At 40.8% G+C, this 72,089-nt stretch overlaps 1 protein-coding gene across 1 annotated transcript; it reads left to right on the top strand.

The window, feature by feature from the left end:
* Positions 1-54,372: 54,372 nt before the first annotated feature.
* On the top strand, positions 54,373-70,579 carry LOC109096012 (Krueppel-like factor 7). The gene is made up of 3 exons (XM_019109690.2): positions 54,373-54,982; positions 60,363-60,485; positions 65,722-70,579. Exons 1-3 carry the CDS (start codon positions 54,469-54,471, stop codon positions 65,757-65,759), a joined length of 675 nt encoding a protein of 224 aa, XP_018965235.2. The 5' UTR covers positions 54,373-54,468; the 3' UTR covers positions 65,760-70,579.
* The last annotated feature ends 1,510 nt before the right edge of the window (positions 70,580-72,089 follow it).

Below are 72,089 nucleotides of genomic sequence, written 5' to 3'. Positions count from 1 at the left end.
AGAGGGAAAAAACAACCATGTATCCTTATATAAAATAAAGGAATATTGGCTTTCTCTAAAAGTTAAAGGACCACAAGCAAAAACAAAACATGCTATGTGATCAAAGCAATCTGATTCACAAATAAATGTCTCCTATGAAACTATGCTAATAATGAACAATTAGTGGGTACAGCAAACCCAGTATATAGACTCATAATGTGCATACTTCTTGGTTTTTGAAAGCTGTTCTCACCCTCGATGGGGCCCTCAATCCACTTCCCCATAAAGCATGTATTTCTGCATTAACTCATATCCCGAGGCATCAACCACTTCAGCGCTGGCATGGACTGGAACTTGATGAATGCACAAGAAAAAAACATGAGTTTTTGCTGAGCTGTGGACAAAGAAGTTTGAAATGGCCACACCATTTTCTGTACTAATGGAATCCCTTGGCCCAGCGGGCCCACTCAGTGGAGCTCTTCCCACTCATTACACTGCTGGGACCTGAAGATTAAACTGTGTACATGGCCGCAGATCATTAGGTCTAAAATGGCTTCTTGTGATGGTGAGGGAGGTCCAGAATCTCCAAAAGGAAAAAAAAAAAAAATAAAAAAAATAAAAAAAACAGCACAAGATGAAGGTTAAAGTGCAGTAATCGTGGGTAAAAAGAGGTGGGGAGGTGTACTGTATGGGTTCTTATTACGGATGTTAAAAAAAAAACACGGCAAGGGCCAATTCACTATGAATACCCAGATGTGTGTATTAAAATAAAAAATAAAAAAGTGTTGGAATGCTGGTCACTGTGCACTCAGCAGTAAACATCGTTCTCAACGTAACCCACAGTATAAGGTCTCAAACTGCTAAAGCTTGTTTGAAAACTCAATTTCCCTTCTGAAAATGTGTATTCAGGTTTTGCCTGTCTGTGGATAAAGTATTTTAACAGTCCATAAATCATAATGTTTAATGTATACATCCATCAATAAATAATCTAATCCTTAGTTTCACTTGCGAAAAATTCAGTCTGTGAGGCTGAAATAAACCACTACTTATTTATAGATGTTGGTTTTCTATTATAAATTGATCCTTGAAATTGAGAATTTAAATTTTAAAGTACACCAATTCAAGCAGTAAACACTTTATACTAAACATCAATATTGTTGAATATAAAATAGAATATTTATTACAATTCATGGCCATAAATGCCCAATACATGGGGCCCTTATTTAGGTACTGATTAATAACATGTTTTTTTTTTTTTTTTTTTTTTTTTTATTGCACAATGAAAAGAAAGAAAACAATGACAGCATAAAAGCCCGACTTCATGTGACTTGTTAGGTCACCACATATCCATCAGTATTCATGTAGAAGCAGGCAGTGGGGGTTGAGTGTTTTTTGGGGCACTCAACAATAGATGTTTAGGCACTGGTGGTGCCGAAACACAAATTTGACCCCCTGATTCAGAGTGGCAGGGTCCTTACCAGCTGCCATAGACCCACACTTAACAATTTGTCGCCTTTTCAATCTGCTCATGTCCAATTTGCTGGGATTAACCTCCCGCTAAATAGGTCCCTAATTACCACAAAATTTCCATGGCTATACACAAGAGACCCGCCCTTTTAATTTAAGACATACTCTTTGTCTTTGGGAGCAAAACGACATGTGGAGGAGAAAAAAATCAGAGATTAGGCCAATAAATAATTCACATCATATTATCAAAACATAGAAATCCCTGCAAATTAACAGATAATGACAGAGGGAGTCCCCCCCCTAATCACACATTTTAAGACTGCAATCTCATAGGATCCCCAGTAAACAGTGGGGAGCAGGAGCAACGCATCCCTTCGTGTCCCACCCCCCCTCTTGGCACACAGTTATTCATTATAAGCCTGTCATCTAATCATTCCCTTCATCAATCCCTAAAAATTACTGCAAACACTGTGTATGGAAATCATGGGAGGTCCATTTTATTACTAGGCCACTACAATACCTTAAGATATAGAGCCACAGCTCTCATGCCCCCCCACAGGAACTACATACATTAGCACTATTCGGACGGTAATTCTCAGGGTGACATCTGGTAAAATAAATTTTGCATGGCTTTTCTGCCTGCAATAAAAAAAACCTGCACAATTGGGAAATGAAAAGCCCGATTTTTGTCTTGACCTGCCATCCCCGAACTAACTGAAATTTTGGTTTTTTTTTGATGCAAGTTCAGGTCCAACATGGCCCCCACGGTTCAACCACAGCAACAAGTTTACGATCCATAATAATAGTTTGTTAATGTAAAAATATAAATTTTAAACACATATTTGTTCGTACATACGAGGGCAAAATGGGAAAAATTATGCCCCCCAAAAACTTGCACTGGGCAAATACTATAAGTTTGAAGCAAAGTGCCAAAACATCATATTTTCCATGGGGATGTGGGTTACATACCCCCCCCTTAACGTGGAACCCCTGCCACTCACTCCTCCAGGAACTCCCAGTTCCCCAACAAATTCTTTTCAAGGACAGCCCCCCCTAAAAAATTTAAGAGACATATGTGGAAACCTTCTGTGGAGATACAAGCTTACATTTTTACCAAAAATAAAATTAACAAATTAAACTTAATGCAGTGGGCCACCATTAAAACCAAGAAATTGGTACCCCCCAAATATTTCCCATATTTGTTTTTTTTTTTTTGGAAATTAGGAAAATTCCCACCCATTACAAAACCAACTCACTGGATGGTTTTGTGGTCCAGGGTAAATTTGGCTGGGGGAAAAAAAAATTTTTTTAGTGAGTGGGGTGGGCAGAAAAAAAATAACAAGGCAAATTTCTGATTGTGGAAAGAAAGGGCAATAAAAACCACTGAAACACACTTCATCCAAATGTTAAAAACTACTTTACAAAAAAACTCAAACCATGTTTACAATATGCAAAGTGCTTTTTTTGAACAGAGGGACTTAAATGGTACTCAAACCACCAACATTATTAAACTGGATAAATTAAAAGCCCTTAAATATTAGAATATGAAAAAAAAAAAACCTGATGTTTTTTATTTATCCCCTATAGATGGTTACGCAACATTTAAACACCATGGACACCAGGACCACTGGGGACCTTTCTCATAAGAAAAACGAACCGCCCCAGATGGTACCCAAAGTCCTGGCAAGGGGGGCCTTAATCTTGGAAATGAAAATTCAACCCTCCTCCCCTGCTGGGGGGGAGAGGTTGTGGCCGGAAAAGGGTAAAAAAAATGCACCCCCGAAGCCCAAAGGACCAACTAACAATGGAATTTCAGAACGCATGGCAACCCCTGTTTCCCACACAAGAACTACCGATGAATCTCCCCCCCCCCCCCCAAAACACGCCCTCCCTCTTGTTTTTCCATGGGTATCTTCCTGTCTTTTTATCCCAGGCCAGGGTTGGGCGTTTTTTTTTTGAAACCCCTTGGAAGCCCCTTTGTATTTGTACTTTAGGGCCTTTGCCGGTGGCCCAAAATACTGGCGCCCCTTTTTAATGGTCAATGCCCTCAAAGGAAAAATGAATTGGGCCCCCGTTTTTTTTTTTCCCCCCTTGCTGTTACCCAGCGACCACTTAAAAAAGAAACAAGTGCAACTGAAAAAATTTTTGCGGGGGGGGGCATCATGTGGGGAAGCACATTTGTTTTATTTTTTTGGGGCCCTTGGGATCTCTGGGGCCATTAATATTTTAAATGAAAAGCAAATCCATTTCAAAACACGAAGAAAAAAAAAAGGACCCAAAACCCAAAAAAAAAAAAATAAATTAAATAAATTAAAAAAAACCCGGAAAAAGTACCCCCAGACAAGAATGTTTTGCCCCAAGTCCCCCCCTGGCAACTGGTTTGCAGAAACCCCCAAGTCCAACAGGTACAAGCCCCAGAAGCTAGGAGATTTAAGGCGGGTCCCCCCCAGTGGAGCATACCCTTTGAAAAGCCTTTTTTCCTAAACACCCGTCTGCAAAGGAAACAAAATGATGAAATAAAGAATTAAAGTATTAAGCCCCTGGCTTTAAGCTTTCATCCAAGAGCTGCTTAGAAGCAGGGCCCACACATGAACGTGGCAAAAACTTTTTTGCCGAGCCCCCCCCGCTGGGCTCTGAGGTGTGAAGTCCCACTAAACGATGGTTGGTGGACCAGTGAGAACCAAAAGTACAAGAGAGTCCCCCCCCCCCCCCCCCAGCAGTGTCAGCAACAAAACTCGTCAGATGATCTCCTGTAGAATGGAGAGACAACGGTTCCTACATGAGAATCATTATTTTTTATTAATGCAATTGGGAAGCACTTTTCTTTGGCATCGGAAAGAAGCAAGAGATCCAGCTGAGGACAACGCAGCCCCCTTACCCTCCCCCAGGAGAAAAGAATTTGATTAAGGAAGCCTCCTTCCCTCCAAATCACACCATTAGTTTTCAGTTTGTCTTGAGTTGCATCCCCTCATGTTTCGCCGCCATTACATTTACTATCTGCCTCTGCGTTGCTTCCTAAATTTAGCAAGCTTGGCGCCTAAACTGGCCTCTCATTTAGCAATTAGCACCGTTTTTGCACAATGAAAACTAACGGCAAGGGTTCTCCTCCCTCCCCGAAAATATAAAACCACATTCAAAAGCGATTCAATTAGCTTGCCCACATCAAACAACAAATGGGAAGATCAATAGCATTAGGCCAAATTAGAAACGCGATGAAGGAGCAAAAACAACACTCCTGGGGACATGTTAATTAGAAACCTTTCAGGCCCATTACAGATACGGCGGGAGATGGAAATTGACCCTGAAAAGGAGAGGATAATTACCATTCATTTAGATTGTTATCCTCTGATGCAAAAAACACCAATAGGTCTACAAATTGTCTAGTGATTGTAGTGAGGTTTTGGATGATTTTTTTTGTCAGGTGATGTGCATTTTTGCTAAATCATTGAAAACGACAAGAGAATTTGGTGGTTGATGAACCTACAAATTAAAAAACTACAAATGCATATGACATGGTCCCCTTATTTTCATACTTGCTTAAACATTTTCTATTACTGAAACCATGCTACCTAGCGATTTTAAAATAACAAGGCAATGTTTGATGGAAACAACATTCCTGACAACTAATTCGAAACAAAATAATTTTATGGTCACGCTAATACACCAGTCTATCATTTCCCTGTGCCTGGAGGGCCATGTCCCCCCTACAGAATTTAGCTCCAATCTACACGAATACACCAGCCCCCTAGAAATTTCTAGTAATCTTAAAAACCTTGATTAGCTGTTCAGGTGTTTAATTTGTGGTAAGAGCTAAACCTTCAGGAAAAGAATTGCCCACCCAGGAGTAGGATTGGGACAACCCCTGCATTAGGGGTTTTAGGTTTGGGTTATGGGTAATCGGGGTTCGGGGTAGAACCGTATCCTTTTTTTTTTTTACATTAAATTTATAGTTTTCCCAGGGACAAACAAAAAACATTTGATCAAACACGCCCCCCTTCCTCTGAAAAATTCAGGGTGTACTGAAGTTGTTTCTTTGTATGGGGGTTTTTTGCATCAGCTTGTCTTGCAGCAATGCAATGAGTCAGCCTCACTTAATCTAGTTTGAGAAAAACAGACTTAGAAATATCCATTTTTCACCTTAAACCATAATGCAAGGGCTTTGTTCCCGAGAAACAAGCAGTAATGCACAAAAAACCATTGTGCTTGGAAGGAAAACAAGATCTTGATGAGCTTGGATGAGCAAAAGCAACCCTACTTATCTGCCCTCGTTTTGTGCAGCACCAGAGACCCTCGGGGCTGGGAAAACTGCAGTGGTTATCGATGGGTGGGGCGCAGCAGCCATTTAGTCGATACCTGAAGCAAGTGCTCCGGCTGAGATCTCTACTGAACTTCGTGTAACACCTGTTGTTCTGGGTGGGTTGCAGGTCATGGTAGTGATTAAACAAAAAGAGCTTTAAATCCCAGTCTCGAACTGTTGTTTTAAAAACAGACCTTTTTGATTTAACTAAAGTAACTTGAACTAAAAGGACCGAGAAATGACAAATTGCAAAGTTTAAATTCTTAACAATTATGTGGAAACCATTCCTTGATCTCCTTTCCACAGATCTTCACCTTCATTCTTTTTCCATTTCTTTTTCTCTTTTTGGTCCACCCCCTGAGTATCTTGGTGCTCTCAGGGTAAAAAAGAAACAAGGGCGCAATGACAAATTAAAGTTAAATCAAATCCCCCAACTGACAGTGGTTTTTTGTCTCTGATCAGCGGGGTGAGATTTGAGGTGCGATGGTGAAGAGTTACCTGGGGCTGACAGTCAAGATGATAATTGATGGACTGCTCCTTGGATCTACAGTAGGGCCGCTCCTGGGCCAGGGCTCCAGCAGCTTTTAAAAGGTGCACCACCAGTTTACTGAATGGTCGATACCTGGCAGCTAACATGCTGTGTTGTTGCCCTGGTTTCCCTTGTTGAAAAGACCCAGTCCCTACCGCGATTGACCCCAGTAACCCCATACAGTCACAAAGTTGCCCAAATTAGAATGGGACTATGCTTATCTCCTGTTTGTGAAACAAGCAGAAAGAAAAACAAATCACAACTGAGCTCTTTTCAATATTCTTAATTGTTTCTTCAAATAATTACATAATGAGGAGAGCAAATAAGACTATTACGAGAAAACATCCAAGAGGATCCAACAGCAAATCTCATAGTGCCTCCATTAGGATTTCACACAGAAAAATCTCAAACAATTTTGCACCGTTGTGGTCAGATTTGCCAAGACACCGATGTCTGTAAAGCAAAAGTCAAACTTCACCAGGGTGACCTCTCAAACAAACTTCTCTACCAGTTCTTTCAAGACACAAATTGATCTGAGCCATCCACATTCATTTTTTAAAAAAATAGGTCTGTACAATGCAGTATTCAATCAATATTCCGATATTATCTAAATTGGCTTCACAACAAAGGTTCAAACATCATAATCAGGAGCCAACTTTAAAGAAGAAAAATGCAATCAAGGTAAAGATAATGGCATCAGGATTACAGGGCCATAGAGTTTTGTTGTTGTGTTTTTTAGGCAATTTGTTGTAGAGTGGGGAGTTCTCATATTTTTCAGGTTGCCAATCCACAATACAAAATACTTAAAATCAAAAATCTTCTCCAGACTGTACTGTCGTCTTTGTGTTACTATGCGCATAACAGATGTTTTATGTAATTCATGTAAATGAAATGCTTCATCAGAATAACCACTACGAACATGTTCCATTAATGTTCCCACAAGTGAATGTTTCATTTAAAACACCAAATAAGCTATTATTGATACATTGTTTATGTGTCAACTGTATGTGCATTGCTGCCTGGCCTTTCTAACGTCTTTTCCAAAGATTCACATTTTGGAGGGCCCAATCTGGATTAATAAACTCTGCCTACAATTTTACAAGGCAATTTTTGGCTCGCTACGAAATACATCAGAGACAAGCATTGAAAGCTTAAAATTGAATGTAAACATGAGCACTAGTAAACAAAGAGCAACTACCCGTTAATAAAACACTATCCTCTGGATAACTGTAGATACTACTATAGTACAAATTAGATTAATTCTTTTTAAGTCAAATTCATCTTCCATGTCTTGATCTCACCCATGAGGCAAAGGTGTTGGTTTTCTTTCTTCATGATCTTCTGAGAAGGACAGGGCACATGAGCAGCAATGTAAATTAAACTGACAAGCTGAAGTGAGAGGAAAGATGGTCAAACTCAATCTTATCTTTTCCATCTGTCCTGCACTTCCCTCCATTCCTGTTTAACGCACGGTAAATGCGTGGCCCGGCTGGCCCCCTGGTGTGTGGTCTATTGCCGTTTTTTCCACATTATTGCCTCACTGTTTTGCTGCTGTTTTTTACTTTTTCTTGGCACAAGCAACACCAACACAGCACTAAGACTGACCCCGCCGGAGAACGCACTTTGCTGACTGCTCTCTCTTTATCACACCTTTCTTGTGCTCCCCCTTTACCATTCTCACTCCATTTTTTTCGCGAGCTTCGCCTCATCTGCACCCGAAACGGGCTTTTTGCGGTTTTGCGATCTCGTCTAGGCCTATAAGCCTGTGACCTTCTTTCTCACCCCCACGTAGATAGCAGTGAAAACTGACTGGCCCCCAAGCACTCACTCCCCGCTGAGAATCCTGAGTGATGTATCTAGGTTCTCTTGCTCTGATGCTACCTCCTTTTCCCCTACCTGAATGCCTTGTGTAGCCCCGCTTATCTATCAGTCACTCTAGGTCTTATCGGACCCCCGCACACGCCCAGCTGCCCTGCTCACTTTGCCCATAGCTTTCCCTGACCGCGTCCAACGTAGTGTATCATTAGAACCTCATTTGCTTTTCCGGTTTCTGATCTCGCCCCCGCAGTTCTCCGCTCGCCACGCCAAGCCACCGGGATGTAGTAGTTCATGGGCACCTGTCTCCCTCCTCCATTTTTTGTCCTTTCGATTTTTTACACGCGCCCCGCCATCTTATGTTCCACTTCTAGCCCCCCCTGACAGCCTCTAGATTGTACCAAGCACATCTTAAACAAACGGGATGCTGCTTTAAATGACTCCACTAACTTTTCCTCCATTTTATCATTTTAATGTTTAGGACTGTATAATAATGGACTCTATGTTTTAATCAATCCAAATCAATCGATTATATTCCATTCACTGCATCTTTGATGAACCCCCACCCCTACACGGGCTTTCAGCATGTATCATCCCTTTCCCGTGTTCATCAGCTGCCTTCCTATTCGCTGTTGGTCGCTAACGTTACTTGCGTACTGGGTGTAGTAACCGATATGTACACATCTCTCTGCTTGTTTTCCCCACTTCGCTTTTGCCTCTCCTTATTGTCGCCCGCTCTCCTCACACACACACCACACAGACACACACCACCCACACACCCATTTTGGTTTTTTTGTGCCCCTGTGTGACCTCCCTCGACGTCATGGTTTTCTATTGTCCCGCTCACCTGCTACTTATCCTGCTCTGCCCCTACACCACCCACTACCTACCCCTACTCTTATCCTTCCAGGCACCCTTGGTGTCATTTTGTGCTCTTCATCAAACCCTTCCCTACTGTATGGTTTTTCAGCCTTTGCACAATGTGTGACATGGGTTCTGTCCTCAATCATTCACCCTCCTCCTTGTAAATACCTGGGTCATCTACCTGACCTTCTCCCAATTTGTGTCCTAGCTATGTACCCCCCCCCCACCATTCCCATCCCCCCCCCCCCCCCCACACCCACCCACCACCCCCCCCCCCCCCACCCCCCCACCTTTTGAGCATATACGTCCGGGTATATGGACCCCTTATCCCCCTGGTATAATCCTGGCTCTAGTTACATGGTCTCTATATCTTTTTACCACCCCTTTGTTCACTCTAAAACTGCTAGCCGATCACCCCCCCCCTTCTGACCCGTTCTGTTCCCCCCCATTTTGGGTTGCTTTCTTCCCACAAACACCGGTTTTCATTTAGATTGATTTGTTGGTGTAGTTTTTACACCTTGTTTCACTTTTCCCATGCCCCTTGTGTGCCCCCTTCGTCCCATTTCAGGGCGCTTCTTCCGCTCTGTCTATCTCTATCTCTCGTTTGTGTTTGGTGCACTGCTAGGACACCCAGCTTTTCCATCCTCTCTTCCATATGTATTTATAGCCTATGGTTTGCGTGAACTAGAACCCCCCTCCTTTTTTTTTCCCTACTTCCCCTCTCAATATTTATGAGGTCGACACCACATTCAGAAGTATTAAAGGGCAGTATGGCAAATAATTTTATTTCAATTCAAACTCAAAAAAAAAAAAAAAAAAATAAAAAAAAAAAATGAAAAAGACCATGCTACAAGAAGCTCTGGACTTGTGTTATAGTCATGATGCAAGCAAAAATGGAGCCTGTTTTGTTTTTTCTATATATCTCCAAACACTTTTGGCCCTTTTTTCCCCCAAAAAAAAAAAAAAAAAACAAATAGAATGTATGTTATCATTTGAACACTCTCAATGATTTTTTTACCTTATTTTTCCATGATTTCATTAAAATGTTCCAAGTCAAAGGGTCGAGAACCGCACTCTCTGACTCTGATGAGTACTATTAGCATATTAATACCTTACAGTTGCTGGTCAAATCGGCAGCCCCCCCACTCTGAAAACTCGCGTCCCTTTCCGAGCTCTCAAAACGAGATAAATAGTGTGCCAAGCTTAAACTTTCGGTTCCGGACTCGGATATTATGTTCCCAACATGTAATGGCCAAGTGGGCCCGTGTTGAAACCGGAATTAATCGGTTAAGCTACAATCAAATACATTGCCGTCTTACCGCCTTACATCCCCCAGTTCGATTTCGGAATTATTCTTGCCCCCTCTGGCTTCCCGCCATCCCCCTCGTTTTGTTGTCCCCCCTTCTTGTCCCAGGCCCCATGTGAAGCCCTCTACAAATGGCCCTGCAGTCATTTGTTTGCGCCCTTACACCTGTCACACCCCGCGTATGCTGGAGCCATGTACTAAGGGTCGGCTAGTTTCGGTTGCCGGTTTCCCTGGGCACCGGTGGTATAATCGGCCCATTTTCGGGTGCGCAACATCTCTGTCTTCTCTTCTATAGCAGTGCCGCTTCAATAAAAAAATGTCCCTGCTCACTGCAGTCAATCCCTTGGCGGAAGCCCTCTCCCGCAGCACCGGCCCTTACCACGACATCCACCCACTGATGTTTTAGCCCAAAAAATACCGCAACCAAACACCCCTTGCCCCGCGCCCCGTATCTCGCCTAGCCCGCGAGCGCCCACCGACACATGGCCCTCAGGTGTTGAATGGGTGGCTAGTAAGTGTGCTCGGTCTGTACATGCTCCGTCTGTCTCAAGGCAATCCATGGGCCACTTCCCACATGCTGCACACTTCACCCTTCCCTTTCTTCTTTCACCATTTAATAAACAATCAAAATGCAGGCACAGGACCGGCATCCGCCACCCATCCCAAGCGAGCGTACAACACACCACACCACAAAACTAAATTTTACTCATCGTGCCATCAACAGTGCCTATTGTTTTCCCAGCCGTGGAGCCCCATGTCTCATTCTTAAATCCATTTATTGGCGATTTCTATTTGATGACAAACTCGCCCCCCAGTGTAGATGTGTAGCGCATGGACTGTGGGGCACGAGTCTGTCGTGTGGTTAACGCCCTTGCCTGCGTTGCTGCACCCGCCGCCCAAGCGTGATGGGATTTGCCCCAGACCTCTAAATGGGCGTTTGGGGATGCTGGGTGCGTTTCCTGCTGCCGAGTTCCAATACCTGGCACCCCAATCGCCCACCCGACATCAAAAAAAAAATGGGCTTTCCTATTACTGCGGCAAATGAATTCCACAGGCTGAAAATCGACTTATCCCCTGGCCTCAACCGGCCTGTTCCTGCATCGTTCCATACACTCGCCAATCCCTCGTATGGTCCCCCAATTGGCACGTAGGGGATTAAATACTCCCGTGATACACCACAACCAAGATTTATTTTTCAAATTCAATCATGCTATAAAACCCACCCCCACCAGCGGGATTACACTACAGTGGCCGCATCATTCTAATATATATGCGTTTTATGTGGCCGTTACATGGTTATACTGACCATATACAAGACTATTCGTAATTTATAAGAGACCATTACCTGGGCAGTAAAAAATCACTGACTCTGCTAATGTCCATCCCTGATCCAGCAAAAAGAAAGTTCTTCATAATATATGCAAACAGTCCCTGCCCGTTGCTCTTTCAATTTTTTTCTGACCTTCATAAAGCAGCGTGGTCCCCTCCAACGGGCCCAGAGTCTGATTCTTTGCGCCCTCGTTTTCTCGAAAGTGCCAGGGGCCGCCCGTGTTTCCCCCCTGTGGTGGCACGTTGGCCCGGGCGTCTGGCTTGGAGACAACAGTCGTCCCGTTGTGGGCGGAGCGCAGAGGGGAAGAAGAGGTGGGGGGCACTGCTCATCTCTGTGGGTGGAGGGCTTTGCTCAGGTACGCAGCTTTAAGTCTGTAGGGGCTCGTCATTCCCAGTGCACAGCTTTGTCCGGCCCTTCGCTCCCAATGTCATCGCGGCCTGAACACAAGCAACACAGTGCGCCAACAACGCTGGGCATGTGTGTTCGTGTGTCCCTGGCTCGTCCTGTTGTATCAAGAAACAGTATGTTCATATGCCTGCCCACACCCCCCCCGAAAGCCCCTGACCCACAATAAACATCTGTTGGTCCCCACGTCGACCATCCTTATATCTCCACCGGCCCATTCCCTGTCAGCCCACCCCGCCCTCAGCCTGCAACCAAATATATTACCCACCACCTACCTCATCGACTAATTCCCTATTTCCTGTCTAGCCTGCGCCCTGCGTCCTGTGAAGCAGCCCCTACGCACCACGTTCCCCCCCCCACGAATCCGCTTCGCTGCGAGTCGCAAGATACACCGTTCAAGGCTAGCCTTTTGTTTATTCATCGTTCATCGCCTTCACTTTAACCAGTTATCCAGTTTTTAATTATGTGTAAAAAACTGCAAAAAGGAGCTCCACTGTCCCATTGGAAGCTCTTTTCCCGTGATAGTTTTCACCCCAAAATGCAATTTCTGTCTTTTATCCTCCCCTCTTATACTTTTCTTCTAGTGCAGAAACCCAAAATCAGCTCTGTTTGCCAACTTGTTTCAACATGGCTTTTGTCTCTCTAAATCCCGTCCGTGTGGTGTCCCACTGTTTGTTTGGAAACCCCCAATTAACTTTTCACTGTGTTGCCACAAAAAAGGGTGAAGAATTGATTCTATTTGCCCAGCACTTTTTGGGTTGATTTTCTTTATTCTGCCGTAAATATCTTCCTAAATGACACGATACTCAGAATACTATTCGCTTTGTTCCCCAAAAAAAGCACCCCAGCCCAACAAAGCGGTTTTAGATGCGACCTCACACCAAATGCCATACTAACAAAACTCAATAAAAAGGGACTTTGTGGTCATACCATAGCTTGTAATTCATAAACACCTCGATCTATACCGTGAGAATGCTGATAATCTTCAATATTAGATAATATATCTATTTCTCTCTTTATTAATAATATTATCTCCCTATCTATATGATCTTTCTAAAAATAGTAAAGAGCCTTTATTTTAGGTAGAGTGCAGACGATTTTTGTGCATGCGTTGTTCCATCATTAATGTCACAGAAACAGAAATAATTTAGGTTTCAACTAACAAAACCATAACTGGACAACATACAACATAGTTGTAGCTGCCCCATTACCCAGCCTATTTTGAGGCTACTGTCACACACATACTGTTTTATCTTCTACCTTCCATAATCGACATCCAACGCACGTTGACATAAGAAAATGGGTAAATTTCCACACGCAACCACCTCTGCCCGCTCTGCGAACCTTTTTTTTAAGCGGTTTCCCTCACACACCCGTGGTGAGCATAAATTTTAAATGGGCCTTCCCAAATATTCCCAGGCCATTATCCATTCCACTTTTAATTTACTGTAAATAAACCAAGTCCCGTAACTGAACTGCCTAACCATCATTATCAATATTCCACCCAAACGTCGGCCGTGCCCTGTGGTGCTATTCCACTGCAGTATCTTCTATGCCAACTGGCGGCTTTCCATCTTTTCCTTCTTAAAATTTCAATGTGGAATTCGCACGAGCAATATAGACTTAACCGCAAGTATACCTCACCCCCAGCAGCAAGGCTCTAGATGCCTCTCTTCCTTATTATCATACAAATCACAACAAGCACAAGGGGGGCTGGGGTGTACTATCAGGGGCTGTAGGCTGGAAGAAGCCCTATATTGCTTTTAAAGAATGTTTATGTGTCGTAATTCGAGGCCAGTGTCCGGTCTTCATTCCTTGAGTGCTCCAGGGCATTCCCTCATCAGTAACGGGGGTGAGCACAGAAGTGAGAGGGGTATGTTTGGTTAGTGACCACACCTAAATCCCACCTCATTTGCCCTGGCATCCCATATCATGCTGACTGACGGACTAGGGTCCTCCCGGCCGCATTCTGAGGTTGCGGCCTGCTACTTACCGCCCTGGACCCCCCGTGCCCAGTAAAAACCACCCGGTGGCGGAGGATTTATCATCATGCTTCAAACCTTTTTCCAACCCAACCACCCACCAACAAGTTGAGATTTTTGTTCGCCTGCGGTACCCTCTAGCAACAGAGGTGCCTTGCGACCCTTCTAGTAGGTTCTTCTCCGCTTCCCCCCCTGGCCCCCCTTACTATGGTTCTAGATGGGAAAACACCCTTTACGATCGATTTTGTCACCCAGAAATGAAACTTGTGTGCAATGTACTCCCCCTCATACCGTCCCAACCTGTATGACTTTCTTTTGAATCCGATCTGATCCCACTTTTTTTGACCCCCCTGCCGGGCCGTATGAGGTTTGGAACAGTATGAGCTTGAGTACATGCTACGAATTTGTCACAGATTGTTGCAATTGCTAGACCTGCCCCAAGCCAATTTCCGCCCCGTCCCTGACAATACCTGTAAAATTCTTAACAAGTCGGCCCATCATAGTGCTTCAGTAATTTTGCACACTGGGCCTAGATCATATCGCTATGGATAGTGTGGGCGTTGGACAGGCAGTCTGCCCAGAGATGCTGAGGCCTGCATGCTCTTCTTGTAAGCCTTCCCTTTAAATAATAACACGTCGAGCCAGAGATAAGGCACACAGATGATGCGATGGAGAAGGTGGCCACTTCCACATGGTAAAGCCAGCATGTATAGGGAGACAATTCGCCCTCAGTGTGTTACTGGGCGTTTTTATCTCGATTCTCACACACTAACATTGAGTCAGAGAGACTGATCAAGTGATAAAAGGTGTGAGATAGAAAGCGCGTAACAGCCACCCCAGAGGAGGTGATAGACAATAGAAGACCAACCTGGTTATCACTCGACAACACTTTCAGTGACAAAGATAGTCGGAAGTATATGTGAAAACGGTGGGGATAAAATGTGGAGAGATAAAAAGTGAACATTAGCTGCTAAACCAAAGAAAAAAATACCACCCCACCCCCACCAAAAAACAACAAAAAAAAAGCTACTAGATGAGGCAGTCTAACCTGTCTGACGTGTGCCTATATAAGGAAAAAAGGAGAGAAGTTTTGGAGGGGAGTGTTAGGGAGTTCTAAATGTGTCAAATGGATTGATGTGATGCTCACGGGCTGTGTGGCCCACTCCTCCTCCCCTCAAATCCGTGATCATTGCGAGCACTCCCCGGTCAGGGCCTTGAGCATACTAATGATATTACAACCCCAGTGTCCACATCAACAGAGCACACGAACCCTTTCACTGCACCCATGCTAAACCAGAGATGCCCCAGTGCACTCTCACGGTTTCGGATTCATTTGGAGGAATTCCAAACATTCCAGACATGCACTCCGTTTTTTTTTAAATTGTGACCGAATTTACACAATACCTTAAGGTTTCCTGGGCTCTGCCGCACACAGTCAGAGACGTCTGGATGAAAGCAAAAAGATAAATGTATTCCCTTTATCATACAAAGTATTATTCCTTGTGCTAAATTAATCATTCTGTTCTCAAGGGGTCAAAATCTGAAAACCTTCTTTTCAAAGAGGACCTTTTTTTGTGCCAGAGTGGAGCCCCCTCCAAAAACCCCGATAATAATGGTGAAGGACGGCGCTGTGCTCTTCATTTCTCATCTCCTCCTCTTGCTTCTTCTTTCCAAAGCCACATAAAAGGTTTTCTCTCATGCAAGAGCAAAGATGTTAGAGGTCAGGGTCATTTTAGTGCACACGCCTAGACGGAAAGAGAAGCAAGGCTGAATGAGGCAGAACAACACAGGCCAAGAGAAGGGGAATCTCGGCATGTCGACAAGAGGGCCAATTTAATGCGAGTGGACGTTTTCATCTCAGTGGCAGAGCTCCAGTCCAACCTAATTGGGACAATTCCCACTATTGAAATAATTTCATTCCTACCTCATATGACTCCTATATCCATGCTGCAACCTCTTACTCTTCTCCTCTGATTCCCTGCCACGTCGGCGACCGCTGCTTTGCCGCTGGGGTTTTGATCTATACCAAAAAAAGGCCGCCTCTCATCTGAAATCAGTGTGACAATTAATACGCTCGTAAAAACACTGTGCGGTGCATTGAAATACACACCCAATATCGTCTTATCATGGTAAGCTTTGTGGGTGTCACAACATGAGCAATGCAGTAAATTCATCATACTAACAAATGAGTCTGTGTTTTCCTTCCTGTTATCATCTCACTAACATTTTATGTTATGCGTGGCGAGCGACTCTACTCCCTCTACTGGCGTTGTGAGCTTTGCAGGCCGTAAGCCGCCCGCTGTGCAAGAAACACTTAAAGGGATGTCCACAAAGTCGAGTGGTGATCACCGGTCACAGATGAGAGGGTGGAGGACTGTGATGTGTAACGTGCTGGAGCCTGGGGGGAATGTCGTCGATGAGGGTGTTAGGGGTGAAGAGCGCCCTGGGGTCGGGCTGGTAGGTAGGTCGTCTTTGGAGAGTTAGCAACCGGCTGTACTACCCCAGAGCGGTCGCCAGGCTCTCCCCTATGAGTGTGTGAAAGCAGCATGTAAGCATTAAGGTTAACAACCCTAGTAGCTGCTAGGATCTGTGAGAATCCCAGTGGCACGATGGACCCTTGTAGGGGTAGGAGAGGTCAGCGCCCCATGTGTTTATACAAACAGATCGTTTGCCCATGACTATCCAAGCAGCAGTAGATAATCACATGATGTCACCTTGGCGGCGAAGGAAAAAGAAGAACCAGTGAACAACGGCTAATTTATGACCATGCAAAGCAGGATTCCAACATAACACCCACAAACAATGTCTTGATTAAACGCAACTGTTTAAAAAAGCAGTTCACCTTAAAAATATAATACCTAGGCATTATTTCCATTGTGTGTTCTAAAAGAAAGTTCATGCTGCTCTTGTCCATACTACAAAAAGCATACAGTGATAAAGTCTGTGTAGCTACTAAAAAAGCACCATAAAATAATCATATGACTAAGTGGGGTTACAATCCAAGTCTATCTGAAGAAATAAGATAGTTCCTTAAATTATTTAAGTTTCTCAGCAATAACATTGTTTTATTGATCTTGTACATTCGATTTTTAATGTCTTGCAAACCTTTAAACATTTTGGTTTTCTGTAAAGTTTTGTTATCTTGTTGTTGCAGATTCAGTCAGATTTGTTGCGAAGACAATGTAATCTAGCTGGCCACCATAAAATTAGGTTTTGTCATACAGTACCTGCAAAATTACTTGCAATATTCATCTTAATGCATCATGGTACAAATCGATGAAAAATACAAACCAATCCGTGATGCTTTCGCATCGTAAGAATGGTCCAGCAACAGCGTTTGTGAAATGATGAAATTAAGATAATAATTTAGCTTTTAGCTGTTTTGGGGCAAAAGAAAAGAAATATTTGTGAAAAAAAAAATATAATACAGTAATATTACAATGCATTGCTAGAATAAATTAACTAATTTATTAATGATTTCTATTATTATTATTAATTCACTCATAGTTCTTATTTTATAATAGGGCCAGTGAAACCTGTTGGCACGGCAAGTCAAATTGAAAAAATTATATACTTCATACAAGAACGTATTGTCAGTGAATAGTTAGAAAGCAGTGTGAACATTCTTCATTCTGTGTTCCACATAATAAAGAAAAACATACAAGTGCAGAACAATATGAGAATAAAAAACAGAGTATAAAATGTAAAAGAAAAAGAAGAAAAAAAATCCCTTTTAATATCTGTGTATGAAGTCAAGAAGAATAATTTCTATGCTTAGACATTAATATCATGCATCTTACATGTAGTTTGTCTAAGCATAAAACATTATTTCCCCTGTTGATGTCATACAGCCATTAAAATTGAATGCTTCAGCCTCCAAGGTAAAATGTGTGAGGCAGAAACTGCGGGGCACCCTGAGTGTCTTTTATATTCCCTGTCCATGGCCCAGTTGGACGGGTGCAGGTTTTGCCCTGGTCAGGGATAGGCTCAGTGGAACCAGCTGTTTCAAGACTGGTGAGGACAGAGGGTTAGCCATGGGCAGGGAGCGATGAGCCAGTCATCAGGGCTCACACTGCCCAGCTGTGGCCACAAGCCTGGCAGACTCACACCTGCCCTCAACCCGTCTGCGCAATAACACCAAAGCACTGCACCTGCTTCTTCTTTCCAGCATCCTCTGTCCCTCGGTAGAGCTCTCTGGCCGTGAGGAAAAGGGCTAGGTCTCTGTGTCGGTGTCCGCCCCCGGGCATCTGACCCCGCTGCATGGGCCTGTAGGCAGAGGAACTCACATGCACTTACCTCGACATTCCAGCTGCAAATCTTACAATGTATAGTTTGGCTATATAGACAGGCTAGTTATTGTCTTACAGAGCAGCCTCCACGCCCTCCATCCAACCCCCACTCTGGCTAATTCTCTCTGGCAGGAGACCTGTAAAAATCAATAGGGAAAATGTGCCTGAACAGCCAATCTAGCAACCCATCTGCCCTGGTATTCCACTGAGAACAAAGACCAATATCCCCTGGGAAAGTGACGGAAGAGACAGACAGCACAATGCACATACAACTCATTACTCACTACACTTAAAACAGTATTTTCCTGTCCCACATTGCAAAAGTCAGGCTTACACTTTTCAAAACTGCCTGTCAGTAATTTTAACTGAAGGAGTGTTTACATTTATATAACACATTTTATTGTTGGGTATGTGTGACAACAAGGTTTCGGGGTGTGTATTTGACGTTTTACATTTCTAGCAAACCTTTCTTATGAACTATAGCTAACTAGAGCACGATTACATTTAAATACTGGGGATTTTAAGAATGAACATAAACCTGTGTTGGCTGCTGTGTGTGCTATCAGAATTGAAATTATTGAATGTAGCATGTTGCTTTGTTAATCAAACAGGTAATTAAATATATCTTTATCATGCCATTTTCTCTCCACTCAGTCCACAGATTATAGTAATTTAATTGCCATGTCACTATTTATTTTAAATGGAAACGGTTCAATTTCCAAAGTAATTGATGGCAGCTTCTAGTAACACAGAGCAGCAAGGGTCAGTTTAATTCAAAACACACCCCAGAAAAACCAAAAATACCAGAACCACAACATACTAAAAATTTCCGGGTATATAGATGACTACTGAAGGATTTGTCTGTTAACAACTAAGATGTAAAAGAGACTTCATTTGGGGGAAATTTTTGTTTTACAAAACAAAAAAGTAGAAATAATCTCCATGCTGTCATATGAAGATGGACAGAAGATTATCCATATTTACACAATAAATAAAGTATAATGTGTACATTCATTGTTTAAGATAGATGATTGCTTGCTTTGGAAATTTTATCAGTCATTACATGACTACTATCAAATAATTTAATATATGATTATCAGCAACCGTTATACCGCTGAACATTCTTACTTGTAGAGCCCATGTAGAGCCCATAACCACACACTATGAAGGTCAGTTTCCACAGCATTGCCATGGGCAAAAGTCCCATTATTCTGAAATATTACACTTTTTTTTAAGGTTTCGGTTATATGGATCCCAGGAATTAACTTGCTTACGTGAAGTGTTTTTGACTTGCCCACAGGGGATGAAAAACATCCCGATGATTCAATTACCCCTTTACACACAATACCAGATCAGTATTGCAATCAATGCCATCAATTGCAAGAAATAGTTTTGCAATTAGCAGATCGTTCGTTGGGGTATTTGCACCATCAGAGTAGCAAAAACTCTCATTTCTATGTGTTAAGCGGACTCTTATTTGCAAAATTAAAATATGTAATAATACGCCCTGATCTTGTCTGCGAACCAGCTAATCCCTAGTAATTGTGGAATATCGAGGATCTCCACACTTTGTTTATTTTTCGGTATATTTGCCTGTGCCAAACTATTACATCACAAGGTCATTCTAATTTTTCTGAACTACTGTTTCCAACTTTATCGGCAGCTCTGTGGTGTAAGTTACCCGTGATTGTATCACTTCCAACTGAAATTAACTTCATAAAGGGCGTAGAATTGCTTCACGTTACAACTACAGCTTCTACTTCTGTTTTGTTGCGTTCTCATCCGGCCGTATGACGACGCCAGAGCGCTGCCGCTGCTATATAGGCTCTCTAAAAATAGCTACCTTTTACTGCCGTCTACGGCCCGATTGACAGTGTCATGAGCCAATCGCGCTACGAGTATTCACATCATACTCCTCCTTCTTTTTGCCCCATTTAAGCACCGCCTTACTGGGCGCCAGTCAGATCGTCACCCTATTTACCGTATATGGTGCACTCACGGAATTGATTGACAACAAACCACGCCCCCCTCAGTTCCCTTGGCTTCCTTTCGCTCGCTAGACAGCGAGCCCAGCAACTTGCCTTGGTGATCCACGGCATTCACGAGAAAGGCTACCTGGAATATATAACGCAAAAGAGACAGAGACAATGCGGAAATAGGTGGACTACAGTTCCATGTCACCGAGTTTGCATCCTCACTCCCAGGCTGAGGATCTGAGAGTTCGCGGGGATTGCAATTAAGTGACAAGAATTATTTTTTATTTCCTTCCTTTTTTCCCTCAGCGCTTAAGATTACTAGCTTTAAACTACACTTCACTGAGGATTAGAAGCATTCTCTTTTTTTTCATTTTGACATTTAGGCTGAGAAGGAACCAAATTATACTTGAGGATCAAAGCAACACTTTTTTCTTGTGAGCATCAACATGGACGTGCTGGGCGAATTACAGTAGTTTTCAGGAACTTCAGCTGTTCACGACACGGGGTTTACTGTTCTCGCGCGATGCGTCGCTGGATGGAGAACTGGCAGCAGGTGAGAGAGTTAGCGTGCGTAAGCTACTTGGACTGTTTAGTTCGTATAAATAAGGCCGTGCATATGCGCACATATATCTAAAATATCTAGGAGAATAACATTCACACTTCACAGTGCGCGCTCATTGCCCAAACACGCTGTCTGTTTCATGTTTCAAAATTATTCCCGCGTAATGGTTTTTAGTGGATGCAATTGTTGTTTTGCTTCTTTCACGCTAAATGCGTGGCTAGGAACTCCGGTCTTTTTATTTAACCGAGCCAAAGTGGTTATTAGTTAGAAAAATAATGTTATAATATGCCTTTAAGGATGAAATGCATATTTAATACCGCTTATCTGCTGTACACCTCAAGGTAAACGAGATGTCCAATGACAGAATAACACACAGGCGTGATTCATGTGCACTAAAGGCTACTTCTAACTGGAACTGGACTAAATGGGCGTTTTGTTAAGAGCGGACGTAATGCTGGTGCCAGGAAAAAATAATGATTGGCTACATACGAACTAATCGATTTAATCATTAAATAACATGCATTTGTTGGCATCTGTCAGATTACTTCGTGTTCCCGATCGTTATGTATTATGTATTACCTCTGCCGCGCGAGGTCGCGCGCGTGAGTGGATGTGAGGTACAAATGCATCCCTCTGCTGAGTAGCTGGTGTGCATCTGTATGACAATTTGCTGACTCTTTTAGGGGTAGAGATATCAATGATATATTAGTGTTTTTTTTTTTTTTTATGTGTTTTTATGACATCCCTCTTAAAGCCTTCAGGACGATTTGGAAGGGATGCACATATGTGCAAATTGAGAAATTTTGTTAAGGGTCATGTTTTTAAAAGTTTATGTGGTCTTTATAGTTATCAGATGCAAATCATATTGGCCTTTTTGTTTGTGTATTTGGACAATAATTGTTTTAGTAGTCAAATCTCAACAATAACACGATTTGAAAGTACCGTAAATTAAACAGCAGGCAATTTAATGCCAAGATAATTTATTGATTTGAGTTCTGGACAGTCTGGTAATCGATGTGACGAAGGATGCCTCTGCATGCATGCACTGGCTGTCCGAGTCATCACAGCTCATTGGCAATTCCTATGTGCTCACCCAAAAAAAAAACATGCAAAAAAAACCAAACAACCACAATCAAAAAAAATCTAAAAAAATACCAATTACAGAACCACTGGCAGTGAAAAAACAAAACATGGTTTATTTGTCATTGCCAGTAATGGGTGTTCTTGCTGATGCATATTCTTGAAACAGGGATATGCAGGCTGATATGTGTTATTTACTTCCCCTACTGTGCAATTCAATAGATCTGCCGGCTACTTCTTCACTGGCACTTTACACCAGCACAAATATTATCTGGTAGCAAATGCAAAAACAGACATAGGGGCATGAGTATAAGACAGAAAAATGCATAGTGCAGCAGGTCTGGCAATCTCAAGTCTCGATGATTAGTATCAGTAATATGTCATGCAGGAAGACAAACAGGTCTGATTCACTCTGCTAAGCGCATCTGGCGATTAGTAACTTTGCATCACTGGTCATATATCAACATGGCTCCTAGTGTGTACATGGGGCATTGATTCCGCCCTGTGGGTGTCGTGGAACTTGGCTGTCCAAGGCACACATGGATCACAATTTTTACACTAAAGTTTTAGACTTCTTTTGGTTTATATGTGTGAGAGAAGCACAAGAGAAGGCAAGAAAGGATGTTAGGTGCAGAGATAAAGATATATATATTTTGAATATATATATATATATATATATATATTGTATATATTATTTTTTTACTCCTACCTACTGCTCTATGCAAGTGAAAACAAAGAGAGACTAGAATTCAGATTAGCTTCACCCCGCCTAATGATGACTCGAAAGAAAACAAGCACGTGTTGTGGAGCTTGTACAACCTGCAGATGTGCTCCATATGCCACTGGCAAAGACAGTTTTAGAGACAGCAGGAGAGTAGTATCAGCCTTGCATTAGAAGAGAGGGGAACAGCCAACTATGGAAATGGAAAAAAATAAAAGTTGAATTTGATGAAAACAAAGTGAGCATGAAGAGAAAAAAGGCCTCTCTGTAGACAGGCAAAATAGAAAGGCTTTTCCTTGAGTGACATCACATTTAATATTTGATGCTTTTACAGGTTGGGAGATATTTTTACAGTGGTAGCCCATAGATCTGTCAGTGCAATGTAAACAGCACATTTTGAGCACGAGACAAGATGGATAGCTGTGCTCGGTCCCTTGCGATTGGAGCATGAATCAGGTAATCCTTAATGATGCGATATGGGCTTGAATTGAGTTTCAGAGCAACTCACGCTGAGACCAGGCATGAGGCGGCAGGGGCCATGGGGGGTAGTGGTGCACGGAGCTGAGGTGCTCAGGATGACGAGAGGTTTGTCCGTCGAATGTTGATGAAGTTCTCCCGTGCCTGACTGAGCCTGCACTTAATCCATTCCCGCACGAGGGACGCTGGCTGCTGGCACCGGTCTCCCCCAACTTCAACAAAGACACTATCGCTCACTGTCAAGAAGAGACCCAGAAAAAAAGAGAAAAAACACAGAGGGAAAAAGACACAGTGGGACGGCTCGCTGTAATCACAGCTCGCCAACTTTTCTTGGGGCAGAGAAGGGAGGGATTATTTCGGCGGTGACCCGCAACGTAAGGTTAATTCAAAGAGCGGCTGTTTTCGTGCAACAAGAGAGCCCCTGTTGGCTCTCAGCCCCCCTGCCTCCCAAAGCAGTGGCCACCCATTACGACCTCAGAGCTCCTCACTGGAGGCTGAAGAGCGAGGTGGAGTGGCCTGGGGAATGAGGCAGAGGCAGTAAACAACACCATTAGAGGCAGCCAATGCAGCCTGCCCCATTAGTAAGGATCACCTCAAAGAGACGGGTTTTGTTTTTTTTTGTTTTTTTTTTTTTTTTTTTTTTTGTTTTTTTTTTTTTTTTTTTTTTTTTTTTTTTTTTTTTTTTTTTTTTTTTTTTTGTTTTTTTTTTTTTTTTTTTTTTTTTTTTTTTTTTTTTTTTGTTTTTTTTTTTTTTTTTTTTTTTTTTTTTTTTTTTTTTTTTTGTTTTTTTTTTTATAGTTTTTTTTTTTTTTTTTTTTTTTTTTTTTTTTTTTTGTATTTTTTTTTTTTTTTTTTTGGGCATGAGTCTGAGGGTTTGTCTGCATCCATTTTTTTTGTTTTTTTTTTTTTTTTTTTTTTTTTTGTTTTTTTTTTGTTTTTTTTTTTTTTTTTTTTTTTTTTTTTTTTTTTTTTTTTTTTTTTTTTTTTTTTTTTTTTTTTTTTTTTTGTTTTTTTTCCATCTTTTTTTTTTTTTGTCCGTCCATCAGAGTCTAGTGTTTGTCTGCACCACCATCTGTCGGCCATTTGTTGGCCTGTTTGTCTTCCTCTGACAAGCAGACCTTTTTTGTGGGTCACAGCGAAAATGGGTCACTCTCTGTCTCATTTGTCCTACAAAGTCTGGCAGAGCCTGTCCGTTACAGAACTCCTCTCTTCATCAAGCTTTTTGTTTGGAAAGGTTTTTTTGTTTCTTTTTTTTTTTTTATCAGCATCAGTAATTCCTAATGACTTTGTTCTAGTTTCAGAAGCAGGGTTGATTGTTTTGCACCTATCTCAAACCTTTTGTATGACTACTACATGTAGAGTGTTGCAGTCCGAACCCTACGAGACCTGGTTGTCCCTGAATAAATCCCACCCAGCAAAAAATGTTTACAGCTATACCCCCCCCCCATGTTTCCCTATCAATAGCTTTTGTATGCTAAAAAGGTTGAGAATAGAATACTGGATGTGTTGAACTTCTCAAAGCACACTGGCAGCTGGAGGGCACGACGACTAACCCCAGAAACACATCACAGTCAGTAGAACTCTGGAAATGTCTGAGCAGGGTCATGTAAGCCCCAGAGACTAGATGAAGGAAACAGCTATCTGAGGCGAAGGTAGAGCAAACATTGAGTCTCGGTCACTGTCCCCAGAGAATCGCAGGTTTGACAAGATAATGAATCGCACCTCTTGCATGATTCTGTGCTGTTGATGCGTTTTGCATTTCACAGCCCAGTAACTTTTTGAAACACAGGGCTGCCTAGTTGAGGTCAGTGGATGGGGGCTGGGAAAGAGTTTCCACAACCGGGACTTGGAGCTGCAGAGCCCACCATTTCACTAGCTTGCGTGACCCTACAGGCTTTCTTGCAGCCTAGGGTGGTGTAGGCAGTTGGCCATCCTGACTCCCTTTATAATCACATTCCTTCGCTGTCCACATTTGAGCTTAGCTTCAGCATGAAGAGCATGTCAACTTTTTGGGGTACAGCGGAACACCTGAAATTGTGCATTATGTTAATACCATGAGGAACCCCAGCTTTCTTGTCCTCACAGTATATCTTCTGACTGGACGAGACAAAAGTGGGACCAGAGTGGCTAGAGGATTCTTAAGGCCCTTTTCTGGATCTTTCCGCTCTGCCACCTGGTAAAGCCTCCAGGATGGTCAAAGATAATGGGCGACAAACACTTACCTTTTGACGGGCAACCAAAATAAAACTCCCCTGAAGTTGTGGAGCTAGTGGTTGGTTTTCTGGGATGTCCTTGTCAGAGACTGATACACTGTACTAAGCTCCTCCTTATTCTCCTGGAGACATCGGCAGGTTCAGCCAAGAGAGTTTCCTTGTACTCCCTCAGAGCGTTTGTGCTTTTTTGAAACAACTGGAATTTTGTCCAGTGGGCGATGTCCTACTACTTGTTGACCATACTTCTGAGGGAACCACTACTTTGGCAATTCATCTTTAAACCTGTTTTAAAAACACCGGCCCCACTTTGAAGTGGTTACAGGTCTATCAGTAACACCGCTGGATGCTCAGGGCATTTGTTGAAATATAAGGACTTGCCCACATCAAGATAAATAAGCCATCACAAAGTTATCTTAAGCAGAATATGCAGTGCAAACTGTGGATGCTTGACAGACTTTGACATCCTAACAGCTTTGACCGCGAGGGCCCCTGCTGAACCATCAACAGGCTTCATTAGTCATTATGCTGGCATACATATACGTTTGGACGCCACAATGAAAAGGGGACAGGGGATCAGCGAGCAGACAGCACTCATAAGTCAACCACTAGTGTTGGTATCAGTGTGACAATCATAAACCAACCCATTGTTCTGGGCATTTCCTGTTATGCGTGGACTATACAGGTCAAAATCAAGTGCTGTCGGGGTTTTAGTATACACTTTGAATCACTGTCAGTTCCATCATCTGAGATTACAAAGAGCTGTCCTGTTTTTTTCCTTTTCCACGCCTACCTATATCTCCTCTTGTGATTTCAGATGTTGTGGTGTGCGTCATTGGGAGTAAGTGTGTTGTACATACACTTTTGCAATAATCTTTGTCTTTTTTTTTTAAAAAATGTTATGAACAATTTTTAGTCACTACAGTTTAATTGTAAATAAGATTAGCATATTAGATTTTTGAAAAGTTGGACTAACAGAACTGGCTTATGTGATGTGTAGCTCAGCTTTTTTCCAGCATGTCATACACCATCCATTTGGCTACAATTGTGTCCTTAGTGCACTTGCTCCAAAGGTGGCAACGTATATAATCCTTTAAATTTTTGGTTAACACTTTGTGTCCCATGTATACTCCGAGCATAGATAAAGAAACCAGATTACATGACTACTACTTAAGATACAACAAAAAAAACTGTAGCTCAACATATAATTCCGCATATAAAAGTATTCTTAGTGGACCTGACAGCAAAAGCAGAGAGCCCTAGACACAGCAGATCACTCAGCCCCCATACAGCTGACAGTAATTAGTGCGTAGTGGAGTTGTGCAGCAGGGTCTTTCATGTGTAGGGCTGAACCAGGTCTCACTTTGATTTAGGGTACCTTTCAGTCAAACATTTTTTGAGTAAGTTCATACTATGGACTTTAACACAGGCGGTTGTCCTGGAAGCAACACTTCAATTTTCATGGTTGTTAATAAACAACTCGCTTGGGACATTACACAGAAAAAGCATCTGACTGTGATTTCGAGTTACTTTACATTAAAGTGAAACGGCCTTTACAAGATCATTAGCATTTGAAGCACAGCCCTACTCTCACCCGCTTATACACCATGTTGCTCTGTTTACCAAATATGGCGTCACACCATGAAATTTGGGCAATTGCTCTATAATTTATCTCAGCACTAGAGGTAGATCAAAGACGGCCATCAAACTGGCAGTTGGTAGGTTTTTTTGAACAGTCAAACATAGGTTTGGTGAAATGAAAAAACACTGGGGGATAATTGGCAATTTTTCGCAGAGAAAACAACCTCACCAAAGTCTAGGGCTGGAAAAAAATGGAAAAAATATATAATGAATGTCTTAAGTTTAAAACAAATTCCTACAAAAACATGTATCTATATTATATATATATAATATATGATATTATGGAAACAAAAGTGTATAGAAGAGGTAAATGCAGTCAAGGATATTAAACTGGTAAGGAAAGTTAAGTAGGAAGAACAAGGGTTCAGCAGTGAGATAAAAGGAAATAGACTACTATTTAAGCTATGAGAGGTTGAATATTAAGTGTTTTCTTGTTGACAGACATTCCGAAGGAAGCACTAGTAGTTCACTTATGAGAAACACTGATTTGCTGAAAGCGATATACTGATTTATGTTAAAGCCTATCCATTTACAGTAAGCACTGGAAGTGATCTCACTCTTGATCTGGGCACGCAAGCTTTGAGGCACTTCAGGCCTTGCTTATCTTTCACTGAGGGTTGTCTGGGTGTTTGTCCTAACATGTGTCCACCTGCCAATACATAGCTGTGGGCACAAGAAAATGTGTGGTTGCATATTGCTGCCTAAGGAAACTGCAGAAGATTCACAGCATGCAGTTGATTCACAGAATTCCACAGATGCATTCCCTAGGTATTTCTACAGGAAACACATGCATAGAACCAATTCCCTTTCTGAGGTAAAAGGTTATGATTAAATTCCCAATGGTAGGGACATGCTAAACTGAACACAGACCTACCCTCGATCCACAAATTTCAGTTTTGCAGACGGCTACCGAACATGCTACTTATCTTACCCCCCGCCTAGTGAGTGATTGCTGATGGAAGTGGTCTTTTTATTGTCAGGGATCAAGAGCTTTTCAGGGGCAATGATTGAGGAGCTGTTGGATGGTAAGGATGGTGAGGGTCATTTGTCTTTCCGTCTTCTTGAGAACCCAATCAGTCCATGAATGCAGACGAAAAGCAAGGCTAGGATAGACAAGAGAGGTGGAAAATAGACAGAGAAAGATGAGAAATGTTTGGAAATGCATCTTTATGCATGAGGCCTGTCGTCCCCCTTTGGTCTCGATTGAGAGGCAGTTTAGCCACTCGAGGTTTGATTAACAGGCTGAGAGGAACCAGCCAATTTTTCTCTAAGTTGGGGCATAGTGCACACACACACATACAACACTCCGACTAACAGCCTTTGATGAATAATCTCTCACAAAACCACCCCCTGGTTCCCAAAAAAAACACAGCAAGCGATTGGAAATCATACTTCTTCATTAGCAAATGGGGTACATTCAACGCTATTTTTTGAGACTCGCAGCACTCAGTATTCTGCAAATGTTAGAGTACATAAACCAGGAGGGGCATTTGATTTTTCTATGAATAATTAAATATGGTATTTTGTGTATTCGCTAACCAGAGTGCTATAAGTAGCCCTGCAGACATGTTTTTAAGTAAAAAAGAAAGAAATGGAAGAGAGGAGAAAAGCTGGAGGAGACGAAGGGCTGAGGAGGGAAGTGAAGGATGTCTCTCATTTTTATTCAAGTGTTCTTGGAACGTGAGATGGTGGTACTGCACTCTTTCTAGCCTCTCTTTTACCTTTTATGGAAATTCCTGCACTGACATTGTTCCCAGATGGGAATGTGCATAAGGCAATCCAAGACTGCTGTTTAGCCTATCCTAATGGTTTATATTTTGCAGCTATCGCCAAAGACAAATTCAAGCCACGTCACGCTTGTTTTTGACATCACAGACCTAAAAACATACACTCATGTACTCTCACATGTACACATCACACTTCTTTGTATCCAGTATAAGCCTTCCATCAGAGCAAATTAATCATGTTTTGCATGCAGATGTTTTGATGCCGTGTTGTAGCAGCAGTCCTGGCAATCTGATTCGATGCATTTCCTCTGGAGGAATTTGGAGGTCTTTGATCTATTGGAGATGGTGATTCAGATTGGGTTTCAGAGTGGCAGGAAGCTCAGGTCTGAATCACCCAACACCTGCTGTCAAGGCTGCCAAACAAGAGAAGTGAGCTCATGTGTTTGTTTTGGAGTTTGGGTGACATACAGTAACTGAGGTACAGGGTCACATGGACCATTCAAACACAAAGACCAACAACAGGTACTTTTCCCCAGCATGTATAAAATGCCTTTAGGGTTTTATGTTTTTGTGACCTTGAAACTACTTGAAGTAAAACTAATAAATAAAAAAGTAGTGATGCCCATGTGGGGGGGGGAATGCGAGGGGGGTGGGTGGCTGGGGCTTGTTGAAAATTAGCTATTTGTCAAATTTATTAGTACTTTAATAATTTTGATTAATACCAATTTCCTGTAGTATGTAGCCTGATTTACCAGCTGTAGCATACTTGCAAGTCTTTTTAGATGCAAAAAAATAAATAAAATTGCAATCAGATATTTTAATTAAAATATGGAAAATATGAATTTATATAAGATATTTTTATTGTTTGAGAACCTATCATACCGCATTTTGGCGGCTAATATTTGGCTATATTGGACTAATATAAGTTGTTGTGTGTGGTGTGGGGGTGAGTGTGAATTATCGTGTATGTGTGTGTGTTTGTGTGTGGTGATAGATGATGTGATGTGTGCTCAGGACACTGCCTTAAAAAACAAAAAAAACTTCCAAAAATAAGTCTGAAATAGAGATACCAAGATATTCTATATGTGGGTAGGAATTATGGAAAAGAAAAATGCCATTAGCACAATCATAAAACAATATAGAAAGTTCCCACCAGGATAGAAAAACCAAACTTTGCGTGCAAGGGCAATGGGCAGAGCCTCCCGCTCTCTGTGGCCACATGACCTGGCATCACTCCAGCCTCCTGCTGTGCCTGTCCAGTTTCACTATACTTGCTCATATCCAATAGCTCATTCTTTTCCTCCTCTCGATCATTCTTTCTTGCTCTCTCACCCAGTTTGACCCTGTTCGCCATTGACCTTTAAAAGCACAGCCAATGATTACTGTACAATTTGCATGATGTGGGCTGTTCCAATGCAAAAATCAAAACAAGATCCAAGTATCTAGATACATTGCATGCCACAAAACAGAAGGCATATCATTACATTCATGGAACAATCATATTATGTACTTGAGATGTTTAATGCAAAATAATGAATAATATTAAAATAGTAAAATCATGTCTCTGTGATGCTACTGTATCTGTTCATGTAGAGGTCAAAGCAGGTGTGTGCCACTTATATTGAGAGGTGTGTAGGCAGCGTTGGCACACATCACCCTTGCAGAGCCCTCCACCTAACTAACAGCTCTGCTCAATAATTACATGGGGAGAAAATAAAAAGGGCAGATGCCCCCCTGGCACTGGGCACAGGTCCGGTGTGTGTCCAACCTGACAATGTGGAAGAGCATACAAGTCGGACTCTTTGCTCCAGCGAGCAGAGAAGCTTGACGCAAATACACTGTAGAGATGAATTTGACCACAGTTCAGAAAGCAGAACCGCCCCATCAAGCACAAACAGAGAATATTTGCGGTTCTTCTCTGCTAGAAAACGAGTTTCTAAGTGCACGTTACCACTTCCTATTCAGTGGAGGAAACCAGGCTCTTGTTTACCGACAGGATTCTCCACTATCCCCTCAACCCACAGACCCCCCTTTCCTTCCCCCTGCCCCAAAAGTCACTCCCTACACATGGACAACTGCCAAAATCCTCTCCATTTATCAACCCAACAGCCGTACTGTTACAGTTACGCTGGTTACAGCCCCTGGTGGTGGTTGCTAAGCTGGTGCAAGAGCCATATTGTGTAAGCTTTATTTTAAGCCTTTTATTTTAGGCAGGCCAGACCCTCTGTAAATTGTGCCAAGTGCCATACTGTATACCTGATATAGCTCTGGCTAAGGATCTGCGGGCACTGAAGTCTCTCCTTATGGGTGGCTCTGAGCTGCTCTGCTGTGAGACCCACCTGTTCACTATTGCTGGCATGCTCCACTTATCAAATTTAGATGAAGCTGAATCATATGGAAGCTGAGTAAAATTTTAAATTGTAATTAAGTTGTGAGATAAGAGATAAGAGAGAAAGTCAAATTTTGAGATACATTATAAAGCTGTAATTGTTAAATAAAATCACATTGTGAGAAATAGTAGCATTGCAACATAAAGATTTAAGAGATTGCTGAGTTGCAATTAGGAAATATACACTACCATTCTGGGGTGAGCCTTTTTTCTTTTCTATTTTTTTGAAAGAAATTAACGCTTTACTTCAGCAAGGTTGCATTAAATTTAAAACTAATTACAGTTTTCAACTGTTTTTTCCAAATTGAATCATAAAGAAAGGTTTCTGAGCACCAGATCAGCATGTTTAGATGATTTCTGAAATCTGTTCTATGTAAACTTACACTTTTTTTTACAGACAGAATGGGTTTCCACAGAATCCATGTCATATTATGCATTCATAAAATACTTAAATTCACTACAATCTCGTACAAAAATTGCTCAAAACATACAAAATCATTTCAAATGTGAAATACTGTAAAGTGTTTTGGCCTTAAAAATAGTTACAAAACTGCACAACCGCTCTTATAATTCTGCTTGTTATTTCATCTTTTTCATCTAGTGTGATATGTTCTTGCAGAAGCAGAAACATTTGGCATTCTCTTAATTTGGGAACTAGCCCTTACAAACACAATAACCTTCCGCATCCCGAACCGGTTCACACTAAACAACTACTGGCACTTCGTCCTGAAGGTTGTACAATGCGAGTCCTGCTGAGTGCTTATGGGGGGGGGGGTGGGAAATGAGGACAGAACAAACGTGCTGCTCTTAGTCCTTCCAGTTTGTTATGCCTCATGTTAAATGGGTTCAGTGCGCTGAGGACCAGCGCACTCTTGGATGGGCGATTTGTCCTGGCTCACTGAGACGTTCAGCCCTTCTTTGTTTGTGCGAAGAGACAGAGAGAAGAGACCTCACTGTGCCACCATTTTCACCCAGAGTCTTAACTCCATCGATCATTATAATTTAGAGGGCAAAAGATGTTTGGTGTTTTCCAATGGTGTTAGTCGAGTTCTGTTAGCACTGTTTTTCTTTCTAAAAGCACCTGAATGCTATGACAAGTCGACTCTCACCATCTGGTGCGAACTGCAGTGTAAATTGGAGTTGGAAAAATGTACTGCAATTGTGAGTGTGTTTGCAGTCAAGAACGTAAAGTCTGCCTCCTCGAAGGGGAAGCTGAGGCGGCAGTGATACAGGGCTATGTGGGTCGGTCTGCCCACTATTTTACTCTGTAATGTTGCGCGGGGAATACTCTGGGGGAACACAACTGGCTCTTGTGGAGATGGGGGCTTGTGGTGCAAGTGCCAAGTTTGGCCTGTGTACAGCATAGGTGCTATGGGCGGCGAGTCTAGAGAGCTGCGCAGATACGAGAAAGGTTGTGTTAAGGAGGTGTGCTTGTTAGGAGTGTGATGCTAGCATGCCTACTGGGTGCAGCCTTCTGTTGTACCCCTCTTTAGAATTCATGTGGTAGCATGGGAGGTAGAATTATATGATGTGCTTTTATGTGAGACTGGTACGCACTGGCAGCCAGTGGCAAACTGTGAAAAACGCTAAGGCAGAGACCTGGAGCACAGGCATTTCTGCGTCACTAACAGTGAACGAGCAATCACGCTTGGCACCTCTCGCTCTTAGAGGGGACCCCTCCCCTCTCAGGCTAATTCGCTCAGGAAACAGGCCAACAGCGATCAAGTCTACATTTTGAGTGGCTCTGTGGACTCATCTCGTGTGCCCTACAATATTCCAGGATGAGATCACCACTTTATCAAATGCAAAATGGTGCCTCAGCGTGCACTGTAGATTCCAGAGGTAAAGATGATGAGAGGTAATGCCTGATATCGCATCTCGGCTGAGTTGGCTCAGCCGGGCTTTGTCCGTAGGCAACGATGCCTGTGTCTTCTGTCGTTTGTGAACGCTTTGTGTTAAATCAGGCAAGGTGGTGGCCAGAGCTCTTCGCCGTATGGGTCCCCCCCGCAGTGCAGGGGCTAGACATGTGTGAACAGCACAACAGCGGGCACCTGCCATTCAGCCGGCCACCCTATCCGCTCTGCGAGCCGGCGGTGGTCTTCAAAAACACCAACTCCTAGGGGATGGGGCACACCGGATCCCGGATGAGATGCATCACATCTGAATGCCGCCAAATACACGCATTTTTGCAAAGCTAGAGCAAAGGATCTTCCTTCGTCGCGCATGTTTGTCCATTGTCAGTCAAGGGATTAATAGACTGCAAAGGGCATTCATCGAAGTGCACGCAGTTAGAGGTTTGCTCTTTTATGTCACTGTTAGGCGTTCTTGTTCAGATGCTTGGTAATTGGGTTCAAAGTGCCATCAACAAGGTTTTAAAAGTCTTTGTGGTGAGGTAGTAGTCAAGAAGGGGCGGCCGGGAACCTTATACCGTCTCAAGGTGACACCTCACTCCGCGCCCAGCTGGCCATCACACAGAGTGCAGGAGAGGAAGGGAGGTAGGGATGGGGAGATGAGGTCATGTCTTTTGCTGGGAGATGTCGTGGGATGGATTTTGCGGCTAGGTTGTCTTTGTGTGCGTGTCTGCAGGCATGAGCGATAATTTTTAGGCTGTGAAGGGATCAGAGCTGGAAATTTCTGAGGGGCTACATTTTGTGACATTGATAAAACAAAACAAAAAAGAATTTAGAAAAAAGATTAATGCCCCCTCTTTACATGATAAAGGCTTAGGGATCTGATATCAATCAATAAGCGTCCACACATAAAGTAAAGGAAAAATCTGAGTTGTAGAACTACATAGTAAAGGTACTCTATTGTGATTAGATGTTAGCGTTTCATATTTTTGTGAACAAAACTTTGTGTAAAGAAAATACCAAAATGAAATTTTAACAAAAGCAAGTTAAAAAACATGCTCATTTTATTTTGTTGTTCAATTTTGACCCTCTGCACACGATACACTGGGCAAATGTGAGTTCATTACAAAGTTTTCCGTCAAGGTTAAAAAAAATGTAAGTAACAAGGAAACATAGTTTCGGGCCGCACACTGGAGGAATTTCATCCAGACATTGTTTTATCATCGTAAAAAAAATAAATAAAAATTCTCACTGTCCGGCCATGCTTGCGGTTTGTGGTTTGGCATTCCTCACAAAAAAACCTTTTAGGCATGCAGTTCACGATCAAATGCTCCAATTCACCCTACGCTGCACGCCCATTTATGGCTGGACTGGCACCCCCCCAGAGTGGGGTGGCAGGGCTGTTGTGTCTGTTGTTGAGAGATGAGGCTTGGGCTGATAGCACCGTGAGAGAAAAACAGGATCAGTCTGCGAGGAATAAGGACATCACAACGCTGCTAGTGTGGATTGCCATTGAGCGTTCAGAGCACGTGCGGACGGTATCATATCATAGAGGTATCGGTTGAGAGCAGACCTCTGATTCGAGGTGTCTAGATTGAATTGCCAGCTTTCAAAAGCAACACAAGGCTTGTTCATTGTAAATCCTCCTACGTACGTGTCAGTAATGGACATCTAGAGGAAAGGACTCAATGCTGCTAGCATGAAACAAAAGTCGTAGTAGGCCCTGAGAAATTGCCTTTGGGATTTTTACTGCAGTCGTTTAAGATCTAACTCTCGATCATGACAGGACGAAAGCCTCATCCCTCACCAGCTTACATACTTCGGAAGCATCCAGCAAAGTAGCAATACTGTGATTTTCGTTAAACAGCCCCAGAGACGGGCTGATCAAAGACAGGATTTTATGTTTACCTTTCTGGTGCATGAAAGCGAGAGGAATAGAGACTAGAAAAGAGCAGAGGAGTTTGTTGTCCCATAAAATACCAGTTGTGCGAAGTCTGTGTAATTACCACACTGCAGGATAATTATAAAGAGGACAGATGCAGGGATGAAAAAGCCATTTACGTGCACTAAGTGAGCGATGGCAATTAATGCGGATGCCTATCCCGGCACCTGAGAAATTGGGCTGGAAATCATCGTAGTCAGTTATCACACAAACCAGAAACCACCGGCCTTCTCCTATCTTTTGGAGGTGAGCCTTGCGAACAGGCTCAAGCAAGTTGTTAAATTTTTTTTAAGCCGCTTTGCTAATCTGCATTCTTCATTTTGTTTTGGAGCCTTTCGTGCGTGAAGAATCCCCGCAGTACAAAGTCTGGTGGGGGCAGCTGCTGGGTTGGAAGGGGTCTTGAATTCCTGTTATCATAACTGCCTTTGTCCATCACTGCGGCCTGATCCAGAGGCTAAGTTGGAGAATGGACAGGTTACCATATCCAGTCCCCCAGGGAGTAGAGGTTGCCTGCACTAGTCCGCAATGACTCCAGCCAGAAAATTTGTCCAGGCCAATCTTTTATGTGTGCTATCGGCAGATGCAGCCCGGAGGATGGAGGCCCAGCGGGGTTACGTAACTTATCTCTGCTCACATCATAGCCTCTGCATCAAAATCGGCAAGGACCCCTGCATCCCAGCTATGCAATTTCCTTTACATTTCCTGGCATGCTGCGAGCACGAGCCATCGTGCGTGCTACTCCGCATGGGACGTAGGGAAGTCACATAGATGTAATGTTTCTCTCCATGAGGGCGCTTGTCTATGGTGTGGACTCTCTCCTGCAGCTCACATACGTAAAGTCTCCTATTGAGGCTGGATGCAGATGGAGAGACAGTCTATGCCAAGGATGCATTAAATTGATACAAAAGTAAAAGTAAAGCTGTTTTACAATTGTGACAGTAAAGATAATTTAAGAAAGATTGGGATATTTAAACATGATGTTTCTAATTCAATCAGAGAACATCAAAGAACACACACGACCCAATTGTTTTTAAAAAAGGGGGCCACCTAATAGGCCCTTTTTCAAAAGATGTAAACAGTACTTTTGAGTCCCCAGAGTGTGTATGTGAGGTTTTTAACACAAAATAACCTTACAGAATCAATTTTTTATAGCTTGTTAAAAATTGCCACTTTTAGGGTATGAGCCAAAACGCACATTTCCGTGTTCTTTCTTTGTAAATGCAAATGACCGCGGTGCTCCCAGGGGAAGAGGGCGGAGCTTCAAGAGGCTACAAGCCCAAGCAAATCCGGGTGCTCAGTCTTTGCAAAATAAAACACTCCACTATTATAGGGCCCTATGACTGTTCCTGTTGATGCGGAAAAAACCTGGAGTAAAATCGCAGGAATCCAGTCATTAAAAAATCGGAATTTACAGGGTTTAACGCGGAAAGGTCACAGAATTTGTCAAATTTGAATGAATTTAATTAATCAAAAGTATGGTTTATTATTACACTTAAATTCAAAATCGCGATATTAAAACTAATATCTGTAAAATATTAAGCCAGGAAACAGAACAGCTGATTTAAATATGAAATCCTGCCATGTTCTGTGTGTCTCTCTGTTAATTAAGTGGTGCAGAGAGAAGCGGCAGTTTTGTTTATTACACACATATGGAAGCGCGTTTGTGACAGCTCGCAGGTGACTTTCAGCGTCTGCTGTCTCACTAAATGAGGATGCAAAACACTTGAACACAGCCATCCCAAGAAACACTGTCTAGGCGAGTGACTTTATGAGCATTTGACCGTTTGATTGGTGAGTAAAACTAGGTCATATCTTCATACACAGAAACTGTAAAGTATTCACCGGCAACCCGTTCAAAATAAAAGTCTGGTTTAATTTAAAGGACTTAATTTCAAAGTTATTTGCCAATGTACATCGCCCTATTTTAATTTAAAAGTATTGCCAAATGTACATAAGCTACCTTACTACTACTACTAAAAAAGAGAAATAAAAAAAACATTATTGTTGAAGGAAATAATCACCACAACATTTCTTCCATGTTTTAAGTTTTAACGAGTAAATCCCCTCTATTTACTAAAAAAAATTAAGTTTTCTTAAAGTTTTTTTTCAATAATTAAAAGATAAATTAAATTAATGTTTTATGCGTTCATTTTTGATAAGCAGGAAAAATGTAAATAACACATAAAAATTAAAAAAAAAAAAAAAAAAAAAAAAACATTTCATAAGGCTATTTTAAGAAAAAAAAAAATTAAGTTGTTTTGTATGCATTTAAAATAATTTAGACATGCTAAAACACAGAATTATCGGTAACAATAAAACACATGGTCAAGAACAAATTAAAAAAACAGTTCATAGGGGCCTTAAACCATGTAATTTTTGTTATAACTTTTAATAAATTGATGTGAAAATGTATAAGTTTCATGATTTTAATTAATAGTAAATGCTTTTTGATTAATAAAATAAAATTTAACCATTAAAAAGGATGTCGAGAAAACTTTAAAAACGGAAAATGAAAAAGTGAAAAAAAAAAGTGAAAAAAGTGAAAGTGACGTGACATTCAGCCAAGTATGGTGACCCATACTCAGAATTCGCTGGCTGTCGGTTGCTTTAACCCATCCGAACATAGTCACATCACACAGAGACAGGTGAACAACACACCACTGAGAAACACACCCGGAGACAGTGGGCAGCCATTTTATTGCTGCGCGCCCTCCGGGGAGCAGTTGGGGGTTCGATGCCTTGCTCAAGCGTGCAACCTATTTAAGGTGGAGAGATAACTGTACATGCACTCCCCCCACCCACAATTCCTGCCGGCCCGAGACTTTCACAAACCCTTCGATTGGGAGTCAGACTCTCTAACCATTAGGCCATCTTTACAGAATTTGGGAAAAAATAAAACAGATTTCATAGGGCCCTACTACACAAGCCTGCTATCTTTACAGAAAACACACTCGGTTTAAAAGTCAGTCATCTGATTGTACTGTGCATAAAAAATGCATTTTATGAATTACACAGACGGGGGCACAGTGCGATAAAAAATTGTATACAACTCGCTGTGAACTCGCTCAGATCGGTTCTAAGTTAGAACCGCAGTGTCTGTCAACTTTCGTGGGTGGGGCCTGTGGCGAATGTGACATCACATTAGCAGCAATGCTGAAAACAGGTAGTTGGGAGACACTGCTTATTATTTATGGGGGTTTAAAAAAAGGAATGGGTGGATTTTTATCATTATAGGGTGGTTGTGTACACACACTGCCAACACACATTTATGTCCAAACAACATGTGAAAGCGAATTTTGCATAATAGGTCCCCTTTAATGTCACAATTGTTACCATCTATTTGCACTAGTTTATATCCAGCTGGTCACATTAATGCATTTGTTGGCCAGCGAAGTTGCAGATTTAAAGCTGTGACGTGAGAAAGCAAACAGATTCAGCCGACAAAAATCCTGCCACGCCGCAGAGCGCCATTCATAGTTTTCCATTAAATTGCATTATATTTGTCACAAATCATTGTTAATTTACGTAATGACTTCACCCTGGGCTGGAAGATTGTGCATTTTTGTATTTCTGTGGCTCTATTAAAGTCTACAATATAGATTGTGCTTTCTCTTTCCGTTTGCTCTGTTTTTTGTTTTTGTTTTAAACACCGAACTTCAAACTCTATGCTACTTTGTTCATTCTTGAAGTGAACTTTTGCCGCTTGAATTGAACAAGATGCGTCGTGTGTGATACCAGGAAGTTGTCCTAGACGCGATGCGGCACTGCGCTTTTGTCCAGTGTATGACTAACATAGTTTGTTATTTTGATTAGATAATCAAGTGTTCCAAAATAGAAGCAAATAAAGTGTGAGAGTATACATAAAATACCCATATGTATGTAGTTTCAATGCTATGGCCTTTGTGTAGATATTTAAAGATGGCCATCTTTAAAAAATAAAGTTTAAAAAAAACTGTAAAACTTTACAACAAAACTACATTTTTAACATCAACAAATACTAATAAAATCTGTAGAAGTGTTGTTCATAGTTAGATTGTTAATTTCAACATTTACTAATACATTTTTAAATTTTAAAGTTGCTTCTGTTAATATTAGTTAATGAGTTACAAACTAAATTTAATGATCAATATATAATTAATATTAATATTTTTTATCAATTTTCAAAGTTTGGTTCAGTACTGTTTATTATTATTATTATTAATTTTATTCTTTTATTTTTATTTTTATTTTATTATTATTATTAAAATTAATATTTTTTAATTAGTAAAGTCAGCAGATTTTTAGTTTTCCGGTTCAGTGTCCAGCTTTAAAAAAAACTTATCAGTTGATTAACGTATCATGCTAGTGTGCGTCCAACCTAGCGAATTCGGGTAGCGGTACAAAATGAAGCACTACGGTCAGCCTTCCTTTCAATACATCTATACAAGAGAGCTTTATGCTAATACAGCCTGTTGTTTGGCAGACTGCGTATCTTTTTTTTTCTTCTTACAAAGACATTTTATCAGCCATATACTAAGGACAGTCCCTACCACTTACTCTGTGAAGTTCAAGAATAAGACTGGCTTTCACTTCTCCCCGCGTTTTTGTCTATGTGAATTTCCCACAGTGGTTTTATGCCACAACTGCAGAGCTTAGAAAGAGGAGAAAGCGTGAACACTGATAGTCCCCCATCACAGTGGGTAATACGGACGATATGAAGATCTAGCAACTGGCAGCCCCTGGGTCCTAGTGTGAGTGCTCGATAGGACTGCAGAGACCCAGACATAGAGAGCTGTTAGAGGGACAGACGTGAACTGCGGTCCATTGCCAATGAGAGTAATGTGGGCTTTTTCTTCTCCAATTGACATTCACAAAGAATGAGTGAGAAACACACGCAACCCCTTTTACACACCAGAGAAGCCTATAGCCGCCGTTTCCAGCTGAAACTTACCAGGAACTTTTTTCCCCGAGGAACTATATTTCCCCCAAAACCTGTTTTCGTTCTGCGTTTTTCACCGCGGTCTAAAGTACCATGAAGAGTTTAGGCACAAATAGTCTGGTGACGTAGGGTCTGTGCGCGTTTCTCAATACAAAGTATGAAAGGTGTAGGACTTGCATCCTCGGTAGTTCGGACTTTGCAGTTCGATTCGGGAGTGTGATCTCCCTGGACGAAAACGACGCAAATCTGTAAATTCTCGCAAACCAGCAGAGTAATTGATAACATCAGTCAGACTCGCCATTGCTACTGCAATTTTCATCACTGTATATTGACACTAAGATGAAATAGGATCTACAATACCACTGCCTCTTTGAGTTTTCATTTACAACATAATAAAATAGCCGCAGAAAGAAATTACTTAGTTCAGAGGAGAATTGGGTATGTATACAGCCTACATTACAATGACAGTGAAAAATTATATCAATTGCCTCTTGTTTATTTTCATTTTACATGATAGATAAATTAAATATAGAGACCAAAGATTACCTGGTAGATTTACCCAAAAATGAATTCTAGTTCGTTTAACCACTAAAGAGACTTTCAGAGGCAGTGGCAAAATATGCACAGAGGACTAGCCGAGGGGGGACGCTCTAGGTGGATTACATGATCACTGAGCTCCTGCTTGATCGCCCGTTGGACCTGATTGTCTCCGAAATCAGCGAAACCCGTTTTTTAAACAGGAGGGTTGTCTTTAGAAGATAACCCGCAGAGTTCAGTTTAAAACAACTACACTTCTCACCTGAAAATACTTTTAAAACTACATTTCCATGACATGATAACATAAATCTTTTGAAAATTATCGGCAATACATGGTGGTTGAAATCACACACTGCGGTGTGAACTCTAACCAAATCAGCTGCTCACACGCGCCAATGGTCCCGACCACCCCCCGAAAGTTCCGGACCTTTGAAAAAAGTACTACCTCGGGAGTCAGGACTTTCTGAGGGGCCGTTTTTTATTACTCGAACTTTATTTAGATCCTGCGGTGGAAACACACAGATGTTCCTGCGTAAAGTTCTCTAGTTTCCTGGGTAAAGTTTAATACAGTGGTGGTAACGCGGCTATAGAGACGTCACACACCAGGGTAAATTTTAATCTTCACTCCACATGGCTTCCCACTCGTAATGCAAACCCAGGCTCATTTGAAATACCTGCCTCTAATACATTTCCTTCTGCATCACTCTCATTACATACCTCACTGAAATGTTTCGCAGCAGTTGCAAGTGAAATGTTCATGAGAGTGGGCTCTAAAAACACGGGTTCAATACATTTGTTTACCGTTGATATAGGGACGTAGTGCTGCTGTGTTTTTTTTTTATGTTTGCTTCAGGTTCGTATTGGATTGTTTCATAATACAAATATCCAGGGTGTAGTGTCAACTAAAAGTTAATGATTTTATCATGTTGGAAATATCCCCGATACCAAACCCAACCCTAAACCTACCCCCGATAGGTGTTAACAACCATGTCAAAACTGATATAAAAATACATTTTTTGATGCAACCGTGCCATTTTGAACTTCCTTATATGCAGGTTTTTAAACTGTTTTGTCGAAGTATAGTTTTACGGGATTCGACCATGTATAGACTCTTCACCACTCAAGTGCAACTTCAGATTGCGTGAGCTACTTGAAGGACCACTACTAAATATGGAAAACCCTTACATATGGAAGCTGGATATGTGATGCTAACGTTCAAAAAGTATCAGTTTTGAAATCTCTCAGCATGTAAAAAATTGTTTTTGAATAACATAATATTCCTCAAAAATTTGGGTTTATTAATCAAAAACTGGTGGACCTGTAAATTTTACTTTGTGGTGCAAAAGGAATAAAAGTTGTTTGGAGTATTTACTGCCTCTAGTGTTTTATTCAACTGCGAAACTGCAAGCGATTTCATATGTATACAGGGTAGGTACATGTTTTCAGTTTGGCAGAAATGTGTTTAGAGGCACGTATTTCGAATGAGCTTTGTTGCGTAACCACGCAAAGTCACAGAACTGCTGATGTGTGAGGTGGATCGAAAGACAGATCTTTAACATGAATCATTATTCCTCCTCAAGTATGCATATGCTAGTGACATACTACAAACACCTAGATCTAGACAAGAATATTTGAATCCAATAATAGCCTTTAATCCAAACAGCTTCCCTCAAGAAGTTTTATGTTTAATATGAGGTCAGTAGGAGCTCATTTGCAAGGATCTGTGTGAAATGATCATCAAGTTAATGGGCATAATCATTTATAGTGCTTCAAATACGTTACTGTGTTTGTCGCCACAGCCTAGATAAGAGACTTTCTTGGTGGAAATAAAAGCCCTCTTTATGTTAGTCTCCTAGGGATAGACCCCTTTACCAGAGCCTGAATAATGGGACTGCAGCTGAAATTGACTCCCTGTGAGAACTTGGCCTATTAGTCATGTCTGTTGCCTGTTACAGTATGGTATGTAACCAGAGATCTTTATACAATACCCAGAGGGCCATGCATCTTATGAAAACAAAATGCCATCCAACTCAGCCCCCTCTTCCAACTCAGTCCTTGACAGCCAGCTCTGCTTTTGTTTCCTCTTGTTCTCTTTGGTTTCCATGTGTTTGTATTCCCCCACCCATGTGGCATTCTCTTTGCATGAGATTAATGAAGATTAAGCCTGGCGTCCGTCACAATAGAGCCCCCCCTCATCTCTAGTATCCCTTACTTAGACTCCCCAATCTTATAACACGCTGTTAACCCCATTTAAAAATGTCCCCCTTTCAATCGGCTTGTGACGGGGAATAAATCCAGCACGAGCGATTTAATGAAAATCGCTGTATCCTGATTAGATTACCCCAGTGCCGCCAGCCAGTGGCCATTAGCCGACCCCGGTACACAGATAAACAGCAGCCCCGCTCCGTAAATCCGACAGTTTAAAGGAAGATGGAGAGAGGTTTTCCTGAGGCTCAGCTTGCCTCTTACCAGCCTGCAGTCTTACTGCCTTTGTGAGTGGGATGATCCCCCATTTGGCACATCTATGGTGAGGACTCATTCACATCCTCCTGTACCCACTCTATCCCTTATTGCGCTTGTTTTATTGTCCGCTGAGTGTGATCATCTATGGCTATCTGATAAGATTTAAGATTTATGAGATTTGTCAAGAGCATTCATTCATTATGGTAAATCGTAGATGCACTGAGATTGAATTGTTACGAAGATAAAATGATGTGTTTATTATTGTTTATATATTCTGTTAATTATGGCCAATAATGATCTAATTTAATGATCTATTTAAATCTGTGCTAAAAGAAAAATTTAAAACACTAAGGTTGTGAATGACAGATTATATTTCACCACAGATTATTTTAATAATTGGATGGAAAAAATATTTTCTATGGTATAGTATAGTGTTTAATTAAAAACAGCTCTGCTGTCTAACATGTGCAGTAGAGAAGGGAAAAGCACTCTTAAAGGGTCCAATATTGGCCATATTGCTCAAACTTAATCTGAAAATTAAAAAAAATCAAAATATATTATCAAAAAAAAAAGCAATATCCAATATTTGCAGGAAAAAGGACTTTCCCCTATAGTATATATATATATATTTCAAGATCAAAGAAATAGTAACATACATTTTTCTAACATCCTTTTTTTATTGATTATTACTACAGATTTATTGAAAATGAAATAAATAAATAACAAAAAATAACAATGACCAAAAAGCAAGGACAAATAACCAGATCACAACATACAGTCTGGTTATAGTTAAACTTTAAAATATCAAGCTTGTTTACCCAAATCGTACTTTGTGGTCTCATAGACTTCAGATTTTAGCACATAGCACAACAGCAACTCAATCTGTGCACCTCTCCCCACTACAAATTCATCAGGTGTTCTACACAGAGTTTACAAATGAGTTTAATAGTAACTGTTCATTTATGGGAAAGACGATCAAGGTCACACATTATGTCCTCTACAATCCTGTGCTAAAGAAGTTATTGAGAGATGTCCATAGTGCCTTTCTGTTCCTTCAAAGCGTCTTTGTCCCTTTTGTGACCTTTTGTTACTGAAGTCTCTACAATACTTTAAAAGCAAAACCACTGTTTGTGTACACAGAAAACATAAAGCTCTCAGCAGCCCCATACAAGCACACCCAAAGGCTGATTGGCACCCAAGCCGCCTCTTCCATCTTTAAATGGAGGTATTCATTAGCTGCAGCTGCACTATGTCAGACTTAAAATCTCCTTGTGAAGCTGGATGCAGATGGAGAAGTCGGCAGACACTGTCTTTCCACTGTCAATCCTAAATTATTAAAAGTGTCCTGTCAAGTAAAAGCTTTAATTGGGAAGAGGCACTGGAGTCTAGCATGGATCTAACCTAAAAGGATTGCAAAACAACTAAAGAAGAACAAGTAGACAACAACAAGTCCAAATTAATAGCGGATCTAGTGCCCATGTTCTGGCCTGGGCTAGAATGCAGTATCATATGCAATAATTTAGTTAGCTGGTGTTCAAAGAGAGTTTGCTCTGGACAGCACTTGAAAATCTAACTATATATACATACATATATACATACAAGTCAATGCTGGCTTACTGATCTTTGGTGCCAAGTGTGTCATAATTCTCTCAATAACACTTCTTTGCATGTAGTAGCATCCATCTGTGAAGTAATCCGCTGCCTCTACGGGTTACAGTGCACAGATAATTTTTGGTTGTTATCTTGCATGATTAGTGTTGCTCTTTGTTTCGCATTACATGCATGCTCCACTCAACGTATTGTGGGAGAAATGGGCCATGTGTCTGAAGAGGAAAAGCTCTTATGGCAGCTTGTTTTGATAGAGTGGACGGCTACGGGTGCGTATTTCCTGTTCCTGACCTCACAAGTGTTCTTGTCATAATAAAGCTGTCCTCAGTTATGTCATGATCCTGATCAGGGGCCCTAATGTTCCGCCAAGAGCTGTCAACAGGGATAAACTCGTCCACAACTAAGCTAATGAATGCTTTTTAGTCCCCTGCACTCCCCTCACTAGACAACATATCTGCCAAATATTTTTTATTAGCTTGTATTTTCTCACCAAAAGATGGTTAGGTGACTGCAGCGACATTCCGAGTTGATTAAAACCTTGCTATTCAGTGCAAAGAAAATGTAACTAATATTTGGCCAGCGAGATATGTCCACAAGCTTCTGGCACAGAGTCCAAGTATATTTTTCAAATATTTTGCCTCAAGAGTCAATTTGAGTCTCACTCTCAGCTCCAGACATTACCTAGTGATTTTGGAGGTGAAGAAAATGAGAAAATAAGATTTAAAAAGTGAGAAAAAGTGACAAAAAAACAAAAAAAAACTGATCTTTTGATCTTTCTATTCATCACTCTGATGGATCATGTGATATTGAAGATTGGTGTAATGGCGGCTGAATATTCATCTTTGCCATGACAGGTTTATTACATTCTAAAATGTATTAAAATAGAAAACAGTTTTAAATAATATTTTACAATACAATTGTTTTACTGTATTTTTTAAAAAAAAAACACACCCTTCGAGAACAAAAGACAAAACAAAAAAAAATTAAACAAACAAATGAAAGTTAATATATAAAACATTATAGGCATACATAAAAGAAAAAAGTAAATGATTAAGAATGATTTTAGAAAATATATCTCCTTGATTTGTGTTGAGTAAGAATCTCTAATGTAAAGTTTAAGTCGTGACTCAAATACATTTTTTGCCAATTTGTATCCAGTTACTTGGACCTTCTACACTTCAGTGCTTCACCCAGACACTGGTCCCACTGTTTTCTGGTTCCTCACTTGATAATGGAAACAGGAAATGTGTCTTTCTGATACAGGCAGCGCTCACAATAACGTCCCAAACCAGTGTCCTGCTGTCTTTTCACATTTCAAAACCCCACAATGTGGCTGCTATGGAAACAGCTGCCCAAGCCTGTTGTGCTCATCTCTGGCCGAGTTCCTGTCTGTCTGTTTCCCTCTCATGTTCCCAGAGGAGCTGGTCTGGTGTTTACCAGCCAAAAGAGAGACACAGGCGCAGGAACAGCACTGGAGAGGCCCTCTCTCAGTCTCACACAAGATGCAGCTGCAAAAGCAAGAAGGAAGACTGGGAAGGAAAATGGAGGGCAGGGAAAGGATGAGGATTTCAAAACAAATTTGCAAATCGCATTACATGGTCAATATGTAATTAGCTTTGTGTGCAAGTGTAAATATTGACACACAGTAATGAGTACATGGAGTTTACACTAATCTGAAACCCAAAGCCAAGCTTAGCCTTTCTAGAGAGCGCTCTGTACAACCATTATGCTCAACAGGCATTATCCTTACATTGTATTTGCATGGTGCTTTTTATGGTTTGAGAAGAGGAACGGTGCAAGCACTTAGAAGCAATCTTGTGACAAGTATCTGATTTCTCAGTGGAGTCATGTGATATTTGTTTCTGAACAGATGTGAACATGCTGAGACGAGGGAACAAAAGCACATGAAACCAGTGACTCAACAGGAGCGACAAACAAAAGCCACATCAGGAAAACAGCTCCAGACATTACCTCCATCAATATATAATAATCCAAGATTGGAAACATGATAAAAAATGAGCCAGACAGATGAACAGAGCATTAAGCAGCACAGATACCACGTTTTCTTCTGGGTCAAAGAAATGTAAGGAGAGGTAAAACGATAATCTCAAAAGATGCGGTTCCAGATGACAGTATTAATACAAGCATGTTTGGCTTCATAAAATATGACTTTGTCCTGGCTGCTCCTGTCAAATTTGTTATGTGTAAAATAAAGGTGGATACAAAATATTCTGGGCACTGGGAACGGGCCAGTGATTCAATTACTCTAAGTACACATTAGAGCAAGGTCAAGTTCGGTATACAGATATTCAAGACATAATGATTTAAACTGCAGCCAGTGTCTTTGTATTAGGCGATAGCAGTCATTACATAACAGAGCACTCAGACACGCACTCCTTCACAGGTTTGGCAGGCAGACAGGCCACTAGACAAAGAAGAAGAAAAAAACTGTCTACAGCAGAGAACCCAGCAGCTAATGCATATACACACTAAAGGTCAGTCAAAATGTAAAAAAAAAAAACAGGGCAAGTGAGCATGCACTATTGTCCAGTACTGGCGTACTGATAAATTAAAAATCAATAAATAAATAAATCACTTGATATAATATGACATGATATACTGATATATCATGAATCCCTATGTTCACGACATTTGCTAGTATTGGGTGACAGATGCCTTATGTCTGGAAGCAACAGAATCCCAGACAACTCTGGTAGGTAGAAGTCAATAATCTGACTGTGTTTTAATGCACATTTAAGCATTTGTTCAGTAAATATGTACACAGCGTAGTTTATGCGCACTTCTCAGAAAACACACAAGATATTAACCTCAAGTGCTTGTATACATGTATTTATATATTTATCTTGGCAGTTCCAACCAACACCCAGCTTTTGAAGTCAGGTTTTACTCAATATAACTACAGCATTGAAATGTTAGGCTTGTACAACAAACGTCATGCTGATATTATTGCTTTTGCCTCATTGGTGGCCAGAAGACGAATACTGTTGCACTGGAAATCCTCATGCCCCCCTTCTAATTTTTCCCTTTGGCTGAAAGACTTAATGTCTTTCTACACTGGAAAAAATGTTTTAAAAACTCCATCAGGGACTCTGTTTGTAACTCATTTTATAAAACGTTGGAATCCTATTATCTCCTTTGTTGAGACAACACCTTCACTGGAGATTTGAATTATTATTATTATATTTTTTGAGTTATTTTTTTTTGTAATTTATTTTTTATTTTTTGTGATGTGTGTATGGGAGTTTTGGGTTGGGTAGTGTTAAGAGTGTTCTGTATATTTGTATAATTTTTCTTTATTCATTTCTATTGATAAGTAAAAAAGCAGGTTGTGTGTTTGTTCCAATTATGCACATTGGATGCCGTAATTAAGAACTAGCATTGAAATGTTGACTGTAAAATATAATTAGCAATTAGGATCTAAAATTTCAGATGCCGTAATTAAGAACTAGACTGCTGTTATATGAAAAGCACTTGTTTGTAATCAAGTTGTGTTGTTTCTAAAAGTACGACCCCGTGTATTGCAGAGGTGGTTTTGAACAACTTGATGACAAGCCTGTGAAGGAGCATTTGCAGCGTAAGCCTACTGAATCTGGCTTTTTGTTTGTGCAGAATGCCTCCCTGACAAGCCATGCAAGTTACATTTGCAGATGTACACGAGGGATTTAAATATCATCTGGTTCCCAGGCAACCACAACAATAATGAAACCTATATGTAAATGCAGGACACAAAACCAAGTCATTTTCTCTGGGGGAAATCTGGGGCAGAGGTTCTCCCACTAAAGAGCTGCTCAGTAAATCTAGCCCTAAAAACATTCAGACAGTCGGGCTGCCAGAGCCCCTGGCTTATTTGCAGTGGCCCATTCGTCACTGAGTGTCCAGTTTTGCCAACTCGCTAATAGGACACCATCCTCAGAGTAATTGGTCTATTTTTATTATATTTTTTTCGGCATTTTAGTGTAGTTCTGGAGTTGCACATTTAAATTTTGCCATGACAAGAGCTGCATTATTTTCTCTTGAGGCTTTGGTGTCTGTTTTGTCAGAGGCATGATATTAGAGATCTTTAAAATGGATAATTCTTAACACGTTACCAGCATTCTCCTGATGACAGATAGTCAGCTTCAATCCATATAACCCATCTCAGCCTACTCTTCAGCTATGCAGCAAAAGCAGCAGCGGAGAAATCGGTGGCAGGTGGTCATTAGCACGTCACTGAAGAATGAGAAATGCATTAGCCATGGCGTTCAAGCATCATACTTTTTACTAAAATTACACATTTTTCAAGATTGTTCTCTGCTGCTCAAACATACAGATATAATACAGATAATAAATACACCCTCAAACTGGACGCTGAATAGCAAGACATTCTCAGCCTGCTATAAGTAAAATGTTTTTCTTATATTCTCCAACTTACATCTTTTTCCTCGCAAACAAATGCTGCAGATCGGAAGACAGGGACCCTGACTTGACAAACGACCTGCAACGAGCTTCCATCCACTGCAATAGTGGCCAAGGGCCAAGGGAAATGGGATTAAATTATCCACCCAAATTAAAAGAGCATATCTGTCTTGTCCCCTGCTAACAGCTGTTAGCATTTATCTCCCACATGTGTCCGTGCCATTCATTCATTTTATAATCTATGTTTATCAGACTGACTAGGCCGAAGTGGGGCAGTGGGGACCAAAGAGTGGCGCCCGGGCGCTAATTGCTTCACTGTACTTGAGAACGTCTGTGTGTGCATGTGTGTGTTCAGAGGAGCCCACCGTTTTGGCAAAAAAGGGGGAGGTTGAAGTGTAAGAGGGGGTAGGGAGAGATGACACAGGTGCAGAAACAGGGAAAAAGGAGGGCTATTACACAGCAGGAGAGTCTGCAAAAAGTCACTCCATCACAGACCGCTGATTAAAATTTCATAGGAGGGGGCCAAGGGGCGAGTCTGCTGTAGGTAGTAGTAAAACAGTAGAAGTGAATGGAGGCCAGTGGAAGTAGTTGGATTTCCTTTATGTTTGTAGGGTTATGGGTCAATGATGTATAAGTGTCAAAAAAAAAAAAAAAAATTGGGGAAAAAAACTAGTTAAAAATAAATGTGCCAAGTTCCTAGAAATGTACTGTTTTGTATTCATGTTGGTTTGATATGGTTAAAAAAAACTCAGTTCATGTTTTCTAAGAATGCCATGTTATGTAACCAAGTAAAATAAAAAAAACACTTATAGTAAAAGAGGTCTAATAATAATTAATTACGTGAATGAACGAAATTTTAAATTAAATAAATTTTAAATGAATAAATAGAATTAATTTAATTGAAATTTTAAATGAATAAATAGGACCCTTATTGTTGAGTAGCATACGAATGTATTTCTGCAGGCGTCGGGTGCTATTGCTAGCCACATGGATTATTTGTTGTCCAAATGTTGCAGTTTAGTGAGAGTGACGGGTTGTGGGAAGGCTAGGGCTACGATTTCAGATGCAGTCGTGTCTCGGCAGACTCCTAACAAGTTGCTGACATCTCTTTTGTGAAAGTGAGGTTGCAATGGAAGCGGCCGTTTATTGACTGCGCTTGCTTTGATGGGGAGAATCATGAGCGAGATCAAAAGGAGGTGCGGTTGCTGCTCAGGATCGTACCACACTGATGTTTACCTTTCACATAAGAGCTCTTCTATTGGTTATTAACTGCTTTACTGGGGCTCTTTTTCATGCTTTTGTTGGGCCTTTTGTTAGAAGGTCTGCTTGTAAGAGAGTGTAGTTCATTGGTTTTATGGCCACTTATCAACTGGCCATTCGTAACACGCACACCGAGGTCCGCAGTAAATTACAAACTGTTCAAAGCCCCATGCTGTAACTGTATTGTCTAAATGTCAGGAGTCCCAGAGCGGGGGTGCAGAGGGGGAAGGGAAGATGACAGTAGATGAAGTGAAGAGATTCAAGCTTCACTCTAGTGTGTGTGTGTGTGTGTGTGTGTGTGTATGACAGCTGTTTTCTTCCACACTCACTTCCCCCCTCCCTGGACCCCTGTCAGCCTCCCCACCATTACTCACCCCTACACTCCAACACCAGGACAGCAGTGACAGCTCCCTTCCCAGAGCTCAGCCAGTGAGGTGTAGGAACCAAATAGAGAGAGCGGTTGAAAAGGCGCGCAAGATCCGTGAAATCCTATCCATGACGGTCGGGGCCTCAGATGACTCTGATGTCCAGCCTGCTGTGATGATGGTTTATATGTCATCGGGACAGATAGGATATCCTCAGACTGCAAATTTGCAGGTTGTTTGGTATCTCTCTCGGTGCTTAGATGGACAGATCCTGGAGGGAGGTCCTTATGGGTTATAGAGTTTCGAAACACTTCTTGAGGTTGATGGCGAGTTCGTGTCACTTGGCACAAGTTGTCTCCAAGGGGTCCTGGGTAATCGTTGTGTCATTACGGAGGTAATCATGCAGGAGCCATACCGGATCCCTAAAAAATCTTGAAATAATATAGATAAATGAACTTGGTTTGCAAACAGGCTAAAAGCCCTTCAATACATGAAGGACGCATATTCAGTCTTACAAGGGAATGTTATGGTCGTAAAAGAGCTAATGGCCATGGTGAAATCACAGCACCCTGGGAAATTTTTATGAACACTGCAGGGTACAAAATGATGGCATATTTTAGAGAGCTTTCATCACCAGATCATTGACAATGCCTTTGCTCTACTGAACAAAACATTGCCAGAGTTGAGGACAGGTTTTGCAGGAAGGAACAACTGGCCTGTTCATATTTTTGAATGACATACAATCTTTAACATACATCAAAGGTCCATTTTCTTGGGTTCCTTTTAACTATATGTGGTTCTTGTGCTGACTAGGGTTTAAAAAAAAGTTTACTGATGTTACATTATAGGTCATTCATATCAGCATACTGGTGGAAATAAAGGAAAAGTGAAGCTCTCCTGGGTTTTTGAAACATCAGTACATGGATGAAACTTACTGTGGTTCTTCTGTTCTTGCTAAAAAAAAAATAATAATAATAATAATAATAATAATAATTCTTAAACTAGCCTATGTTGGTTTGCTGGTGTTAGCTTAGCCAGCTTGTTTGCTGGTTTTAAAGGGATTTGGGACACTGTTCAGTTGGTCATCCTAGAAGTTCAGCATGGCAACCTGCTAAACCAACCGAACCCCAAATAGTGCAGGCTTGGAAATCAGCTAAGAACATGCTTGCTGGTTTGAAATGTATTTTCCAGCAGGGATGAAAAATTAACAGGTTCTTCTATTGCATTAGACCCTAATAACCATTTTTGCAGCAGAGTTTCCTACAGTCCTAAAAAATGTGAAATAAATGTATAAATACGGCACTTTTAACTCAAGTGTTGTTCTTAGCTACTACTTCTTACACACATATAAGCACACAGACGCACACATACACACTTAGGCTTCCCATCAGCAAATTAACTGAATAAAGAGCCTCTCTTTGCTGGGTCGTTTGAGTGGCTAATTAATCATCAGCGCAAACAGTTAGAACAGAGAGAGAGAGAGAGAGAGAGAGAGAGAGAGAGAGAGAGGAGTGCAGGAGAGATCGGTTTTGCATCAAGAGGTAGAACTTCAAACAACATCTCATGAAAGCCAAAATGCTTAGTTAAAAATCTATTTGTATGAGCAAAAAATCATCATAATTTCAACCCCAAAAATAGAGAGGGTCTGAAAAAAGTTGTGTTGTTAGATGCGGGCGTGGAGATATAAACACAGTAGTTTAGATAATGTGCTGACTTTATTTTCCAAGCAGGGATTGGAGACAGCGAGAGGAACTGACTCTGAGATTGGCGATAATTTCTCCTTTGTGTCTAACTTGGACTGAATCCACATTTGCTAATAACAGTTTTGCAATTCTACCCCTCGCCTCTCTCTGCCCGCTGTCTGTCTGACATGGCCTCTTAGCGCTGCCTGTAAACCCCCTGGCACTGCATTTATAATGTATGGAGCTCAGTGCGCACAATATACGCAGGGTATGAAAGGGCTTTCTACACTAGCAGCTAGTACGGAAAAGTTGATTCACCTCATCTACATTTTCTTTTCTTTTTTTTTAATGTGTTTGCACAGATGCATGTGAAAATATAGTGTACTTATGCCAAGCTCTTACAACCCTTTGTCATCTCTCAATAGCATGTTGCTTTAAGCTGCATGACATAGAGAATTTATTTGTATGCTGCTCTGTGCTTATCAGTGCAGGTTGGGTATGTCCTCAGAGCATCTATTAAAGTAATAAGGCCTACAAAATGCACAAGAATGGAATAATTCCAGAGGTGCATGATCTCTCTCAGTTGCTAAAATTCCTGCTCGCTAAAACATGGCTTAAAAAGCTTCAGTGTATGGATAATTCATGCACTTTTCAGGTAGTGCTCAGAATCATAAATGAACGCAGAGCTCACAGGGAGAGCTTGCAGTGGTAAATTGTAGCTGCTGCAGTGGACTGTGTTTCAGTTATTTTAGTATTTGTTGAAGGCTCTACTGTATTGTATAACATGAGTCAAATTGTAGCTATAGTATTAGTGTGTTGTTGTTTTTTTGTTTTTGTTTTTTTTGCTGTGTGTTTGTTTTTTTGGTGTCACCAATGAGGTCAGTGAAAGTGCACAGGAACCATTTGGCTTCAGGTTAATTGAATTGTCAATATTTCACTGCAGCAGTAGCTGTGATGGCATTGCATTAGATCTTATTCATCTGATACTGTTTCTAACACTTCCATATTAGGTTTTAAACAGCAATCTCTAAGAAAGCCTCTCTGAAAGAAATATATATATATATATATATATATATATATATATATATATATATATATATATATATATATATATATATATATACTATATATATAAAATGTATTTACATTTTATTAAAAATATTAAGTGTAATATTGTAAAGCTATCAAAATAAAATAATTGGCTTTTATATTGTCATTGAATTAAAGCTTACTTTACAAATCTTATTCTGAAAATATTTTAAGTTGAGCATATATATATATATATATATATATATATATATATATATATATATATATATATATATATATATATATATATATTGTTAAACATTTCGTTAATTTTGTAAGTGTACATGAAAAATGCATTCTTGAATGCAATTTTTTTGTCAGACCCCCTATAGGCCCCCAGACCCCAGTTTAAAAACCCCATGCGTATGCATATTTCAGTTCAGTAAAATTCAGTACAAAGTGCAGCTTATCAGCAGACAACAGATGCTAGGCAAAATCTTCTTTTTGGATGATTTATTTAGGTCTGATGTAAAGAAGATGACAGAATAAGTTAAGATAGGGCATGTACAGCGACTGTACTGTAATTTACAGCTGACATAAAGTAAAGAGTTGGAAGGTTTACTCTACTGCTTTTTGACTGTCAAAGTTCTTTTACTGCAACAGTGAACAGAACTCTCTAATATCCAAACTGGCCACTGTGACTGGGGAACAATAATGTTAAACCACAGAAAAAAAATACTGCTGAGTGAGCAGTCAGTGAGCCATGATAGCGCTGTCTTTCTCTTCTGTTCTCCCTCTGTCTGCCAAAGTATTCATTAGAGGAAAAACCCGAGTGAGGGGAAAGGTATCTTAAGTAATAAAACGATAATTTCTTGCTCAATAAGAACCGTACGACATGCACTATGCTACAAGGATAAATACAGCTCCCTCAACCACAGCAAAGTGAAATAATTCCACGGATGTTCAGTTTCTCTTCCAGAAAATCTTGCCCCCCAGCTGCACTCCAAAATTTTTCTTTCCAAAACTCTCTATGTAGCAGATTTAGTCATTTACACCTTCCATAGTGTGACCAACTGAACCAATCCCAACTAGAAATGTGTTGACGTGCCACGTGTTTCATTGTAGCACGTTCAGCTGTAACCAGCAGTGGGTGTTTTTTTTTAGACGGTTAGCATTCCCTCTATAAACTTCACTGGACTTAAAGAGTATTCTGAGGCTTACTGTCTCATGTTTATGCATTTCTGTTTCTCCTGCAGACATGTCTGGAACTGGAGAGGTACCTACAGACGGAGCCCAAAAGGCTTTCGGAGCTCTTCGATGAGGAGCTTGACTGCCTCCTTACGCCAGCCTTCATGAAAGGAGACAGCGACGAAGACCTGATGGATCCCCTGCTGCCTAGTTTATCCGATGAGCCCAGCCTGCCACCTCTGCTTGTATCCCTACCCAAAAACCTTCATGCCCCAGACAACACCAAGAATACCGAGGCAGGGCTGAAAGAAGCCAGCGGAGGGGTTAATCCTGCCCAGCTAAACGCAGTCACGTCCCTCACACCGCCTTCCTCTCCGGAATTGGGACGCCATCTTGTCAAGCCTACGCAGACTCTAACCGCCACAGCCGATGGCACGCTCACACTGAAATTGGTGGCCAAGAAAGTCGGTCTTGGGACGGCAAAGCTGGTGGCGACACATTCGCTACCTTCACCACCAAACCGCGGCACACAGAGCGACGGAGAGGGAGGACTGGGAACAGTAGGCGGAGGGGACATTCCAGAGAACAAAAAGAGGGTCCATCGTTGCCAGTTTAATGGCTGTAGGAAGGTTTACACAAAAAGCTCCCACCTAAAGGCACACCAGAGGACACATACAGGTGATTACCTGCACCAGTGACATCATATGTTTTTTAGCATTTAGCATCATATGTAGCATTTTTTTACTTTCCTGGAGACAGGTTTCTAGTATACCAAGTCTAACTCTGCATGTAATGAGATGACATTTCAGAGTTTGGAAAATCTTCTTTGCCAAGCCTCTGATACTACAGAAGGGTCACTAGAGATCTTGTGACGCTAACTCGATTTTGCAGCACAACCCTACAGCAAGGTAGCTGATTTTCTCTCTCCTGCACCTTAATCTCAGACTATGAACCCAGACACACCATTCAAAAACCTGCCAGTGCAGTCAGTAATTGCAAGATGATTGATAGACCGACTGAGCTAAATCTCGTTTCCCAGCTAATTCGGGCTTGTACGCTCTGGTACCATCGTTTCTGCCCTCTCGCTGAACCTGAGAGCATGTTGCACTCTGCCGTGGCCTCGAAACCTACTGTGACAGTGGCCTCAATGCAGTGTATCTAGCCCCTGTGGCCAGCTGTTTACTCTGCAGTTTCCTGTGAGCACTGGTGATGCTAATCACTTTTGGGCTGATTGTAGCATATAGACAGCTCTTTTGCTTTTGGAAGATGGGGGGAAATAAGTAGTAGCAGAAAAAAGGGGAAAATAAAACCCTGAAGAGACATTTTGGCTTGCTGGCTCATCACATTATATGTTTATTACCAGACAGATTTATTATTTTCATTGGTTTAATCCTGTTTTTGTTTTTTTGTGGGTTTTTATTTCCATAGATTACTAAAACAGGAAGATTAAAATTACAACAGGATTTAAGGGACGCATACATGCTACAGAACCCTACACTAATATTTTTGTTTAGGAGCACTCGAGACCCTGAAAAGTGAATAAGAATGTTTCTATATTCTGTAGAAATAAGACATACATAATACAACTTTTTTCCAAACTATTTTCCAAACTGTCTTAAACTATTTTAAGATAACTTGTGAGGTGGTAATAAACAAACTGACTGATATCTTTAACATATGAACAATTAACAAATCAGTAGTAGTTCATGAATGGTCAGCACACATTAACCACCACTTATTTCATTGGCGATATCTATACACTGCAATTAACAAATCCTACTAAGGTGAAAGCTTTGCTCATGAATATCAATTACATTATGCAATGTCAGCTTACCTTATTGGCTGAAAGACAGATGTTGTTAAGCATCCATTAATCAGCTGGTGAAATAACAAATCCAACAAAGCTCATGACTGGATTTGACTGGACGCTCCCAAATGGTTACCGAAGAACATATGCATGTCCAATTGATTAAATAAACTTAAAATTTATTGTGTTCAAAAACATCTAGATCTGAGAAATGGATGGAGCAGAATGATGAAATCTTGACATGAAATAAATTTTAACTTAAATCTTAAATTAAAAAAATCTACAGCACTCATGCCAAAGAATGCTAAAAACAACAACAACAACAACCACCAAGCTTTATCTGTTGACTTGGATAGAAATCAAAGCAAATTAAAGCACGTAACATTAAATGCATCAAGGAATTTTTATTCTGATTGTTTTAATATACAGATACATTTGATCGTGGTCCTGCTTTGCCTTGTCAACAATGTTTGCTGAAGTTAACAGCAAATCCCTGAATGGGATTTGGAGGGTAAAAGTGGGTTAGAATTAGAGAGCTCATTTTTACAATGCAACATGAGCCACTGGAGAAGACAAAATAAATGGATGATAATTGGGCACTAGGCCCTACCTCTGAAATCTAAACTTCGGAGACAATAATAGCTTACCACCACTCTGTCCTGAGGAAATGTAATTAACCGCACCATACACATCTAGTGCGACATCGGTGCTAGGGAAGGAGCTTGCTTTTTTGGAGGGGGCTCGTTGCTAGGAGACTATATCAAAAGACTGTAATAGGTTGATTATTTGCAGCTGTAGATACCAATTGAAGCTCCAATATGCCAAATCAATCCCACCTTTCCCCTACCCTCTTTGAGTACAGTTGGGGTTGCCAGGCAACTACATCATGCATATCAAAAGCAAGCAATAATTGGTTGGTATTGCAGAGTGTCCATAGGTTGCATACCGACTGGATGGCTCTTGCTCTCTCTATTCTCTCCTTTTAACACCCTCTCTTCCTCTCTTGGCTGGTTGCTAGGCGACTCCATCATGCATCCTTGACTCTCCAAGTTATAATTGGCCTGTGTTATGGTTGCCATGGTTGCAGGTCCAAGCCTGCCTTGCTGCTGTCAGACAGGAAGAGGGGGAGGAAGGGGGCTATGGCATAAGGAGGGAGCGAGCGAGCATGAGGGGGTCTTAGGCCAATTATTGTGAATGTAGTGCGAAACGTTTGCCGTCTCACACCTGCGGCCCCGCCACTCTCCAAATGACACAGAGATGCTCTTCCTGCACACTTGTAGCAGTCACAAACACGAGAGCAGACGTGGCAATATTTTCTCCAACTGATTTTATAAATTGAAAGAGCCCAAGGACAGGCAAACATAATAAAATAAACCTCAAGGCACTTTGACCTGCTGCTTGTCTGTGCGCATCTTGCCTGGTAGAGAAAGATTAGATGTCAAAGAAGACTTGCTACTTATTTGCAGGTGAACTAGTCGAAAAAAGGCCAAGCACGTTGTATGATATTTAAAATTCTGCTTCTATTTGTCATCGTAAGTCAAGAAATATGTCTATGGGAGATGGAAAGAGGAACTGGTCAGACGTCTTGGAGACGTTTTCCTCATCATCGCTGACATGTCATTCTTTACTTTGTCTTGCATCATAAGAGAATTCCAGGACCAACCAAGCGATGTAGTGGTAAACCCGCCGTTATGTCATCCTTTACCTCATCTTGCATCATAAAGCTAAAAACCAAGACGGGATAAATAGATGAACAGACTTTGATTTCATTACAGCAATATGTATGCTCATATCAACTGCATATATTTTTGGGATATGAAATATTGCAAAAGCGAATACCTTCCATTTTCTCCACATCTTATTGGATCATATTTTCCTTACAAAAAAAAAGGGAAAATGAAAAAGGAAAGTAACAGCATTTCCATTCCTCTCTATGATTTTCTTTGCTAGTATCCAGAGTCAGTCATGGAGATGCAGGCACATACTTGCCGAAAGACTAGCATAGAACAGAATGAATTTCTATGCTGGTCAAGACTAGTTTAGACTGGTTCGTATGGTCTTTCGAGTAAATTGGTTAAGTAAGGTTTTTTAAGACCTATTGATTAATTATCAATAATCAAGAACCAAAAATCTAGCCGTCTGTTCATCTATCCATCTGTGTGTCCATCTATCCGTATAGCTATTTATCTGTCTGGACTGCCTATCCAAGGCCACCATAGCAATCAACTACAAACACCATAGAAATGCAATAGAAACCGCATCTAATATCATGTATTTTTATTTAAAGGGGTCATATGACATTGCTAAAAAAAGTAACATTATTTTGTGTAATGCAATGTGTTTATGCGGTTGAAGATTCAAAAAACACATTATTTTCCACATAGTATACATTATTGTTTCTCTTCTATGCCCCACCTTTCTGAAACACATACATTTTTACAAAGCTCATCGTTCTGAAAAGCGAGGTGTACGCTGATTGGCCAGCGATCTGGTGCTTTGTGATTGGCCGAATTCCTCAAGCATGTGATGGAAATGTCAAAAAACCCCCTGTGATGCCGTGTCGCAGCGCGACGAGACAGAACCAATAAAACCAATTATAAACGAGGCATTTGTTGCATCCAGTGGGGACATAATTACTTATTAAAATTACTTATACTGTCTTTTTATGCATTGTGTTGCGTATTGCACTGCGTAAAAATAAAACCATGTCTGCATTTGTGATTGGAGAAACGACAAACCACAAACACTACACTGATCAAAACTCGCTTTTGGATCGTCAGTGGCAAATTTTTAAACGCAATGTAAACGTACTTACAGACTGTGAGCCAGAAGCGCCAGACTGTCCTTGCAAAGTTGGAATTGCCCCACTTTATAGAAACAGACACTGGCATTGTAGGTTACTGGTTCAGGAAACAGTCCTCGTCCTATTAAAATTAGCTGAACACATCTGAATAATTGGGGATCCGGAACAGTAAATTCAACTTAACCACTGATTTCTTGTCGTGCCCTCTTTTGCAAGTCCAAACAAAGTAGTTTTTCTTTCACAGTGAAACACACAGCGTCTCCTCAACATGTCGGCGGCAAGAATAAAAGTTACACCTTCTTTATTTGCATGAACATTTGGGTGGCGTTATGCAAATCTTCCCACATTGAGACGTAGACATGTGGGGGCGTGTTAGAGCAAGCCATTTTAGGTAGGTGTGGTTGACTCTTAACTTTTATAAAGAATATCTCTTTGGATTTGAGACTTTAGTCTTTGCAACTTTACAGATCTTCTTTATGCACCAAGAGCTTGTAACACTCCTAAGAGAAAGGAAAAATTGAAATCGCATCATATGACCCCTTTAAGAAATAAATTACCAACTTGATGGTGATCCTAGTTTAGAAGCATGGTCAGCATCAATTTAGTGAAAAACTGTATCCAATTTGGCAACTTCAACATTAATGAAGCTTTACTGTAGTAAGGAAGATTGGTGCAAACATTGTTTGCTGGAGAAGCTGGCAGCTCTTGCGCTGTGAATGTGGCATTGTTTCCCCATTAAGCGTCATTAAGACCCCAATTATCATTACCACCTCCAGATCTGAATCAGTGCCATCGACACCCTCCCCATTCCCCACCCAAGCCCCGGGCTGAAGCCCATTCTGTTCCCCAGGAACACTGCAACTGTGCCGGGACCCTCTCTTCGGGGGTTGAAACCCCACTTTCCTCCCTCACTCAAGGCCATATTTTAAATCTAAGGCATAAAAGTACAGCATGTGGAACAATTGGTATCTCCTTTCCCATCTGTTTAACTTCATTTGAATTTCAGAGCTCACTGGGAGGGTGGAGAACATTTAACACAAATGACTTCATTTTGGATACTTGACTTTGGGTTATGAATTCGTTCTGTTATGGTGACTGAGCACATTTAGGCAGCCCCTCTTCAATTTAAGAAAAAATGGAAAATGACCCTTGATCGAATCAATTTTGGTGTCTGAAAAAGATCACCGCCATATATTGCCTGAGAAGGCAGCATTTTTCACATTTCGATGACTGAGAATGCAGGAGGTTTGGACTACAGAGATGCGATTGGTCAACTGGGAGATAAAATGAGTGATCTGATTGGCTGGCTTGGATGTGTGATTGAAAGAAACAGTAATGAATGATGTATATAATGGAACTGCTGACGGTGCTCAGAGGTGCACCATCTGTGTACAGGTGTGTGTGAATGGTGAAGCAGGGATTAAATGATGTGTGTTTTGTGCATGCAGGTGAGAAGCCTTACAAATGCTCCTGGGAAGGCTGTGAATGGCGTTTCGCACGAAGCGACGAACTGACAAGGCACTACCGCAAGCACACTGGTGCCAAACCTTCAAGTGCAACCATTGCGACAGGTAAGAGAGACACTGCAAAAGTTGCAAAGCTAGCTCACAATAAATGTATGCACATATTTAACCCCTTTTAGTTCTTTAACACCCCCCCCCCACACACACACACACAGTCAAGCATACTTGTCCACAGTCCTCAAGCGCTCATAATCAAATTCCTCAATTTATGAGACCACAAGACTAAACTCTCTCCCCCTAAAAAAATACCCATCTCCCCCTCCTTTTGCTCTTTTTTTTCTCAAATTCTCTCTGATAGCATGCACATAGCAGTACTGGATTGGACTCATTGGAAGTTAGTGCAGGCCCAGTTCCCTGCTGAATAACTCATTCACAGTCTGGTCGTGTGATACCCATTACCAAAAAGTACTGCGAATATCTCATTCTCACATTCTGTTCCACTTTACTCCATCCTCCCATCAGTACAGTGTATGCCCACACTGTGGCTTGAGTGCAGGGAAAAAGAAAAGTTAAAGGCATGGGTGTGCATTGCAAGGTAAGAGAGTTATACAACAGTAATATAAAAGAGCTGAGGAGGCACAGGATAAAATGGATGCATGTAGGGCTCTAAAGGAAAGACAAAGCAAATATATATATATATTATTTTTTTTTTTTTTTTTTTTTTTTGACTGAATACCGAAACATCAGCACACAGTAAGCATTTTTGTAGGACGTTAAGTAGAATAACTAACCACAATTTTGATTTAAATTCTGGTCAATACAACAAGCCAACAATTATTTTGATGTTATTATGGATAAATGATAAACGAAATGTATTTTGTCTGAAGAAATAAAAAACATGAAACCATAAGTCTTTCGAAATACTTTACGTATGTACTTTTAACTTTCACCATCAAAGTACTTACTTTGAGTGCATAGAAGTATGCAAATTGGGATGCACACTTCTCATTATTTGAACAATGTTTCTACACCTTTTGACCTCTGAATGTTCAAGATTGTGTGATGAATTTTACATTAATTGTTCAGAATTACTAGGTAAAGATTTAATTACAACAACAACAAAAAAAAACCCTGTTCTGAAATCGTAATATTTGCACTCCCAAAGAGCAAATGTCTTGCTAACAAACTATTTCATAGCTGAACATACAATAAATGCAGTTACATTAAACATAATACATAGAGGAAGGCATGGAAATGTCAAGAAAAATATTACTAAAAACAAAAAATAAAAAAAGAACACACCTAAAAAGTCAGGAAATCACAAGTTTTAATTTCCCTTATATTTCATATTTCTAGGTTGTCCATGACTGTGGGATCCCTGTTTAAATCTTAAGGGCTATAATTCAAGGCACACACACAATGCAGAAGCAGTGTGGTGAACATGTGCTTGTGTGTATGTATTGGTGATAAAGAGGTGAAGAGACACATGAACAGGAAAGAAAAAGAGAGATTTGCATTAGAATGGGGAGAAAGAGTGATAGCCTGTCAGGTGACAGTATTAGGAAGATGTCACTCGGGCCTGGCATGTGGGTAGCAATTACACAGTGGAGGCCGCATGCCCACTGAGCCAGCTCCAGGTGGAAGCACAATTAGACACGGCTCCCTGTCTCGCCGTCAGCATCAAACCAACCTCGCTGCAGCCTTTAGAAAGTTGTCCATTGAACATTTCTCTGCTGCTCCATCACAATGAAGCTTCACCGATCCCAGCGGACGAGTTGCGGCTGGGAAGGCCTCTGTTCTGCAGACTGCTGCTGACTCCTGAACAGCGCCGTTTTCCCTCAGGCGCAGCAGAGCACGTGAACTCTCTGGGGGAAGGCATTGGGAAATCTGTGTCCCTACACTCATTACTCAGTGTTTGGCATCTATTACTTGACAAAAGGAGGAGGAGCCGGCTTGGATAAGCAAATCTACATTGGCAATTCTTTCTCCCTAATGTCAGGTATAAACAAGGGCATCTTCTGAATTTGGAGTCTAGCTTAAGCAATTTAGCTCCACTGCAGAATCCCACACATAGACCCCCATCATTACCAGGGAAGCATTTATAAATTAAGCCCTCCTGTAACTCGCTTTTAATACTAAATCTTGAAGAATCTCTGAGGGGCACATCCATTTTTAGTTGTGCATTGCATTATGGGCGTATATAGAGTGGAAAAAGTATTACAAGTGTGAATAGCAGTGCTGCTGGAATGTGAAAGTGACCTTGTGCAGCATTATTTCTCTTCACTGGGACAACAATCAAGAGTAATGTGTCGGAATGACAGGATGAGGCAGTACTGTGCAGTCCAATGGCAGGAAGGATGCCCAGTTGAATCTGGATGAAATAAGCCAGGGGCTAAAGGTGATTCAGAGTGCACTCTGTTGAAAGGATGTGCAAAATTGCCTATTATGATCCTCTTCTTTGGCACTGCCTCCAGTCAGTTCTGGGTGAGTCCTGTAACAGAGTTGAACTTCCTGATCAGGTTGCCACCTGAACTACCAAAACATGTAAAATAGATGATGGTATCATTACAATTGAGCTGAAAAGATACAGATTTTATTTAATTGGATTCAAATGTCAATTAAACTTATTAACTTATTAAACAAAAGCAGTTGTAGACGTGGTAACACTTTTATAGAATAGAATAGAATAGAATAGAATAGAATAGAATAGAATAGAATAGATCAGCACACAATGCAGCATTTCTTCTACAATATATGGTATAGTGCCAGACATTTGCAACCATCTTAAGTTACATTGATGGTCCCTCTGGGGCAACCTGAGGTTAAAAGTCTTGCTCAAGGCCATAACAGTGATAGTTCAAGGATTAGCCCCTGCAGGGCTGAACCCACAACCTTTTAGTTCAACTTAAATTATCTATGCTCTTAAAAGTGCCATTTCACCCAAAACAACTAAGTTAAAAGTAAAGACATCCAGGGAAAAGCATGAATTATGTTGTTTCTCTCTTCTAGGTGTAATGACTGACTGCACACGTGTTTGTGTTACCATCACAATGAGTTATGAGGAGCAACAATCATGGGCAGTCGAACAGTAAATACAGTCAGCCAACACATACACAGTCATACTGTCTCACAGTCACACACACCAGTGTACTGGGCATCATTAATCCTGCCTAATCAAGCACAGCCCCCTGTCGGGTGTTGAGAGGGGTTGAGTGAGAGGTGGGGGAGGGGTTATGAGATCTAAGGGTGTGCCAGCTGGTGTAGCAGCCACTTACAGTGAGTCACAGGACCATCTGTCCAGTCGCTCTGCCCTGTCTCCACACACACACACACACACACCCCTTAAAGCCTAGTCACACCAAGATCGATGCAAATCACAAACAAAAATTTAACTGATTGTAATATACAATGTCATTAGGCTCTGCCCAAAATTCACCTACCTGAATAAAAGGAAAATGTACAACTGCCATGCTGACAGATGCTGACTGGTCAATACTGCAGTCCAGCCATTCTAAAATTAAACGATATAAGAAATAAAGAAAAATTGTCATAGCTGCTACTGCGGTGCAGGTAATGGTTGGGGATATGGGCTTAATTGTTGTGAAAATAATGTCAACAGAATGCAAGAGCAACCACTCACCTTTTCAGTGGCGTTGATTCAGGAAATATTTCTCTCCATTCATTCTACACATTAGGATTTTTTTTTTTTTTTTTTTTTTACTCACTAATAGATATAATGGGTTTTTTGTTGTTGTTGTTGTTTTGAGGGAAGAACTGTGAATGCCAAAATAATGGCACTATATAAAAATACTTATTTGTAAACATTTGTGATTTGCAAAAAAAAAAAAAAAAAAAAAAAAAAAAAAAATCACAAAATATTCATAAATTAAATTAACATCATTGCCAATCACAATGCTTAATTGGAGTCTTTTCGGGATTAATGAGTAGTGAAATGCACTTCTTCACTGGGACAATGTTAATTAAATATTTATTTATTTAAAAAAAAAAAATAATTACCTCAGAGCTTATGGTAGGTCTGTCTCCAAAGTTTTCTATGGAATTGTTAAAAAATAATTCCTCTATGGAGAAAATTAATGGGATTGTTACTTCTAAAACCTGGCTTTTGCACTCCATAGATCTTAAGCCCTTATTGGCCATACAATGAGGGCTTAAGTTTAGCACATCTGTTTAGCTATGCATTTATTGAATGAGCACTGTGCTACGTCTGAACTGATTGCACTGTATTTTATATATAATCATTTTCTATTTTTAACGCTTTTAAATTCATTTTAAATCAATTTTTCAATCATTTTAAGTTCCTTGTTTTATTGTTGTGATTATTTTTTTATGATTATTTTACTTCCTTTTATGTAAAGCACTTTGAATTACCATGTGTATGAAATGTGCTATATAAATAAACTTGCCTTGCCTTACAAGTATGACTAATCATTGCAAATAAGATCGAGGGATTTTCCTTGAAAGGCAAAATACTGAGAAAATGATGCAAATTTGTTCAACGTTCATAACAGAATTCTGCAAAGCAATTGAAAAAAAGAAAGAAAAAAAACAGAAACCATCTGACTGACATATAATACAGAAAATCATTAAGATGAATCATTTGAAAACCAGCTGTGTCTACCTGTAGATGAACATCCTCCTTCCACCCCAATTTCCATCTTGGCTGCTTCCAATCCAAAAAGCAACAGAGGAGTTAATACAGTGGCTCTTGACTAATTAATAATGGATAAATCCAGAGGCAAATTAAAAATTCTTTCCAATTCTCTACACTCTTTAACAGTTTTTATTCATTAGTTAAAATTCACTTTCAAAACTTTAGCTGTAATATTGTAATCTTCATATTGCTACTACTGGCAGCGGCTACATGTGAGCTTAATTAATGAAGACACAAAAAAGCCCATGGCTCATGACGAGAAACCAACCGCTATGACTCAAGTGCTACATAACTAATGTGGCCGCACAATTTAAACAATACCATTTCACCTCCAGCCTTGAAATAATTTCCTAATTCAAACAGGCTCGGTGTGATTTGTGGTCGCACTCCCACAAAATTATTTCTTTCGCAAGGCTCGGCACAGACTTCCCTGCTAACTGCTTTGGCAAGATATTCGTTCGAAACGATCTGTCACCAGTTTTAGAGCAAAAAGCTGGCTCTGCTTAAAAATTCTTTTTTTTTCCCAAACGCCAAATGTTGTTTTCTCTGTTCCATCTGCAAAGCCACCACACGTCTTCCAAGAAACTCAGATTGTGTTCCTCTTTAGTGCGATGATAACTGTTGTTTCCTTAAATGAATCCAAGCTAACTCTCTCTCCTTCTCTCCATACAGATGTTTTTCCAGGTCTGATCATTTGGCTTTGCACATGAAGCGACATATCTAAAGCCGAGGGAGATGGGAGAGTGAGAGTGAGAGAAAACGAGTGAGAACGAAGAGGAGAACAGGTGTACACCGCCCAGACGGGATCATTTACAACAGACTTTGAGTGCACATGAGGGGTCTGGCTGCAAACGTCACCAGGAAGAATATGCGAGGCAACGTGGGCAAACGTTGTTGGATTCTAAATGTCTAAAAGCCTTTTCATCAGCGATTAGCCATGCCTTACAGAGTGCAAGCTTGGAGGTCAGACACTGCCAAACACCACCTTTTTTTTTTTTTTCTCCATAATTCTCTTTGTGTACAGTAAATCAATCAATAGCATGGAATGGAAATTATACGCTACATGTATAAAACCGAAACGCACATGTCATTCATCACTTAACATAACAGTTCTACTAGAGAATCATTTTCATTGTACATTCTGGAACTTCCTTTTTCTTTTTCCAAGGACACCTCACAATAACCAACCTGCAGCTATGTCGTATACAGCAAACAACCAAACACGGAAAACAACATTGCCAATACGTTCTGAGGAGTGACCAATGGAACAAGCGGCCAAACGCTATGCCCGGCCCCCAAAGTAGGATCTGTGTGGGGAAAAAAATATATATATACGAAAAACAAACAAATACGGCAATGCTCAGGATGTTTGTTGACTTCTCGTACTCTTCGCTCAGGAGCGAACTCTTCTCTGCTCTTCACGCCTCACGGGCGACCTAAATGATGCGCAGCGACACTTTCTTGCCTTTGTTTTTTTTTTAAAAGACAGTGTTAAAAAATATGGTTTGTTTTCCTTCTGAGATGAAATGTCTTAAACTCCTGAAAAGTAAAAACTTGCTTTGTGAACACAAGCATAAATGTGCACATACGGGAAGCGGGAGGGAATTGTGAGCCCTTCTCAGTATGCACAAGGTTCAGTGACTGCTATCTGGCACGGAAATGAAACGTTTGAAACATAAGACGAGAACAGAACCCCATTTTTGTTTTTTCTATAAAAAATAAGATTGGGATTGCTGGCTTGGTATGAAAGGACATAAGTCTTTTGTTTTTCATTTTGCTTTGCTCTGATTTGATCCAGGAAAAGCGAACCAGAGCATGTCGTCATGGACCTTGTGTGTCGCTCTCGACACTGGAAAATGTTGCTTTGCTTTGTGTTGATACTGGCACCTGTGTAAGAACGTAGTACTCCGGTGCGCCAATGGAGGAGACGTTATGGGGGAGGGACAGCTGGCAGGACGTTTGACTCTTAGATTGGAGCACCTGCTGGGATCAGGATCCAAAAGAACTTGGTGCCATCAGCCAAGACAAACTTTGCCTGTTTCGTATCCATTGTCTGCACTGATTTTTTTCAATGTTCTCTGTGCTTTTTTTCATACAGTCAAAAAAACAGCTCAAAAACAAAACAAAAAAAAAAGCATAAAAACAAAAAACTACTTGGAGGGAAAAAAGCAGAAAACAAAAAATGCATAAAAAATAAATAAAAAAAACTTCACACACACCGCAATACAGACAGAATGGTTTCTTTGCTCTTGGCTTTTTCCTGAGAAACACTAAAGAAGAAAAAAAAAAGTAGAACAATAATTACCAAGTTAATGAACAGCATTAAAACAAAACACTGCATGGCAGCCTCTTTTAGACAGATACACGCACTCGCACACACACATGCACAGCTTGCCTCTCAGCATTATTTGTTTTGCACCGAAATCTTCACAGCAGGGTTTTAGCAATTGTTGTTTTGTAGGATTGCGTTCCATCCAGACGTCAGACGTTAAATCGAGAGCTTGTTGATACACTCGAGTAAATTATGCTAAACCAGGCCTAGGTCTAGCTCTGTGTTAACAATCAGCTTCTAAATCGTGGGGACGAAATATATATCATCGTTCCCAAGGATGTAAAGCCTGCCGTGGCTTCACAATCAGGGCATTTCCCTGCTGACCCTCCTCTTCTGCATTGATTTAATGGCTGCAAGGGTGGAAGGGAGATTGAAAGCCATTACAATTCAGCGGTAACATGTTCGGAGTCATCGCAGACTCTACTAAACGATCCCAGAGTATCCCTCTGGGGACCGCCAGAGCTTAACGATCGATTCCGAAACTCTCAGTGCAGAGTGAAGGGTTGGTGCCTTTCTCTTGGTTTGAGGCCTGCTGAAGACAGCTCTTCTATCACACATACACACACTCACACATACACAGACTCACACACGCCATCACCTCTGTTTGACCACAACTACACGTTAGACTTCAGTTGCCATTTTCAGTTGCTCTTTTTATTTCCATGTCATTTTCTCAGTTGAAATGCAAAGTCATGCCAAAATTCTGATGAAACAGGAGGTGAATTTATTCATCTCCACTAATGTACAATCAGTTGTGGTTCGTGGCACTTTTTTCCGCAAGAAGCGGCCTGTGTATGTGACGACTGTATGTATGAGTTTCTGTAAAGCAAGCAGGATGTGATGCTACAGTGTCATAACAGCATTCTCTAATATCCCACAATTCCACAAATTGGGCAATTATTGACAGTGTACAGCATTCTACATGTGTCACATCAACTTTAAAGCTTTGAAAGGGTTTTACTCGCAGATAGCAGTGATGAAAAGCTACATTTTTTCACACTGTTCTGCTCTCAAGCTTTTCTTCCTGACAAAATGACGATTCCATTTACTCCTTCAGTCACCATATGGGATATAACAGCAGGAATGCAGGGACCTAAAAAAAAATGCTTCATATCATTTTCTTTAACACAGATGAACAATGACGCAAATCTTCAAATCAACTCTGAAGATATACATATAAATACTGTCTTTTTAAATACAGTGCAAAGCAACGTTAAATGCAAAATTACAAACAAATCTCCCTTTTGCCAACACGCTCCAGACGTTACCAATGAAAATAGGCCAATCAGATTCATTAGCAGGCAACATCCCATATATATCCCCTCACATATCAAGTGCCATTTGAAACCCCCAATCTCTCACTCTTAGAATTACAGCAGCGGTCTACGCAATCGCACAGGCATCCAATGCATACTTTGCCCAAAGATTTACACATTTGCAAATAAACTGCTGGATGTTGAAAGAGAGAAAGAAGAATTTTTTTTTCATTTTATTCTCACAGTATCTCTTCTGCCGTACACCAGCTTCCTATGATTCGTTCTTGAACGTCTAGGTGACCATTGACTTGGTCTCGAGTATGTGAGCTTTGTAAAATACGGTTTGAATGCAAAGTTGAGGATGAGTATAAAGTGAAGTTCAAAAAGCGAATTAGTCGCATCGGTTCTAGCGCTTCTATAGTCAGTGCAGGTCACGCGTGTCTTTAGAATTCAACATCCAGGCGATCGGTTTTAAAGCGATCGTTCACTTACAGTAATTCCTAACACGATTCTGATTTAGCTGTACAGAAGACAACTTTTTGTACCGCGTATTATCCGTACCACTTCAAAACGGAGATAATTCTGTGGTGGAGCGTTTTACATGACAGTAAGAATGATTGAAAACATTCTAAGGGAACAATTTTAAGTGAACTAGATCTGGGCACTCTTTCAGCGAAGCTCCCTTCCCAAGCTGTTTGCTTTTTAGCTTCAAAGAGGCTTTTGGCAGCTTAAATTTTATACAAAAAGATGCTTGAAACATCACAAGGGGATTTTATGACAAAAGGTCAGAGGTGACAACTTTTTCCTTTTTTATTGTCCGTATTGGAACAACATTTCATTGCATAATGAACACTCTTCATTGTTACTGCTAGTTTAGTCTGTTTAAATGACACTGTTGTCGATTGTCTACATAACATTTAGTGGCATTTCAAGATGCACTTATCACAAGAATATGGGAGCAATTCATTTTTCAGCTTAATAGATAAGGCTTGTAGGTTCATGGCACAACATAAATTGTCTTTTTTGGTCAACAGTGCATCAAAATAAAGTCTGCTGTTCTGCATATACACTCAAATACTCATCCATATGGTTCCCAGTCATTTGTTTTGAGATATACTGCATCTTGAAGTGTGTCTGTATCCGTGTTTGTCCAAACTTGATATGTCAGTACGTAAGGTTTTCACCAGGTCTTTCCCTTTGGCTTTTTGCGTTCCTCACCTCCCACCCCCATTTTTCCCACCCTGCACCTGCAGAACCACAGTCACTTCCTGAAAATGCTACCACTTCAGCTTCATCCTGCAGTTATGCATTACCAGCTGTCAGCGATCTCTTACCTGTGAATGTCCCTCGACATCACTAACCAGGGAGCAACCGGCCAACAACAGACCTCAATGCTTTCACAGGTGCTCTCTCTCATCCAAACATTGATCTCGCAGACAGCCGCCAGTTGGTAGAGCAGGTACAAATCTGAAAAAAAAAGAAAGAAAGCAAAAATAGAACAGTTATGTGCCATCTTGATTTATCTGTATGGAAGTAGAATGACATTTTGCCATATGTAGGCTGAAGCATGTAGTTTCTCGCTAGAGCAGGGACCCTCATATTCATTGTCCTCTCTTTCCCTCGCCACATCACTAACACTCCACCCCCTCACTTCCTGTAACCTTCACACTCTTCCTCTCTTTTTTTTATTCTGTTCTTTCCTTGTGTGTTTTTCTTTATAGGTTCTTTTGCTGTACAAAGTGTTTAAAATATTATTATTTGTATGATATAATGTTAGTATGGTAATGTTCTTTATTAAGGAAGAAGATGAAATTTATTTTTGTTACTGGTCTGTTTCATAATTCTTTTTTAAATTGGTATTGTAAGATATCTATGCAAGAACTGTTCAGTGGAGCATTTTTATTTAAGAATGTAATAAGTGTAATAAATGGTAGAATCTGAATGCCTCGGACTGACATTTTCTGTGATTAGAAAGAAGAAATATTACTTTGACAGCAGGTGAGAGAAAGGTGTCTTATCATAACCTTTTATAATATTTGGTGGAGTGCTTTCAAATAGCCAAGACTCATTACTAGACAGCTTTTGTCGCAGAAATCACCACATTGTGACAATGGCTCAGAGTATGTTGGCTCAAAATGACTTTTTTTGTGTGTGGCCATGGTTCTTTAAAATTGGAAAGCCGAACACAGTCACCAACAAAAGCATTGTGAAGGTGAAAGACTATCGTATCTTGTTTGAAGTTGGATATTATTGTATATTTGACTTGAAACAAGCAGTGATTTCAGCACTGTTCACAGCGATAAAAAATCATGAAAGCAAATAAAAATAAATGAGTAAATAAATTCCATAAACTCCATGTATTACAGTTCATTAGCCTAATTATAGGAGATTTCTGGTTGCTCAGCTGCATTAATAATATAATTATTCATTGTGCGTTCAGTACATTTGACGTTTATGTGAAGTTTAACTCTTGTAGGTATAAGTAAATAACAAGTGCTTATAATTCTGCAATACACTCCTGCAAGTCAAGAAGGCCTGTTGTCCGCACCCTTCAATGAGGGCGGCCCCAATCCTCGAATACTAGCATCAGCCCAGCAGGTGTGTGAATGTTGGCCATTTTACAATGACTCATCCAATCAGATTTTCGAGCCAGAACTAGCCATTTTATAATTTAATTTTTATTACAAATTAATGACCCCCAACCCCCCCCCAAAACGTCTCTCTGTGGGCCATTTTGTGCATCACATCCTTTAATTAGTCGTCACAGGGCTGCCAATGACTAAGCCACCATTTAGAAACTCGTAGCCATGACTCAAGGATTAAAAGGGCTAATCGAATAACTAATGGTTAATTAGAGAGTAATTATGTGAAAGAAAAGGTACTTCTAGCGCACATTCTCACAGCCTTGTAAATGTCTTCCAGTGAGATTTCCTCCATCAGCTTCGCTCTACTATGGCTGATGCTGGTAATTGAAATTCACATTGTCATCGCCTCAAACCAAAAGCAAATGTGAGATTTATGCGTCATCCACCTCCTGATGCAAGCCTTACGTTTCATCTCATCAGCGGCAACCTGATACACAGCACATCTGGTGTCAAATGTGTAGAGTAAATCCAATTAATTGCATTGTTAATTTGCAGGAATAGACGTGTCAGTGACTGCTGAATAATCTCACCTAATCAGGAAAAAAAGGAATTCTACAAGCTACAAATTTTCAGCTCGGTCTCTCGGGATCTGTGTCAGTAGCTTAATGTGCATATCCAGCCCCCTCCATTCACCAGCCTGCTCACCCCCTCTGCTCTTGGCACAGGGGTCGAATCGTCTGGGTGGCGGAGAAGACATTCATCCATGCCAAGTTTATTAATGTAATACGTCCCCGTGTCCTTGTGTGCAGAGACAGTGGTACTAAAATTAGTGTTGATTAAATGGAAATTATGCCACTGATGTGATTA

The sequence above is a fragment of the Cyprinus carpio genome, chromosome A9, assembly GCF_018340385.1.
Source record: "Cyprinus carpio isolate SPL01 chromosome A9, ASM1834038v1, whole genome shotgun sequence".
Taxonomy (NCBI): Eukaryota; Metazoa; Chordata; class Actinopteri; order Cypriniformes; family Cyprinidae; genus Cyprinus; species Cyprinus carpio.
The sequence above is the reverse complement of the archived record's forward strand: the minus strand, read 5'-3'. Positions and strand labels throughout refer to the sequence as shown.

Bases quoted from the DNA above. Each gene is read 5' to 3' on its own strand.
- LOC109096012 (XM_019109690.2), top strand. From the start codon at position 54,469: ATGAAAGGAGACAGCGACGAAGACCTGATGGATCCCCTGCTGCCTAGT. The intron at 54,983-60,362 runs GTGATTACCTGC...TTGTGCATGCAG, and splicing joins ACACCAGAGGACACATACAG to GTGAGAAGCCTTACAAATGC. The intron at 60,486-65,721 runs GTAAGAGAGACA...CTCTCCATACAG, and splicing joins AAGTGCAACCATTGCGACAG to ATGTTTTTCCAGGTCTGATC.